The following is a 72089-nucleotide window of genomic DNA, read 5'->3' on the forward strand; positions in this document are numbered from 1 at the left end:
GTCATTTAAAGGATGAATACAAGTCTGGCAAAGCCCCTGTCAGAATTGGTTCATTTAAAGACAAGCGAAAGTGAAGAGCGATGCACATGTAAGCGGTGATAGTGATGAAATATTCCGCAATCTAAATGGAAATGCATGGGAAATTTACTGCTCAGTACTTTGTACTGCTCCCACACAATTACAGCATCCACGATTTATTAGCTGTTTGCGCTAGAGCCCGTGTCTGTATGTGTGTGTGTGTGTGTGCGTGTGTGTGTGTGTGTGTGTGCGAAGGAGGTCTTTCTGAATTACGAGGCTTTCGGTTCACAATACTTTTTTTTTTAGTTCCATTGCATATATACATAAACAACCCGATCTCACACACATATGCAAAAACAAATAGATCAGTTTGAATTATATCCATTTTAACACAATAGGAAGCCATGTGTATGCAGTGATTTACTTTAAAAAGCAAAATAAAGACTATATGAGCATTAAATATAGTGTTATGGTATAGAAACAAGTGTACCTTTGTCCTGAGGCATAGAAAAACTATTTTAAGAGTATTTAAATCAAATATAATATATGATATGGTACAATAAAGTTCCTTACATGATGTATCATACTTATTGTACGTAATATAAAGTATGATGCATGGTGTGTGTTTTATGCTTATACATAAATGCATTCTGAATAAACCCCTTTATCTCACTCACTCTGTCTTTCTGTCTCTCCCACACACACACACACACACACATACATAGTTTCTTGACAAAGTACCTGGGTTATAATGCTTCATTATACAACAGCATTCAGTTATGCAGAGACACACAGAGACCCGCTGAGCCGAAATTCATCAATAACAGGAGAAGAACACCTGCAGGCCTCCCAAAACCAGGCCATATTTTCTAACACACACACACACACACACACACATAAAAGGCAGCAGGCTTAAGTGAAGCTCCAAGATGAAACGTTAGGATTCCAGCAGGTGAATTTCATTCCATCTGGCTTTATGTGCCCCGAAACCGACTGGGAATTTCATTACAGACAGCTAAGCATGTGTGTGTGTGAGCAACAAGCACAGGTTAACGTCCCAGGAAGGTCTAAGAATGTGTGTGTGTGTGTGTGTGTGAGAGAGAGATAGAGAGAGAGAGAGAGAGAGGTTAGTTGTACTCCACTGAAAATATATAAAATGAAGGTCAGATGATGGTAAACTCCGTTCATTCTGATAAACACAGGAACTACAGTATTATTCAATCTTGCTGCACATGTAGAAACACAGGTAGACACACACACACACACACTCTTCAAGACTGTATATAAATATGGAACTCCTATATGTGCACACATTGAAGAAAGGATTTCGGAATAATCATATTATTTCTGGAAAAAAAAAAAAACCCATTGAAACCTTTTCCGTTTCAGAAAATATATTTCTTCAATATTCAGCCATCTGTTCAAAGACTGTGCATAAAGCACAAAGCACAAACAAACACAACCATGCCACTGACCTAGGAATTAGTGAATTAGCTCTTTTTTATTCCTCATCTGATTTTTGTCAAAGTAGTCACGTCTCACACTTTCCCTTGATTTCATTTTACATATCATGTATCCATGCCATTGTTAGATCTTTTTCCCATTTGTGTTCCAGTTGCAGTCAACCCGGATGTGTTCTGTTGTCCTAGCCCGTCCTCCTCAATGTCTGATGCGCTCTGGTTGTAAAGAGTGCTTATTTGAGTTCCCGTATCCTGTGAGCTCAAACTAATCTGATCATTCTCCTCTTACCTCTCACCTAAACCTGCTAGTCATTGGATATGCTGTGTTTTTCACACCATGCTGTATAAACTCAGTAGAGATTAGCAGCTTCTGATATTCAAACCAGCTCATCTATCACCAACAAGCTTACCACGGTCAACAAAAATAACTGTGTAGTTTATTTATTAATAGTAACTGTGTGTCCATTTTAAATTATAATTATAATGGACATAAGGTATACATTATGACTCGAAGTAACTCATTCTATAGGGCAATTTTAATTTAGAACAGGGATCCAAGTCCATTTGGTGGGCCTGATTCGACCCTGTTTTCATTTTTCATTTTATTTCATTGTCTGTACCGCTTATCCGATCTATACTCGGGTCACGGGGAGCCTGTGCCTATCTCAGGCATCATTGGGCATCAAGGCAGGATACACCCTGGACGGAGTGCCAATCCATCGCAGGGCAAACACACACACTCATTCACTCATGCAATCACACACTACGGGCAATTTAGAGACTCCAATCAGCCTAGAAGCATGTCTTTGGACTGTGGGAGGAAACCGGAGCACCGGGAGCACGGGGAGAACATGCAAACTCCACCTGCCGTTTTAGTTGCTGATATTTACAGTTATTTGCTGGAAAACACGTTTATACCAAACCCCTTTTGGATTTTCTTCAAGTGCATATGAATGAGGTTGTACATAACAAACCTAATGCGCTAATCCCGAACCTAAATGCAACCTTTTGTATATTTTCCTACAAATGGAAAATTATAATTCAAACATCAAAGTTATCAGTTACAAGAGACTACAAACTCTGTGGTTCTACTTTTTGCTATGTTTGTTGCAAAATTATTTATAATATACGGTAATATCTGGAAGATATACAAAGAGCATCGACCTCAGTTTGCATAATCAGTTATGCCTGGATAAAAAAATATGTGAGGTTAAGACCATGCCGAATCAATCTAAATTATTTCTTCACTAAAACAAAAAATATTTAATTAAAAAACGTTTCACATGAATTTAGACAGACTATTTAAACCCAATATTCATACACACACGATGTGAAATATACTTTATATCTGGACTATTGCTACGGAATAATGCATGTTTGGTTTTGTTTCAACATCTTCGGTTAATGTTCACAATCACAAACACTAGAGTAAAGAGAAATTGCGATCTCCATGATGTCGATTGTGTGCATGGATGTTGAGTATTTCATGAACTGCTGATCTCCTGGGATTTTCACACACAGCATTCTCTAGAGATTATACAGGGTGCTGCAAAAAAAATAAAAATAAAATAAAAAACAAAAAAGAGTGAATAACAGTTCTGTGGGGGGAAATGTCATGTTGATAAGAAAGGACAGAGGGAGGAAAATGCTGCCAGACAGGATAGAGTAAGGGAAATAATCACTCTTTACAACTGAGGTGAGCTGAAACCATCTCTGCCTGCACAAAACATTGAACATTGAGGTGGATGAGCAACAACAGCAAAAGACCGACAGTTTATTCATGATAGTCTCAGACGCTTGTTCTTGTTTGGCGAGAGTGCTATCAGATGTGCTGTTTCGCTGTTGTAGTTCATCCACCTTGATCTAAAGTTTTGTTATGCCATGTACGATGGAACCTCGGCATATGGAGGCGAGGTGAAAATTTGTATTGCGATATGAATTTTCCCATAAGAAATAAGGTAAATGCAGATAAACCGTTCCAGTTCTTACAAACAACTGACCCAAGCCAAGTATTCCATGTCAAGGGTCCTCACAGAAAGTCATGCCGCCAAGCTCGGGCTAAAAACAGAACAGACCACCCACGCCACCAATCTGTCAACAAAGAAACACACGTAGCTGTTGAACGCTTACCGAAGGCAACGTTGTAATTGTGGGTTGATTCTTTTGAAACAGCTTTTGCTGACTGAAAAGAAAATAGTAAAATTCGTAATTTCGCTTTGCTTGGCTTTCCACAGACACAAACAAGCACTTGAGTTCGTTCACATGCCAAAAATGCAATGGAATTTCTTGCAAAATCCTTAAGGTGAGAATTTGTAAGGGACGGCATTCGAATGCCAAGGTTTCACTGTATCCTGAGATGTTTTTCTGGTCAGCAAAGTTGTAAAGAGTGATTATTTAAGTTGCCGTAGACTCAAACAAGTCTGGTCATTCTTCTCTGGTTTCTGTCATCCACTTCACTGTTTCAGCCTCTAGAGTTTCTGCTCACAGGAACCAGCCTTTAAAGGAAAACCAGTCCTCATCTGGGTGACACCAAATAGTGGGATTATGAAATAATTTTCCTTCTATAACTGGTCAAAAAGTGCAGATGTGTAACCAAAAATAAATTAACATGAACATGTAAAGAAGGCAACATTTAGAGCCAGGAGGGGTGTAAATTTCTGAGCAGTGTAAATCATTATTCAGTTTAAGGATCTTATTTGTCCTCGTTTAGTACTGCTCTTCAGAAGCTACGTTAGATATGTAAGGTATAGGTTTCCTAGGACACAAAATATACAAAAGATATCAATTTACACTAATAATCCGGTTCAACACCCCCTGCCCTGGCTCTTATAATCTATCATGTTGTCTTCTTGAGGGTCAGTGAATGTTTGCACCTTTTGTATACATTGGTGTAAGAGTCTCTCAGCTGTCTTGAATGTGAAACGAGGAATCTCAGAATCATATAATAGCCTCTGTTTGAAACTGTGGGCAGTTTAACCGCTAAGGACAAACAAGGGACTCATGAAAACTCTCACAAATCATAAAAAAACAATCCAGGAAACTGGAAGAATCGAGAGGATGTATACATTTTTGAACTGGTTCATTTATGTAAATACAGTTATTTGTGGCGTATATGTAAACAACTGTTATGTGAAATTCAGGACATAGGTAAATAAGCCCTCTTATTTCTTTTAAATTATTAACATTTTGCATATTCAGCAAGAGAGGTGTAAATTTATGACCTCCACGTTTTTTTTCCAGTTTGTCGGTCAAATGTACGAAGAGCAAAAATGATGTCATACAAAATCCAACTTCTAAGGTAAGATGAATGAAGAGAGATCACAATACGTGTAAAGCTGTCAATCATTCTAGCTTCAAATGTCATTTGGCTTACCAGCCATTTTCCTTTTGGGAAAAAAAGAAGCCTTTTTATTTCCATAGTGCTAACTCGAGACATGTTAAAGCGTGGAGCAACTACACAACACGTCCCTGAGGAACCGTGTGTAGGTACTGTAACGTGATTCTCTTCCAAATGCCTCCTCTCCTTTTAGGATCAAATGCACATCATATTTACATACAGCCGACTTTAGCATGTAGCATGTACTCACCTTCTAATCAGCCCGAAATGGGAAAAGAATGCAAACTGCATACTGAAATTTCCCTATCAGTGCACAAACATATTCAATTTGTATGCATGTGTTTGTTTGTATTTTTCGGCTTCCCTCTGCATGTGAGGTCATTAGCTTTTCGCTTTCTTGAGATTTATTATGTATTCCGAATCAATTATACTGTCACTTACGCTCCACCAGTGCTTATAAAGCCAGTAAAAGTAGCAGATGTTGCGCTAATTGTTTATGCATAATCACCATCCAATCCTCACTATTTGTGCAGCGAAAGTAGGATTTGAAATAATAATTATTTACGGGCAATCAGCGTGAGATGTTGCACGTTTCCTGGAATAGCTGTTAGCAGTTAATGTAATCCCACGGAACCTGGTGACTCACCCCATACTCAAATTATCCTCCATAAAAGCTGTTGCTCTCCTTTTCTTTTCTTTTTTTTATTGGGGCAATAGAAGATAGTAAATGTATAAGTAGAAGGAACGTGAAATGAAAATGCATATGCAAGGGGAAACTGTGCTTGTTCAGATAGAGGTGTAAAGCAAATATCGCTGAATCGGGCATACTTTAAAAATCCACATTATTTCTCTAATCACCTTTATTCAAAACAATCTCTTAACCTTCAGGGGCGAATGACAAAGGCATGTGTGGAATATATTGGCACTGTATATAATGCTATAATGCTGTTTGTTTGTTGTTGTTGTTGTTGATCAGAGGATTGGGGGTTCAAGCCCCCAGCATCACCAAGCTCCACTGTTGGGCAACTGAGCAAGACCCTTAATCCTTCCTGCTCCAGGGGCACTGTATCATAGCTTCCCCTGTGCCCTGACCCCAACTTCCTCAGCTGGAATACACAAAGAAAAGAATTCCACTGTGCTGTAATGTATGTGTGGCGATAATAAACGCTTCTTGTTGCTGTTGTTTTGACAATATATCAATATTCAAACTTTAATGTTTTAAGGTTAGCCTTTTTCAACAACCATCTCAGGTACACCATTGTTAGAATGAGTACATTTGACTTTTAACAAACTGACCCTCACCTAAGATGATGGTAGATTTTCAGTATAATTATTATTTTGATAGAATCATTTCTTTCAAACTGAGACTGAATTCTTGAGAGTTTGACGCAGTCGGTCATTAGAGTCATGGCCATGGGTTGCAATGCAAAGTTGTATGCAATGAAAAGTGTCATACTGGTACTTTTCTATTTATTTATTTATTTATTTATTTATTTATTTATTTATTTATTTATTTATTTATTTATTTATTTATTTTCAGATTCAGGAAGCAACTTGCTTTTACAAGACATTCTAAGATTTACCCTGTAAAGCCTACGATGTATTATAAAAGCAAAAGTCACTTCTTTTTTGGCAGCCATAGTTGCTTATGAATTAACCTGCAGTAGGTAGTAGTAGATAGTAACAGAAACTCATTATCTAAATTGGGATAAATTATTTTATTTTATTTTATTTTATTTTATTTTATTTTATTTTATTTTATTTTATTTTATTTTATTTTATTTTATTATTTTTCTTTCTTTTTTTTGGTGGTGGTGATGGTAGTTGTGGTCATCGTAAATAAATGCCACTGTTACTGATATTTTTTTCTTTTGTTTTGTTTAACAAATGAGACAGAATCCAATCCAAGCATAAAGCTTAAAGTAATTAACTAGAAGAAGCAGTCAGGAATGAGGAATTTCCTTATTGCACTATCACACATGTCCCCTGACCTTTATTTCCTCAGTGTAAATTATATATAAGGGTAAATGTAGACATAAATTTGTGTTTCTGATCCTAACAGACAGAAATATGGAAATAAACACCTTTTTAGAGACTGTGATGAATGAAATTTGCATGGGGGTTGTGGATGTTCAGCAATTTTTAACTTATTATCTATTATTATCTTACTGCGATCAAATGAATAATAATTTTACAAAATGTTCTCAAATATTTCTATTATTATTTAAAGTTGCATAAAGAAATGTAATACCTGCCCTTGGGCATGAACATTTATTTATTTATAAAATATCATCATTTTCATACCCTGTTAATAAATCAGTTTTGTGGGTGTTGTAAAATTTACACATGAATATAAATATAATTTTACAAAGACAGCAGCATCTAAAATGGACGTGTTGAAGTATTGGTCAGTAACACACAAAATCACAATCGTTGTAATCTGTTGTACTGAAAATGTTAAAACCTCTCATTCCAAGAAAAACCTGCCCAATTCTACCTACGAATATGGAAATAAAAAGAGATGAGAACATTACTCCCTCTGCAAACTTAATTAAAGTTTGATTATATAACTAAAATAATATTTTAGCACCTAAAAGGTCAAACTCATGCACCCCATGAACCAAGTTCCTACAGTAAATGCCAGATTTATTTAAAAAAAAGGAACACACATATATTAAAATACAGATATTAGATTCTCATGTTTTAAAATGTAAATGTTGGGCTGCCCCTCGTGCTTGCTCTTAAGATACTGATATTGGAGGAAAATGTAGACTTTTACACATATTTATTTGGCTAAAACTCACTGAATGCCTTTCATAACATCATGCAGAACATGTTTCATAACACCATGCAGAAACCGGTCTATAGTTAATGTTCACATAAAATATTAGAATGGGTAAGATGATTTGAATGTGTCATGGTAAAATGCAGTGTAATCATGACTGACCTTTAAGACAAAATTAAAAATTTCACTGTAAATGAATTCTGTATTTACTGCCTTTTATTCTCTATTTCCCAATCTCCATTTATCTTATACTGGCCTTGAGACAGGCAAGGTGTTTTTGCTGTTGTGTAGTTTGTTCAGGTTGAAGTCATTCCACTCTATCAGCCAGCTGTGAAGGGCAAACCTACTGATTAAGGCATATCGACCAAGAGAAAGCGATGAAGACTTGCTGATAAAGTATGAATGAGCCATACTTGAACTGTAACATATGAGATTTTTCAAATTGAACATTTGTGTTCACTGACAGCTAGTCATGATATTAGATTGGAGGGTTTCATTCTAATATGTCTCAGTTGCTGGACAACGAAAGCATTAGGATTGACTAATGCCTTGAATTACAAGGCCTCCTCAGTGGCATAATAAGAATGATGTGCACAATATCATGCACACAGGGTCAGGAATTATAGAATTCCATGACCAGAGACACTTAAGGGCCTTGCTAAGGGCTCTGATGTGGCAGCTTGGTGGTCTATGGCTTGAACGTCTGATCCTTAACCTGCATCCTTAATTATACTATAAGCACGATTGTGCTTCTGAGCCTCGACTGCCCTTAGAACCATCACTGCTCTAATGTTGACTCTGGCATCGATGTGACAGAATCCCCTTTACCTCTGGAAGCAATCCTCCTAGGCCTTCCCCTAGGCTGTGGATCTGGACAATTGGGGTGGTATGCACAAAATTCATCCCATAGTAGGCGACTGAGTATCTCATTGACTGGGACCCATTACCACTCCTCAGGTCTATAGCTGTTTCAGTCAGTTAGATATTGCTGCTTGTCCTCTCAGCAGCATCAAGAATTTAATATATCCTTTATGGAGTAAGCTGTGTTGCCTTCAGGGTTGCTCAAGGGACGCTAAGGGGATGCCTTCTGTGAGGGGACCTCGAGTGACTGACTGGTTTGAGATGGGAAACCTGAAAGCAGGTAGATAGGCAACTTTGGCATGGTAGCTGTAGCTTGTTTGATTTATTGTAGGGAAAGGCCACTGGCTTTTGCCTTTATAAAAACCTCACTAAACTTCTGGTATTCTTGAAGGATGTTCACTTGCGCTGTGGGTTCTGGGCTTTTGATGGTGTTGGAGTTCACCTGGACTGAAGGTATGCACCTCTGATGAATCATCTGTTCAGGGCCTGGATTTCAAGGGTGCTGGAGCTACTTGGGGAATAAAATTCCAGTCAATCAGTGCCAAAACAGAGTAGAGTTTTGAATGATCTGAACTGGAAGCCTTGTGTTGAGGAAAGAAATATGGCTCACTGTGGTGGAGCAAGACTTGGAGGATGCTTGCACAATAGGCTGTGGAACTTTAGTATAGGGTTGAGCCGAGTACTGTGCAATATGATGTTAGAGTTGCTGTAGTAAAATCACAGCTTCCATTTGTGACACATATGACATTAAAGCTTCATCTCACAGAGTTCCATAAATTCTGTGGCCTCAGTTTGATGTAACTAGGATGATGGTTGCCTTCACAGCTCTGTGGTTCTCGATCAGCGTATCAAGTTGAACAGACGTGTCAACTAATGAGTCAAAGGTCGTAGTGATATCCCAGTTTGGCTAGCATGTCCCCATTCAGCCCCTTAATGATAGATGACCTTGAGGGCTGGCTTGTTCCAGCCACTACCTGCTGTCAATGTACGGCTGTTTGAGGGGGCGATGAGTTGCTCAACGGATTCTTTGCCCTAATGGGAGTGGTTGAAGACTTGAATCTAAGAAAGCTGGTGTGATCTCTTCCTTGGTATGGCCTGTGCTAGGACTGGCACCGGATCAAAAGGTTAGGTCGACTTGACAGAGCATATTCTTTACAATGCCTGTGTGAACTGCCGTTTAAACTATGAGTGTTGCTGTGAAGTCTAGTGTGCAAAAATAGCCTTAATATACAGTAAATAGCAACAATCTCAACAAAACCTTTGTCATTTTTCAAAGTAATGAATTGCCTATCTGCATATGAAATTAGTGTTTTCTCTGTCTCTGTCATGGAGCACTTAATAACCGAACAGATGTGTCGCCTCAGGATTGCCAGAGCTCCCAATGTAACGTGGCCAAGTATTTACAGCTGACGGGTTGATATCAAAATAATACTGTCGTTTATTTTGTATATTTACAAAATTTTTCTACCATGATCTATTTTGGCATACGTCTACCCTTTTATTTAAGAGCGTAGTCTCTGGTGTGCAGTGCTTAAAAGTTGGGACAATAAGACTTAAATTGAATTAGTCAAAAAAAATAAATACATACAAATGGGGAATTACCCTTTTTTGCCCTATTCTGCTACCGCTAGTGTTTAGTCTCTCTATTCTCCCTACAGTCTGGAACTTCATTCTGATTCAATTTGGACTACAGAATCTGCCAATTGAGTAAATGCAGTAATCTAAAATGTCATGAGCACAGAATGAAATGGTTCAGCAGAATTGCATCCCAGACCCATTTCTTCACAATGAAATCTCTACACTTGCATCTTCTGGATTAGCAATGCAGAGGCACTGTGTGTTACTTTAAACAGTAACTGACAAATGTTCCAAAGACAACAAAGGAAATGCATGTGTTTGTGGGTATGATGTGAGTGTGATCCATGCCAGAAGAGAAGCTCAGGAGAGAAGCTGTTCAGCTCTAATGTATTCAGACGTACTGACATCTTTTTGGCATTAAAAAGCCGAGCGCAAGCCTGAGCTGCTGCATCAGCCACTACTTGAGGCTTAGTCGTTGCGTTTGTAAAAAAAAATGAAGATAGGTTGGATGTCTTAGTTTTGCAATTGAGTATTTATATTAAAAACATATGTCATTTTCAATGGGTGTTGTGTTGCACAAATTACACCCTATTATGCAAATCAAACAGCAGCAGTAAGCCTGTCACAGGACAGAACAGAAAATGTCAGGTATTTCTGCTTATATTGCACCAGGTTCATTCCGAGTACCGTGTATAGAAAGAGTTTCGGGTGGTTTTTTTTCCCCAACGTTTGTGAACATATTTAAATAAGAGTCCTGGAAAGAACACAGGACAGTCTTTATGATTTGTGGTAACTAAAGCTCTGCTAAAGAAAGAATAAGAGATTTCTTTTATTTCTCAATACATAAGAAATAGCTGATCTCTGAATAGCTGAACATCTGCATTTGCATGTTAGACCTGAAATGAATGCCTAGGGTGACTCTTGCATTGAGGTCTTTAGCCTGCAGAGAGGAATGATCAGGTAAACGGTCTACCTGTTAAATTGTATCTCAGGATTTTAACATTACGCTTATCTGTCTACGCTGGAATACATTGTTTTATGTAGTGAGCTTTGTGTTAATAAATAAGAACAGTACCCTTACCTTTAAATTCCAGTGATTGTTCTGCCTATAGTATTTTATCTGAAGAAGTCTGCTGAATAAAAAAGGGTGCTCCAAGACATTGTTAGGCAGGAGGTGTTTCAGTTGTTGGAAAGCAGACTCCATGGCTGCCATTACTGCCAGCCTACTTATGTGGAATTTTTATGCTGTTTTTTTTTTTAGTGTATGTCATGAGCCAGAAAAAGAAAGAATGGCATCGCTGGTGGAGCATACAGCACATCCACACCTACATACGGAGCATGGGATTAACCTGAAACAAAACGAAAGCCAGGACCCCTGTTGACTTGAATTTCCGTTAGGTTAGGACTTTTTGAAAGTACACTGACAAGCTGCTGAGAAACAAAAGTGAGCCCTGCTGAAATTCTACCTGTGTCTTCCTCTTCATCTATACACACCAGGTTCTACAGTTGGTGCCCAAATCTGAGACCAAGGACGACTCAGACACCACCATGGAAGACACCCCATTGTCCCATTGCCATCTTCCACTAAACCCAAGACCAAGTGCAGCTTGACCTGTGCAACGAGCAAAACCTACATCTACACCATCACCACCTACGTCCACCACCATCTACATTGTCCCTCACCACATATGATACTTACCAAGATACCCCCCCACTGATGATCAGAAAGATCTTCTTTAGCCTGAAGTGGTAAAGGTATGTGGCAACCTTGAACTTTAACAAGGCAAAAGTCAAGAAGTAATTATAGCCCCTTTTCTGGAAAGTGCAGCAACGATAAACGCGAGCCCTGAGCTCTGCTGACAGTCTGCTTTGCTCCCAAGTCTTCCTCTGCACACATCCACAATGGGGTGATATTATCCACTGGAGCAAGGCTGTGACTTGAGCTGCATAAGCACCAGAGCTAAATGTCTTGAAGATTATCCACAAGTCTTCTACAAATTCCGACGACAATTTAAGATAATGCCCAAGTCAAATAATGTACATTTTATTGACCTCTGGTTGTCTTATGGCACTTAATTATGAAACTAGTAAGCAAGAAATATGTGTCATATGTGGCTCAGGTTTAAACCTTTAGGCCAAAAGGCCTTATGAATAGTGCAAATCTGAAGTGAAATAAAGTCTTAACTCATATATATTCATTCCGAGTCAGTGCAAATGAATCCTTATTAGCGTAGGTTGTTTTCAGTACTATTGTGCACCATCCCTTGCACCCCAATACCCGACTTTATTTTTATTTTGTTTTTAGAACAAGCTTTGCTATGCAGGAGTCAGTGGTGCATGCCTTGCAGAATGGCTTCATTACTCAGCGAAACACATCTCATTTCTATATTTCACGGTGAAATCTATTCCCAAAGAAAAAACAAGCTGTTTTCCACTCGGACCACTTCTCAGGTGAGATTGAGGGTCCAAACAGCTGAATTCCTGTGAGGCTAGATTATAATTATCCCAGACCACACATTGGGAAATCTAAGACTACAGAAAACCAGGTAGGGAATTTGCATTCCCGTTGGGAATTACTCATCTGGAGGGAAGCCAAGCACAGCTGGACTGTCTCAATAACTGGGGTGCCAAGTCAGGAGGTAAATTAGGTAAATTCAGTGCAGATGTCATGCTCATTAGAGATGTGTGCACTGAGGGACTATGAACATGAAGGAGACAGTTTGTTCATTATCGTGCATGGAAATTGCAATGAACTTTCTCGAAGAACATGCTTTTAATTCACTTTTGTTTGATTTGTCCTTATCCTCATTTTTCTTTTAATCACATTAGAAGAAAATTCAATCATTTTTCTTCTAATCACTACCTTCCTCAGCTCTTTTTACCATAATTATGATTATAATTATGCCCTTGTTATAAGATGGTTTCATCGAAAATTAGTTTTTTCTTATGGTGCAGTATAATACATGGTACTCAATTAGGGATTTAACAGAATATGAACACATTACTCGGATTAATACAGATAATAGGTGCGTTCCAAACTAAAGGCAGCTGCCTTCATAGCCACCTACATTAAACGCAAAGTGATGTGTGATAACATTGACAAGACTTCACAATGAGACAAAGACAGAGGAGGTTATAAATAGATAAACTAACAAGGGATGAATGCAGAACAGCTGAACACAATTGGGAAATCACATCACGGAGAGAATGGGGTGGAGAGAAGAGTAATATCAAAACAAAGGCACATGACAAGGTAAACAAAAAAACAAAAAAAAATAGCATTCAACGCTCAGAGAGGAGGAGTTCAAACAACATAATGTTGTTTTGTACCTTTACATGAATTAATGAATTAATGAATGAATGAATGAATTAATGAATTAATTAATTTATAAATAGAATGCATAATCAAGCAAAGACGAATAAAAACTGAGAACTGCGGACATTCATATGCATTAAATCAGTTCCATTTTCCTCATTTACACAAGAAAATATTGAAAATGTATTTCAAATTAAATTCACAGTCCTACATTAGCACTTTCATAACAAAAACAGCAGTAGACCAGAATATCCTTGAATTTCTAACAACATATTTTAAAGCATTCTTAAGAAAACAAAGCATAACATCTAATTACTTTAATGACCATATTATGAATCTCAAAGGGGATTTTCTTATATAAAGAAAATAAAAAAATAAAGGTTTTTAATATATATATATATATATATATATATATATATATATATATACATATATATATATATATATATATATATATATATATACATATATAAAATAAATAAAGGATCACAGATTTGTAATAGATTCTAGTTTCTCTACCTATAGAAATGTACTACATATGATATATGACATGAAAACAAGAGAAAAACCACAGTTTATACTCCATTCCAGTCATGATAGGTTAAACCCCGGATAAACTGTGGTGTGAAAATAAAATAATGTGCATTTTAATTCGGAAAAAAGGAAGAAGAAAAAAAAACATATTTAATATGTATTTAATAAATGTACATAACCATATCGGGTCATGTTCAAATATTCACAAAATAATTAAATAAGAAACACAAGGGGAAACATATAACGTTAAATTTATCCTCTAATGACCTTCGGAATAAAATGATTTTGTGATTATTATAATTTTCTATACTAGGATTGCATTAAAGCAGCTGAACGTTTGAAAATAAGCTGTCTATGGTACAGGTCATAGACACACGGCTAACTAAGAATCACAAATGTAGCTCATTATCTGGCTCTGGGTAGCACTAATCAAGCTATTACTCCTTTCTTTGAGGGTCAGGCCACATAATGGTCACAAGATTAAGACACTTCTATATCATCTGCTAATTCTAGGCAACATGACAAATGAGAGGGAAATGAAAATTAATGCAGTCTGCAGTATATCAGGTTCATATTATTTATTTATTTATTTATTTATTTATTTATTTTGTAAAATAAAAAATTTCCCATCGAGAAGGAAATGCGACGGTCCTCTAATTATGCTAATGAAAAGGATTCTGATCAGCCATGTTTAGCAGCACAAGCTAAATGATTGCCCTAACTAGATTTGAAATAATTCCTCTATTATTCCAGCCATTTGCTCATTGAATAAATCTGGTCTCATCTAATTTAACCTCCATGTTCCAAAACAAACCGTGGCATGGTTGTGTATAAAAAGCAGTCAATTTGTAATCAAGAATAATCAGTAAATCATGCTAACAATTATACTACAACAGTAACTCAAATTAGGTGATTATCGTTCTCAAACCCACTTATGCACACATGAATACAGGCTTGATCATTTGCTCCTCAATGCCTGTAATGAAACCTGAGGCATTTTTTACTTCACAGGTTATTAAATAGCATTTCATTTGCATTTATGTTTGTCTTTGCACCGCTAGAAAAAAAGAGAGCTGCCCTAAATCGGTCATATCAACCTTTCTTGAGTGCTTCATAAGCCTTCCCTGTTTACACAGTGTTTAAAATGATCTATATCTAGTTACTTCGCTCTCTGACAACTCTTTGAATTTTGCCCATTGTAAATGTCTTTTGACCTTTACAAATTGACGTGTCCAGTCTTATCCAGAAAGGCCCGGTGTGCAGAAGCCACACCTGAAAGCCAAGATCAACTTATTTGGGGTGGTAGTAGTTCAAGTGGTTAAGGCTCCAGCTTACATTTACATTTCTGGCATTTGGCAGACTCTCTTATCCAGAGTGACGTACAAAAGTGCTTTAAAGTCTGAATACCTTAACACTGGTTCAATAGGTCACAGACTTAGGATACCATTAGCCTAAAAAGTAAGTATTTTTTTTTAAATATCTATATACATCATATAACAATATATAAAAACAGGGAATAAATAAGAGTTTAAGTTTTTCAGGAAAATGTAGATCTTCAGTCGTCGTTTGAAGACAGTCAGTGACTCGGGTGTTCGGACATCTAGGACAAGTTCATTCCACCACCTTGGTGCCAGAACAGAGAAGAGTCGAGATGTATCGAGTCGAGATGTACCAGTCGGGCAGTGTTGGTTGGATCGGAGGGAGCGAGGTGCAGTGCGAGGAATAATGATAGCTTTGAGGAAAGATGGTGCTGGTCCATTCTTGGCTTTGTAGGCCAGCATCAGTGTTTTGAATCTGATGCTTGCAGCTACCAGAAGCCAGTGGAGGGAACGCAGTAATGAGGTGGTGTGGGAGAATTTAGGCAAGTCGTGCAGCAGCATTTTGGATCATTTGCAGTGGACGAATTGCAATAAGAGGTAGACCTGCCAGTAGTCCAGTCTCGAAATGACCAGAGACTGAACAAGCACCTGAATAGCCCGTATGGATAGAAATGGTCAAATCCTTCTGATATACAGAAGAAACCGACATGACCGTGTCACATTAGCAACATGGGAGGAAAAGGATAGTTGATTGTCCATGGTTACCCCAAGGTTGTGAGCAGTGGCTGAAGGGGAGATCAAGGAGTTGTTCAGAGATAATGCAAGATCCTGGGCTAGGGAAGAACCACCTGGGATGAACTGGGATGAGTGGGAGATCAGGGTTCAAGCCCCAGCACCACCATACTGCCACTGTTGGGCCCTTGAGCAAGGCACCCAACCCACCCTGCTCCAGGGGTACTGCATCATGGCTGACCCTGCACTCTGACCCCAAACCCCAAGGATGAATGTACACTGGTTGGCGCTATTTTGTGTATTTTGAGTACCTGATCTGTCCTGTTTTGTTTTGCATTGTCTTGCACTAGCTTGCACACGTTGCACTGTATGTGGCTAGGACAGCTTACTTTCAGTCCTTATCACATGAAGTGTTGATTTATGTAGCTCTATGTTGTTTTATGTAGCACCAGGGTCCTAGAGAAACGCTGTTACATTTCATTGTGTACTGTGTCAGCAATATATGATTGAAATGACAATGAAAGCTTTTTGACTTGACTTTAATCAGGTGTGGCTCCCGCTTGATTTGTATACCAACCCTGGTGTATGGTATTCTCACCTTCAGCACATGGAAGTTCCAACTGTGTGATTTTTTTCTAGTAAGTCTAATAAATTAGCAAACCAATAACATGTGACAGATCTTGAGGTTATATAGTTATATGACTAGATTTTTCCGAAAACAGTCGACCCTAAAGCGGATTATTTTCATATAACAGCGCAGTCTGGTGTGTGTTCTTCTACTTATACAACAGCATTAGCCAATGATTACAGCGTTTCATTTATTGCTGAACAGTATGCAGCGTCTCACAGTTTATAGCTCGAATTAATGCTATGGAACATCTACAAGATAAGTTAGTGTTATTACTTTAATATCAATGCTAAACAGACATTTCCTCACATATTTCTCTCTCTCTCTCTCTCTCTCTCTCTCACTTTCTTTCTCGCTCAAAAAAAAAAACCGGAAAGCATTAGCTTCACTGTCCTAAATACTTCCCTGTGCGGTTATATAAACATCTTCTCATAAAACAAATACTTCATCACATCACAAACTTGTTCCTTGGTTAAAAAAACTATTTTAGTAGAAAAATGAAAGTTCACTTTAATATGAGGAAACTTAACTTGAAGATCAGCTTTGCTTCAACTCACAAGCGGTCAAGACAATGGATTACTTTATGTTTTCGTTTTTGGAAACTTGGCATGACAAATGGAATTAAAGTGTAGAAATAGGGTCACACAACTTAATGTGAACTAATTCCGTATGTTACAGTGTACTTCTGTGTTTTGCATATCATTTGCACACAATACCTTCATGTAATATTGTCTAGTCTACTTAGACCTGCCTTTTTTTATGTAGCACCATGGTCCTAGAGGAGCGTTGTTCCATTTCACTGTGTACTACACCAGCTTGGTGTGGTTGTCACTGTCTAAGAGCTGACACTATTGAAACAATAGCTTAAGAAAAGTGCAATAATATTAAACTTTAATTTCATTACTGCTGGTACTGATGTCTGAGCTACATGAGTATAGAAAAGTAATGTGCCCATTATGACCAGATTAGGCATCACTTTACATTATATATATATATATATATATATATATATATATATATATATATATATATATATATATATATATATATATATACTGCATATACATACATAACACCATGATATTAAGATGACGACTCTTCGTTAATGATTGCACTTTTAATTTCTTAAAGTATTGCACCACCCCTCCAACCAATACTGATAGTATTACCACCCAATTCTGAATCTGTGCTTGAATTTTTTCAAACCTTTTTTGAGAAGGTATATCATTTGAATGTACCCCAAAACAATCTGCCAGGACCTTTCAGTATGCTAAATATTAACCTGTAAAATGTCACTGCAGTTTTAGGTTCTCAAAAATGTGTTACTTGATATCGAAATTGAGGAAAATTGGCAGCTGATGCTTGTTGGAATAAGCTTTTATTAATGTTAATGTAAGTTTATGTAGGTTTTGTGTAGCCATAGGAACAGTAAGCTATATGGAAATTCCTGGAGATAGAAATGATTAACAATTACGAAGGATAAGAGAAAATAGCTCAGCATGGTGGTTGCAATGGACATTGTCTGAAAGCAGCTTAGAAATCCATCCATCCATTGTTTATACCCGTGACCCTAATTAGGGTCACGGGGGTCTGCTGGAGCCTATCCTAGCGCACATAGGGCAAAAGGCAAAAGGCAGGGGTAAGCAGCTTAGAAATAAAAATGATAAAGTTTAACTATTTATTCCTAACATTTATCCCTAATGAGCAAGCCTGAGGTGAGGGTGGTGAGGAAAAAGTCCCTGTGATGATATGAGGAAGAAACCTTGACAGAAACCCAGTTTAGAAGGGAACCCATCCTCTACAATACCATGGTCAATGGTTTGATCCTGAGATCAGTGTGAAGGTTTGTGTCCTTTATGTGGAATTCCAATGGATTTTCGGGTTCTCCCAAAATAAATGCAGGTCGGTGAATTGGATACATTAGACTGGCCCTGGATAATTGTGTGTGTGTGTGTGCATATGTGTGTGTATTGTGTTTTCAGTGGTTCATTAGAATGAACTGGAGTCCCATCCAGGGTGTATTCCTGTCTCAAGCCCAATTTTCCCAGGATAGATTCCGGATCCATCACGACCGTGACCAGGAAAAGGTAAAAAAAAAAACCTGATAATAAACGAGAGAATAAATGAATACTTAATTAAACATAAAAATTGAAATCTAAAAATGAGCTAGAATAAACAATTCCATTTTTCAGTCATTTGAAAACAACTATAGTTTAAAGTCTCAGTATTATTTCTGGAATTCTGGAGCTATATGACTGGGGGAAAAAAACAAAACAAAACAAAAAAGCTCTTCCTTGTGCTGCTGTTTCTTTGTACTTCTGTCTCTTTTATATACAAGTTTAATGCAAGCAGATACATGTGCACTGTGTGTGTGTGTGTGTGTGTGTGTCTCATTTCATAAAAATTCATGACGAAGCTTACAAACTGACTGCTACTTTGTCTTATTATTCTGGCCCGCCGCCAGTTTCCTATAAAGAATTCTCAATCAATGCATCATTAAACATATTCTGAAAACTATTTACCTTAATTTACCCTCCCATAGGAATAGACACGTATTTATCAAATATTTAAAATGGAAACATTTATAACAAATACACTTTTGTGCATGCCTATTTAATGCACATGGGCATTCATTTGTTAGCTGTCACTCTGGAAATTCCACTGAAATCTATCAACAACAACAAAAAATTCAGTACGTCTATGCTTGGAGTTAAGATTTATATGGTGGGTAGTATAGTGTTTGTGAAAATATTTGCTTCTTTGTAAATGCAGGCATCCTCGTTCTAATCTCCAAGCGATTGTAATCTAAATGAGGTTGTTTTTAGGAGGTTTTTTTTGCAAGCACATTTCCTGTGTTGAGAGAATTCTCTACAGAAAGAAAACCTAGTCAGAGACAATCAGGAACTTTTTTCTTTTCCTTTGAAACAATCTAACCTCTCCGAATTAGCATAGTAATGTGGTTTTTTTTTATTATATGTGCACTTATGTGTGTCTGTGCATGTCATGATTTGCCTGGAACCAAGAATATCTATCATTATGGACAACAAACTGTACTTAAGATAATGTGTTTGTTTTTGTGCTTGTATATGGTGAGAGTGCAGTGGTCATTTCTATCTCGGCTCTTAGACCTGGGTATACAGTGATACATATCTGTTCTTCTGGATCTGTAATGACCACACTGAACTCAAAAGAGAAACGTCTGCAAGGTTAGAAACCAACAGATTAAACTCAATGGTATAGAAAAGTCCAGTTATATAAAATTCCTTGCTTACGACGTTCCAAATAAGTAGCTAACATGATTGCATAGATACCTTTGAATCATTAGTTTATGGCTATATAGAAAATTTTACCAGCTTATTTTTTGTATCTTTTGCCTCCTGGTGGTCTAGAGGCAGGATCCCGCACTTTTATTGCCATAGCCTGGGTTCGATTCTCAGGCAGGGGGCTAACCCAGCCACTGAAGGGTTAACGCTCAGTGCCGGTCCCAATCCCGGGTTGCGTCAGGAAGGGCATCCGGCGTAAAAATCAAAACATGTGAACCAAATGATCTGCCATGGCAACATTATTTCATGACACAAACTAAATCGGGCAAATCAAGATGTGAATCTAGTATGAAACAGATGAACCCACTGGAGTCTCCATCCCCTTATCTCTTGTCTCTTCTCAATTTTCCCTCTTAAAAGAGGAGCTGGTGCAGTTTTGAGTTGAAAAAATATCTATATATCTATTTTCTTGGCTAACAATAGACAAGCTTTATCACATACACTATATTGCCAAAAGTTTTGGGATGTCTGCATGATTGTAATATGGAGTTGGCCTGCCCTTTGCAGCTATAACTCTTTCTTTTCACAAGGTTTAGGGATGTTTTTATGAGAATTTTTGACCATTCCTCTAGAAGTGCATTTTGTGAGGTCAGGCACTGATGTTGGACGAGAAGGTCTGGCTCGCCGTCTCCACTCTAATTCATCCCAAAGGTGTTCTATCGGGTTGAGGTCAGGACTCTGTGCGGGCCAGTTTGCATTGCACTTGGTGATGCAAGGCTTGGATGCAGCTGCTCAGCCATGAAAACCCATTCCATGAAGCTTGTTATGCACTGTTCTTGAGCTAATCTTAAGGCCACATGTTTGGAGGTCTGTAGCTGTTGACTCAAAAGAAAGTTGGCGACTTCTTCTGACTCCACTCTGTGTGTTATTTTACGTGGCCTACCACTTCGTGGCTGAGTTGGTGTTGTTCCCAATTACTTCCACTTTGTTATAATATCACTAACAGTTGATCATGGAATATTTAGAAGTGAGGAAATTTCACGAATGGACTTATTGCACAGGTGGCAACCTATCACAGTACCATGCTTGGATTCACTGAGCTCCTGAAAGCAACCCATTCTATAGTGTACTATCAATCCATCCATCCATTTTCTGTACTGTTCAGCCTACACAGGGGCACAAGGAACCTAAAGACTATTCCAGGGGACTTGGTGCACAAGGCAAATGGCACAATTTCACACATACTCACTCAGCCCATGGCACACATGCCACTCAGACTACAATGCATGTCTTTATACTGGAGGAGGAAACTGGAGTATCTGGTGGAAAGCACAGAGAGAACATGAAACTCCACAATCACAGGTCAGAGGCAGGAATCAAACATCCCCACCCACCACCCCCACCATCTTAAAAACATTTTTCTGTTCATTAAACCTACTTGTCCCTCAGGTGATTTTGACTAATAATACCATGAGTTAATAATGGCCCAGATCTACTTATCCCAGGCTCCTTAAATTGTGATTTGTCCAGTTTTGTGTTCATAAATAAGCACGGTTTCTTAGAAATGCTCTAAAACCATGAAATAAAACCTTCACTATTTAGCAATCTTTATTAAACGTCTTCCAACACCATAAGTAACAGTTTGTTTTCACAGATCATGGAGCAGTCCAGGAAAGCTGAGCAGTCCTTGGCTTCTCTTCAAACTCTGAACACATGGTGCCAGTTGCTGTGAGGAAAAGCCTGGAATTCCCAGTTCCTCCCTTGTGTGTGATTTAATCAGTATTTATCTGTTCTTCCAAGAAGAAAATGTTGTCTTAGAACAACGGGTTTCAGAAGATTCTTCTGAAGGAACTGTGAACATGAAATTGTTTATGTGAAACTAGAAGTAAAAAAAAAAAATAATAATAATAATAAAAGCTTGCTATAAGAGGCACACTGCTGACCTAAATTTGATCACGGAGCGCACGATTCTCTGCAGCATGTTTCCTGTGAGTGCTCTAATCAAGCGAGGAAGGATGATGCGGTTCATCAAAAATCAAAACGACAAAGCCCGCTAGGCATTCGAACACAACAAACACGGCATTCTCAAGGTACTCATCCTAGATACATACAACCACAACATTAGAGAAAACATGTCAATCATGATATCCCAGCTGGACATATAGGGGTTTATTTTTTTGTGCTGTTAAGCCTTTGTGTCATTGTTTATGGTGATTATCTCGCAGTCACCGTACATGTAATTACAGCATTGCCTGAGTGACTAAAAAGTGAGAGAAGAAAAAGATGTGGCAATATTTTGGTGATGCCGTTATTGTGTAATACGCCACAGGACATGCAAGTATTTTGCAAGCGGATAAAGACAAGCAGTGGTAGGAGGCTATAGTGCGGTCAGTGCGGTCAGGGACCATCTGTGTGTTTTCGCGGGGGGTGTGCGGGTGGGGGTGGGTGTGTAAGGGGGGGGTGGGGGTGAAAACAAACATTCCTGCAAATGAACACCATGTGGACAGTCATGACATTTTCAGTTCATGTTCACGAACCAACGAATACAACTTCAAGGTCCTAGCATGCCTATGATGGTGTACTAGAAAGAAATCCTTTTGTGAATGCTGGTTTCCGATTCCTGAGTCAGGTTAAAGATGGAAAGTATACATGTAGATTTAAGTATGGATGCAAAAGAATATCAGTTATTCATGGTAAACTAGTACCTCCTTTATTAACAATTAGCTAAGGCAAACTCTCAACACCTTTAATCGGAATTTAATCATAAAAACAAGCATTTTTCCAACATGGGCAGATTGATTATTTTGCCTACAGGCAACACAGACTTTGACATCTTGTCAGTGTGCTCAAAGTTCAAATTGACCCAAATTACATTGATCTTTTCAATGCACCACCAATGAGCACAGCCTTCATGTGTGACATAGCAAATCGCTAGTTACAGTGAAGCCACAGCCAATTATTTGCAATATCCATAACTACTAAAAATGATTCTTCAGTTGTAGCTCAGTGGTGAAGGCATCTGACTACTGATTGATAGGGTGTGAGTTTGAATCCCAGGATTACCAATCTGCCACTTCTGGATTTTTTAATCCAGGCTACTAACCCTCAACTGCTCAGCTGTATAAATAAGGTAAATGGGTCATCATATGTTATTACGTCTCCGTCCAGGGTTTATCCTGCCTTGATGCCCGATGACGCTCCCCATGACCCGAGGATAGATCGGATAAGCGGTACAGACAATGAAATGAAATGAAATGAAATGTTATTACGTTATGTTAACTAGGTTAGTCATTAGATATAGTCAAAAGATGGAACCGAAACACTTTACAATAACATTACAGAACTAATGCCTTGATAATACTTGCTCAAAAGTGAACTAATGATGAGTTAATGCAGGTAGTAATCACACCGTTGAAGAGCTTACCTTAACTAGGAAGTGAGTCTGTTTGTTTGTTTGTTAATTAATGTATTAATTAACGTCAAACCTGTTAGCGTGTGTCATTTCAAACTGTTTATTTAATATCCCATATCACACATCATTGTATGGTTCTGGGGATTACTTTCATAATTTACACTGATCCTCTTTATCAAAAGTAGAAAGATGCTGCTGCCAAAAAAGACTATTTTGAAGTTATGGATAGAGCCATCCACTCCTGCAACGTTCACTTGGCTAGCTTATTTTAGAGACATTGTCTTGGTGGAAGGGGCCACTGCCAGGCTCAATGGTGCAAAGGACAACACTATTTGTAGCTGGTTAAACATTTCAATGTTGCTAGATAGGCTAAAAAGATGACAGCCTTGCTATGCTAATTATACACTTTGATAATTTTGTGTCATTTTCCATCCATTTCTCTTTCAAGCCCACTATAGTACTAGTACGTGCTCTAGGCGGTTTGGGTCCTTTAGTAATTAGCATTTTAAACCTCCAAGATTGGAGATTTTATTCTCCAAGTGCTTTGGGGGATTCCTCCAGGTACTCCAGTTTCCTCCTGAGGTCATGAAGACATGTGCTGTAGGCTGTTGGCATCTCTAAATTGTGTGTGTGTGTGTGTGTGTTATTTCCCCTGGGCTAGGCTCCATGTACCTTGTCACCCCGTGTATGATAAGCAGTAAGAAAATGAATGGATTTCAGTCTCCTTAGAGTGTGAGTGTGCTTTTGTATACACAAATTGCAGCCACAGGACATTTAGGGTTAATGTGGGTTAATATGAAACACATGTCCGAAACACAAATTAATGCGACAACGAGTTTAAGGACCTTAGGCATCACAACAGCCTTTCCAGCACACTGCTTTAGGTATTTACATTTGCTTGAATCTTTGAAGCAGCAAAAAACTATTTCTCAACTCATATGACACATGACGGTGGAGACAATATTGTTTACAGTCGGATCATTCCTAATAACAATTTTGAAATGTCATCGCTACCAATAATTTCTCACCCCCCCCTGCCTATTTGACATTACAACCGGGCTCATAAGACATTTTTGATATTTTATTACACACATCCATCCAGTAGCTCTTTGCATTTCCAAATGAATTTGCAAGCTGAGATGGACTTTAATGTGTAATATGTCACTGGTAACTATATACGCAACATGTGCACGGAAATCGGACTCACGCACATAAAAATATGTTGATGTGCACCCTAATACTCCTATTCATCATAAATGAATGAGTAAGTGCAGGCAGATAAAGACAGTTATAATTACAGGTAAGGATGACCTACGGTTGGGCCAACCTACTATTATCAGCTCATATACAAGAATAGTCCACCCACACACACTCAGCTAATGTGCATTCTCTGAGAGGTCACATCACATCTTAGGCTTCTTTGTAAGAAACCATGAAAGTGCCTAATTATCTATGAAGACACGACCTCTATTTTGGGTTGCGGGTGCCGGGCACGGAGATAAGAGGATCGCTGTGTTCCAAATTCCATTCATTATCATGACCTCTTATTCGCTGTTCGAGCCAAAATAATTCTTTTCAGATTTTGAACAAATGGAAAAATGAATCCGATTTGTGGTTAACTCTAAAATCACTGGATTGAATTTCTGCAAGCATTTCTGTTAAGACTAACAATATATAAAAGATTACATTAATGGTATTTTGAGCTTAAACCTACGGGGACACTGTACAGTTTTACAACAAATATACCAAAAAATAATAATAATTAAGTGATGCTGAAGACAACCTTTCTCCTCACAACTCCTTTTAAGGCTCCTGAGCCTGTCCATGTGGGTGTCCTCCAGGTTCAATGGTTTCAATGGCTTGAAAAAACATTCATGGAAGGTGAATTGCCTTTGTGAAATTGCTCTTAGGTGTGGATGTGCGTGTACAGGGCTATATGATGGACTAGGTGACTTTCTAATTTGTGGGGGGTTTTATTTATTTATTTAGTGATAAATAACAAATTTTTCATGTGTGAAATCACACACACCACAAATATATAAATATATAAATATAAGGTGAGTTAATGTATTAATAAAGATAATTGACACTATACGAGAGAATATATAGAGAATATCATGTTTAGATCACTAATTTATTGAAAAATAAATGTTTTTAGACCCAATCCAATATATGAACAGGATTCCAGTAGTGTCATTTTTTTTTGACAATCAAAGATTCTGCTGAACTTTATTTGTATTACCGCTTATGACAGAACAAAAATTTACATTTATATTTATCCCTAATGAGCAAGCCAGAGCCAAAAGGATCAAGGAAAAACTCCCTGTGACGATATGAGGAAGAAACCTTGTCTCAACAGGAAACTCTCCCTCATCTGGATGGCACCTAGGCGATTTTAAAATAATTTCCCTCCTCTAAACGTACACCATATAGTTAAGTGCAATTGTGCAGCATTCCTCATATGTAGGTTCCAGTTGCTAATCAGCTTTTGAAAAAGCTTTCTCAAGGTCTGAGCAGAAACTCGGTCAATCTGCAGTAATACTTTCCCTGACTTTTTTATGTCAAACTTTTTTCTCTTTTATATTGCACTGAATGGACAACACCGAATCCACCTCCATAATTTCTCTCTATATTTTGACCTTTCAGTCATTGTGCTTCTGCTGGGTATGCTGCTAATTAAAAAATTTTTTTATTCTCATAGACAAAAGAAAGTGTGTCAAAAGAATTTTTTGGGGGGCCATTTTGCCCTTTCCTCTTTGTGAAACTGACCTTCTGATGATTTTTTTTTTTTTTTTATAATAATCATAATTAAATTAGAGGTGATTTTGTCATTTATCACCATACATATATATACGAATATGAAGAAAACCTGTTTCTAAAAACTTTGGGAAATCTGTTATATCAGCTGTTATACAGTAAAGTAATACAACTGTACTGTCCTAAAATCTGAGGTTGACCTTAACTGTAGCTACACAAATTTGAGAAATGAGTGAAAGTACAAAATGTTTCAAACTGAAATAATGTCACTTTTCCAGAGTGTTGTAATATTTGGCAGGTCTCAGTGCAGCAGATATTCCATGGTTGCACAACGTGACTTCCAGTACAGGCCCGGCCCGGCTTAAAATATTAAAAACAAATGCGGGAATAGAGCAAAACAAGCATGTTACACCCTGATCTCTCTCTCTCTCTCTCTCTCTCTCTCTCTCTCTCTCTCTCTCTCTTACACACACACACACAGAACTGCACTGTCTTCAGATCTGGAATTTCCCGCACATGTCTAAACCTTGTGCTCTAGTCCCACCCTCGCAAAAACTGTGGGCGGTCCAAAAAACCAAAAACAAATACCCACAACCACACACACACACACACACACACACACACACAGGGGCACAGATATACACACCTTCACACACACACATAGACAGTCATTTCCACAACTTCTTAATGGAGCACAAGCCTGTTTTGCTCAGTAGTAAATCACTGGAGCATGATCCAGGACACTAGTGTTTGGAGGAAATCAGTGAGAAGATCCACTCAGGAACGACATCCTGAAGAGCTTATTAAAAATACCTATCACTTCAAGGTTCTCCAGCAAGAGGATAACATCGAGAGTTGATCATTATCAGCAAGGTGACAATTTAAAGAGGTGTGGAAATTGCAAAGGTGGTTCTTGGGGCATATCCTTCAACACTGAGCAACTGGAAGTTGTTACGCAGCAAGTAAGTAAGGAATTCTCAGCCTGGAGGGTTTTAACACATGGCAAATCCATTGTCTTTAACAGGATATTAAAAGCTTCTTTTATCATGAGGAATTCAAAATTTAGGTCATTATAGCGCAAAACATATTATACAAACCAAAAACACACAGCAATTTCACAAACATGACCTCATTAATTAAAAACCATCAAGGGTAAGTCCTTATCAAACATCATATACATGTTGATTGACCATTTCCATTTGCTGATTGGACATTTCTATTCGTTTATTTGCCCGACACTTAATTCAGTGACTTACAATTGAGCTGAGCAGATGAAGGTTAAGAGCCTTGCTGGAGCATGAATAAAAGCATCAGTAGATTCATCTAGGTTAATTTCCTCTTACAATTTCTTTTCCCCTCTTACTGTAAACATCCTCCAGATCTCAAGTGGCCTCTCAGTCCGACACACGCTCATCAGCAATAAGCCCTTTTTATGTGCTGTTGTTTTTCTTTCTTTTTTATTACATGCTGGTGTTTTGGAGTTTTGTTGTTATGTTTTTCGTCCTTGGTTTTTGATGTTGATGTTCTTGTACTTCTGCTCCACCATACAAATCCACTCTAATCTTTTCCATGTGCCTGCGAGTAGAGATGAAGCACGACACCATGACCATGACAGCACTAAACAGCAAACAAGAGACGGTGTGTATCTTTGGCACAGGGGACTTCGGACGATCTTTGGGGCTTCGCTTGCTTCAAGCAGGGTATGAAGTTGTCTACGGATCCCGAAACCCTAATAATTCTGCTCTGTTGCCCAAGGGGGCAAAAGTAATGTCATATGAAGAGGCACCTCAGAGAGCAAACGTGATATTTGTGGCTGTTCATCGAAAGAACTATGACTTCCTGCCCTCTCTGAGACCAGTTCTTGAAGGAAAGGTCTTGGTGGATGTCAGTAATAATCTGAAGAGGCATGAGTACACAGAATCGAATGCTGAGTATCTGAGCATGCTGGTACCTGTGGCACATGTTGTCAAAGCCTTCAACACCATCTCAGCCTGGTCACTGCAGTCAGGGGGGCTGGATGCCAACAGACAGGTAAAATTAAATTCACACAAATGTATGCATTCATAATACCCATACCTACGCAGATCATTCTGTTGTTTTCATTTTATTTTTATTTCTTATAATATAGCCGATTACTTCAGAAGCAATCGCCTGCTTATAGAATAATCTGTGATAAAGTGTTAGATAAATAGCATTTTAAAAATGTTTTTTGAGTGTAGAGTTTTATCTTAAACTACTGCATTTAACAGCAATACATTTTATTTAATCACACGTCATTTGAAACACAAAATTCATGGCTCACTCATGTTACCACAGCTATAAATAGGCATTTTCAAGAAACCACAAAGTCCTCCATCCTGAAGAGTTTCCCAGGTTGGAAAACTTACAGCTTCAATTGACTCATTTTAAGCATCTTTGCACAAAAAAAATAAAAAAAAACATTTAACATTGTCAATCATCGTTTTTTTTATCAATGAAATCTTTTCAGTTTTCTTTTAGAACCTGTGTAGACCTTTACACTTTTATACTACAGATAAATATAAACCTCTGCTTTGCCTTATAGCTGCTACTATTGTTAAATCTAATATTATGGCAAATTCTGACTGATCCGTACCGAGAATTTAACAGCGCTGTGATATAACAAAAGATTGTTAGCACATTACAGGCAATTAACTCAGTTACTATAGTAGTTTAGACCATCTGCTATACACATCTACTATATTCAGCAGTAATGGTAGTTAAATAAATGAAAAAGTAGCAGTAGCTGTGGTAGTAATCCAGTTACACAAATAGCTTTATTTAACGATGGGAAACATATGTAAGGATTAATACTGTAGTATACTGTATACTGTAGGACTAGTACTGTAATATGTAAATAATTCAAGCCTGTGAGGTGGGGTGGTTAAGGGCAGGGTGGCACAGCACACGCAGAGCACTGTTACCCCCAGAAGTGCATAACAGCATAGTCTAAAGCATTAAAGTTATTCTACTAGATTTCCATCCACTTACAATTAAACACGTTTAATTTATTAATGTAGCCGATTTTAAAACTTAAATAAATAACAAAATAAACAATATAGGCTTAACTTTAAATTATTTTGACTATTTTTTTATTATTACTTCCAAGTCCCTGTGTATGCGCTGTTGCTATAGAAACAATAACTCATTAAAATAAGCACGTTAATGTTTTATTCTGTCAATCATGTTACAGCCAGAGCTAATTTCCGAGCTGGGCTTTCTGCACAAAAATAACACCAAGCATTTTTGATTATTTAAGCACCCTGCGGTATAAATAAATACATAAATCCATAAATAGATACCTGTATGTAATCTCATAGCCAGTCGAAAGCTCTTACTGATAGCTAAGCTAAGTTAAAAACCGAGTAAAATGGTCAGATGACTCTCTAATAATTACAGAATAAATTTAACACGGCTTTGACTGGTTTATGCGACAAAGTCCTCGAATCTTCCTACCTCCTCACCTCGAAGCTTACATAGCACATAGCTGATATGTTACTGATAGTTTGTTTATATTTTACACACCACCCATACGTTTTCAATTTAATGTGTACAGAGTGGACTTTCCCCCTCTGTGGACAGAGGCCAAAAAATGACATTTGTGACTGTTTCGGTGTGTCTGTTCATGGTGTGTCACACTCCACAGTGGTGGTTAATGTCTCATATAAAAAGTAGACATGCAAAGCTTTAAGAATTTATAGTCTTTCATAGTATTTTAGCGTTTTTATCTAGCCTAGTAGAAACAGAATAGAAATAGCCGTTATTTGTGACATATATGATACATTAGAACACAGTGAAATTCTTTCTTTACATATCCCATCCTTGGAGGTTGGGGTCAGAGTGCAGGGTCAGTGGGGCAGTGGTCAGGGGTTCAAGCCCCAGCGCCGCCAAATTGCCACTGTTGGGCCCTTGAGCAAGGCCCTTAACCCTCTCTGCTCCAGGGGCACTGTATCATGGCTGACCCTGCGCTCTGACCCCAACCTCCAAGGCTGGGATATGCGAAGAAAGAATTTCACTGTGCTGTAATGTATATGTGACAAATAAATGCAATTTCTAGTAGGGGCAATATATTCATGGAAAATTTTCCAAAAACGTTCGTTTTTTCCCACACAAATGTTAATGATGATATCAAACCCATTTCTGCTCTCTGAGATGTCACAAGTGCTTGTTCATAAGCATCTAATTTTTGAAATCATCATCATCTACCACTTAAATTGTGTAAGGTTATCCAACAAAGGGAAATACACACGCCTCCCACTGATCAGTGTCCTGATTAATTTTGTCAGACTTGCAGCGATAAATAATTCATTTGTTTATACTGATTGAAAATGTCCCATAAGTCGAGAACACCAGTGTGCTGTTAAAAAAAGGGTTCAGCTTCATGCTCGCTGCTGATTAAAAACAACTATCACCAGGAAGAAGACGAATTGCCTTTATTGAGGCACCAAGCTAATGTTTTAAAGTCACAAATTAAGTATGTCACGACCATGAGTTATGGAACTTGATCCCACCACTTAATATGTTGTAAGAATGTCATAATTAATACGCTGCCTTCAATTAATTATTTGTCGGGAACGGATGAAGAAGTCTATTCAGTCAGAGGATTCGCTTAAGGTGACATGGGCTAGCGGATCCAGTATGCGTCATTCCAAGATTAAAGCAAATCGTAGTATTATCAATCTCCTCCATACTTAAGTTGCTGTGGTCACAGTGGTCTAATTTAATTGATTTGTCTGTCTCACTCATTTTACAAGTACAATGGCTGCCATGAGTTAAGTATTTCCTGGCAATGAAATAGAAAACAAGAAACATAATGGCTTTGTGGTCTTAATATATTAATTCATGGCCACTCCTGATTCAAAATAACCACTAAAATAACCTCAGCAGCTGCTCAGCAGTGGATTAGTGTGGTGGGTTTGTTGTAGGCTTGCTCTGTGTTCATATTAACGTCTGCACGCACCAGTGCGCCGACTCCCAGCTGAAGCTGTGTTGAAAATTGTTTGCTACTTTCCTAATGATTTAAAAGGGGACGCTAAATGTAAAGTGTTGCCTTATGCTTTATGCATTTACTGTTGCTTAAATGCACTTTAATAATCCCAGTTTGCAAAAGCCTGTGCATATAAAAAAGACTGAATCTGCAATTAATATGTCAACCATTCATGGAGCAAAGTGCAAAGTATCCAATGAGCTACAAAAACAGACTTGTGCAATAGTTTATCCACATTTGCAGACCACAAATAGAAACAGAATACAGAATATATAGACACCCCCATTAAATATTTAGTTCTTTATTAAGAAATGTTCAAATATCTATGTCCAATCTTGTTTTTATTTTTCTCTGGAAAAGAAAGTGATTAAATTGCAGGTACACAACCAAAATTAACCTTGTTTTACTCATTAAACAAACGATATCATCAAAAAATGCGTATTCTAACTGAGGAAAAAGTTAGGGCACCCTACCCCCTAATAGCTACTGTTTCCCCCATTGGCTGAAATAACTTCAGTGAGATGCTTCTTGTAGCCATCTTCCAGTGTCTGATATCGGTCTGAGGAAAGTTTGCTCAACTCCTGCAGAATTCTTTCAGCTCTGTGATGATTGAGGGGTTTCTTGCATGTCCAGCCCATTTCAAATCACCCCACAAGCATCTCAATAGGATTAAGATCTGGGCTTTGACTCGGCCATTCTAGGACTTTCCATTTTTTACTTTTCAGCCAGTCCTTGGTGGATTCACTGGTATGTTTTGGGTCATTGTCCTATTGCAGGGTCCAGTTCCGCTTCAGGTTTAGTTTTTTGACAGATAGTCGGTCTTACGTGTTCCTCAAGCACCTTCTGATACATGGTCAAATTCATGGTGAATTCTATGATGGTGCGTTGGCCAGGTCCTGCTGCAGCAAAGCATCCCCAAACCATAACACTTCCACCTCCATGTTTCACAATTGGTATGAGGTTCATTTGGAAATTATTTCCAGTATTACCAATTTCCAATCTTGGCCGAAAAATAGAACAGATCACCCATACTACCAATCTGTCAACAAAAAAAATGTGCAAAAAATCACGTAACATTTGAAGGCAACACTGGTATCATGGGTTAAGTCTTTCGCTTGGCTTTCCGCTAACACTAACAAGTATTGAACGGCTCCTGGACGTACACGCAACTTAGCCGGCATTTGGTTTGGTTCATTCGTATGCCAAAAATACTTCATATTGCGTATGTATTGCGTACATATAAATACTTTTGCACTGTATAGAGTGTCTATCTAGTGAGATACAAATACAATACTACAGTGTATTTGGTAACTGTAGTACCAAATTTATACAGTACGTTTATTAAAAACTCTTCTTTCACTTACTGAATTCTTATATTCATACTTTCATTTATACAGAATGTATAATTATTCAGTTTTTAAGGTGCTGTTGGAAATTTTGGGGTCAGTTTCTAGGCCTATAATAATAATAATAATAATAATAATAATAATAATAATAATAATAATAATAATAATAATAATAATAATATCATTTTAAATTTCTTTCAAAAAACATCACAAGTTTCAGAATTTTTGATTATTCACATTATTTAGTATCAATTACTATATTGAGCATTGTGTCCAAATTTATGTTTACCTCCAAAAGATAGAATGTAAAATCCACGTGTTTCTTTGACTGTCAGAAAGCTTCATGCTTCAACATCCATTTCATCAACACAATGTAAGAACAGAATCAAAGCAGGGACATAACAATGGGATGAAACGCTCTCAGTGTGTGCCACTATTGTTATTGCTTATTATCTGTAAAATCAAGGCCAGTGTGAAAGCAAAAATCACTCTGGTCACCTGAGGATTTTTGCACAATCAGGCTCACAGAGTCCAAATCCAGGCAAGCAATCAGTTCCTCGCTCTGTGAGTCAGTGACCACAGCATGTTAGCAGCACAACATGACAGTGTGTGCATGTCTCTGTGCTGAATGAAGATGCGGAGATTTTTGAGGTTAATATTTTGGCAATTATGCCAAAATTAAAAAAGGTTAAAATTATGGCAATTTTGATCAGGATGATTTAGTTAGAAACTAAATTAAATATATACTTAATACTGTAGGTTGCTTTAAAAGTACATTAATTCTATTAGTTATGTGGTAGAACAGTTTCTGTAATCTGTTTTGCCCTTTAAAGACATAGTAAATTTTTTTGACACCATTAAATGCACCATTTGATTATTTTTTTTTTGTATATATTGAGCTAATAAATCATTATTTTGACCTTGAACCAAGTTAATCTGACATTATGATATTATTCTGGCAGTCTCTCATTATTCTGACTTCAAATGACTGATTATTCATTACTGTGATTAGCTAACGGGTCATTTTGCTTTAATTCATTATTTCAGCTGGTCCTGAGACATTGTAAATTGGCTGAAACTTGCACTCTGACCCCAATGTCTTCCTCAGGTTTGTGATATTTTGGATATAATAAATGAGAAAAATATCAATATCTTTTCAGGTATTGATTTGTGGCAACAATGTGGATGCCAAGCAGGCAGTAGTGGACATAACCCACAGTCTAGGTCTTACCGCAGTGGACCGAGGCTCCCTGAGAGTGGCGTCTGAACTGGAGGATCTCCCGCTTCAACTCTTCCCTCTTTGGAGGCTTCCTTTACGTATCAGTGCTGGACTCCTTGGTGCCGTCTTCCTCTATGTTCTCATCCGAGACGTTGGCTATGCAGGGGCTGTTGAAAAGAAAGACAAATCCTTTCGCATCATGATCTCACTGGCTAATAAGGTGTTTCCTACGGTTGCGCTGGTGATGCTGGCACTGTGCTATCTACCTGGTATCATTGCGGCATTTGTGCAGCTCTACAATGGCACTAAATACCGCCGTTTTCCTGACTGGCTGGATCGCTGGATGTTGTGCAGGAAACAGCTGGGATTGCTGGCACTGGCTTTCGCTCTTCTGCATGTGCTGTACACACTGGTGATCCCTATCAGATACTTCGTTTTCCATAAAAGGGCCAACATTTATATATCGCTGGTAGGTATTTGTAGGTAAAATATTGTGTATGAAATTACACACAAAAACATATTTATGTACATGAAGACAATAAGATAGTGGGATCTTATTTTATACTCCACACTAATTTTAGATTGTCTTGAGAGGCTGGTTCTTTACCAAGCAAATTATTGTTGCAAATATAAACAATGTAAAGTTGCATTCCTGATTGCTAAAAGAGTCCTGAAAGATCAAAATTTATCCTACACAGTAGTGAAATGCTTGTCTTCCCATCAGAGCGCAAACAAGAGTTAAACAATTGCACAGAGTTACAGTAAATTATGAGGTAGAGATGTAAGGTCAGAGATAGTAAAAAAAAAAATAATAATAATAATAAAAATAAAAATTTAAATCAAGTAAAATAAAGTACATGACTTCATATGTGATTCCACAAACAGGGTGCCATTTGTGTCCCAATTGATACACCACCATAGTTCATATTTATATAATATATGTAAAAGTAAAAGATGTAATGATTTTGAAAACATTTGAAAACTTCAATGAAAAAGATTGAAGGATTTTCTTTTCAAAAAGCTACATAAAAAATAATTAAAATCCTAAACCTTTAGATTTTTAGAAAACAGCCTTTTTAATTAAACTTCACCTTGAAATAACCATCAAAATACTTTTGTAAAAAGTTCTGACAATTTTTGTTTGCTTGTGTGAATCCATTTAACATCTCATGGACAAGATATAAAAAATTTTAGTTTACATTTATTCAACCTTTTTACCTGACACACATGAAGTATTTAAAATATTCCACAAGACACATGTTCATCCGAATTTCATGGGAAGAGGTTAAATTAATTTAAAATCCCTTTTTACTATTTTTTTCTGTATTTTCAGTGATATTTTATTATCCGCTGCTGGTCACTATCCTTTAACCCAAATTATAATCTGAACGTTGTTTATTAATTACACGAAAATTGTAAGTAAATCATTAGAATGTCCTTAAAGTCTTGGATTGATGCTAGTTAACCAGATTTGCAATTTAATTGATTTGCAAAAATAAAATAAAATCTCAACCTTGTTAGTTTCATCCATTAAAGAGCAAAAATAAATGCAGATATTTGTCAGAAAAAAAAAAGTAAAATGAGATTTTTGCCTGAGATTTGATGCTTTTAATGATGTTTTTCGCACAATTATCGTTTTGAAATAGAATTTAAATAACAAAGGAATACAAGTTACAAGTCAATTCAATTGAATTTTATGTCTAGCACTTTTAACAATGGACATTGTCTCAAAGCAGCTTTACAGATCTTAAGTAATATAGTACAAAAATGTCAAGATGAAGATTCGACTAAAAGTTTAAAATTAATATAAGACTTATATTTGTATCAATCTCTTATAAGCAAGCCTGAGGCAACAAGTGGTATAAAGAGTTAAATAGAATTTTAATCATGGATTCACCTGTATACATGTAATTCAGCCAAAATTCTAAAATAATTAGTGATTATCAAACATCTATTTTACAGGTAGTAAAAGCTACATCTGCTTTCTGCTAATAACTGATGCATTGAATCACATCAACGTCACATACTATTGGGTCCATTTCATTCTCCATGCCACAGTCTGCTTATGGAGAATCAAAAACACCCAATAGTGTGATCTTTTATCCAAACCTTGTCTTACAAATTGTCTGTAAGATACCGCAGTTAACTTGCTGAACGTCTGTGTTCTAGATTAAAGAGAACAAAACATACGAGTTCAACGATATGTGGGCCTGGCGCTCCGACTCCTACTTGTCCATGGGAATACTGGGATTTGCATTGTTTGTTTTACTGGGAATCACATCGCTCCCGTCGGTCAGCAACGCTCTCAACTGGAGAGAATTCAGGTTTATACAGGTATGGAATCCAGAATTTTGTAGAATTTCTGTCTTGCATACACACAAGAAGTAATAGGTCATTTTCTTAAAGTGAACTTTCAGTAGTTTACATACGCTTCGAATTGGTAATATTGGTAATATTTTTGACTGGAAAGGATCATCTGCATTTATATTATTTCCTATTTGTTTTGCAACACAAAATTTTCGCCTTAAGAACGAATTAAATTCCTAATACAGTGTGTTCCACTGTATTTTGCTCTGGCATAGATTCGTGTCTATACAGACAAACCAAATCAAAACAACAGATATAAGTCTACTCATGCTGATGTTGATGGTGATTGTGCATTCTTTTACCTTTCCAGTCTAAACTAGGCTATTTGACCTTGCTGCTATGCACCGCTCATGCCTTCCTGTATGGATGGGATAGCTTCCTGAATGCCTCGGCCTACAAATGGTGGATGCCTTCAAGCTACATGCTGGCTCTGGTAGTTCCCTGCGTTGTTCTGGTTTTAAAAACAATCTTAATTTTGCCTTGCTTGGACCGTACTCTCACTCGCATACGTCAGGGATGGGAGAAACCGGGCAAAGCTGGAATGCACAAAAACGCAAAAAGCAGCCAGCCACTCATACTATAAACCATGGTTCATATGCTTTATGGCAATGACGTGGCATTGGTATTCCTGTTGAGGAGCTTCTGCCTGCTCTGACAAACATTTTGAAGTTACTTATAAATAGAAGGTCCTTATACAGCTTGAATACAATTTACTCGTCTCTATAATTAAGCAATATTATGAAAAGCTCAAGAACACAATCAGATTCCAGGTTGTCGGTTTGCTTGTATGAGTTATGACTGCAGTTTAGGTTTGAGTTATAATATCTAGGCAAGAATACACTGGAAAATAATAGTGTGATTTAGTCTGCTATATAGAGCACTAGAGTTTAAAGGAAGTTCATCTTTTTCAATTCGTTTTATCACAGCAATTATAGAACGGTGTTTATCCATTTATTGATATGTTTACTGGCATGGAATATCTGCAAAAAACAAGCTAGATCATTGACATTATAATATCACACACACTAGCGTTTCTTTCATTCTCTTAGTTAAAAAATAAACACGCACACAGATTTTACCAAGCAATGACACTGGAGACTCCTTCCAAAAAATGCAAAATGAACATATACTCACAATAAGTGTCAACCATACAAGCCTTTTTTACTGTAGAATCAACACATAGCATATTATAGGTATATTCATATTTATATAACTCTTTTATGTGTATTTTAACATAATTCAGCCATCAATATTTCAGACCAATCAGCTGTGATATAAAGGATTTTCTTTAATCATGCATGAAACACCAGTGGCTCATCAAATCCATTCAGCTTCATTCGGTTTGTTTTGCGGTAAACCTTTGTTCACTGTAGTGTTCTCTGTAGTGTGCTTTTTTCCCCTCAATTCCCAGTGTTCCTGAGCTATTTTTCCACAAAGTTCTCCCGATGGCTTTTTCCTCTTAAGCTATTATTGATCCAACTGTGGACAGCCACTTCCTGTGTTGTGTGTCTTAAAGTTTGTTTCTGGCTTCCGAGAGACTTTCTTCTTTCACATGCCTCACAAATAGATCGGTCCACATTATGCACAGTCTAAATCAATCTAAATTAAATGTTATCAAACCATTGCAGCTTGGTACTAAGGCCTCTTATTAACCAAGTGTGATCACCGAGTACTTAATAATTTATTCAACTTAATGAAAAGAATAATGTTGTGAATTGGAAACCAACTGTGATTTTACTGATCCACTGTTGTCGTATTTTACGTTGGATTTTTATACAGAATTTACTTAAACTAAATTGTATTAAATCTGCATATTATATAATTTTTTTTTTTTTTTTTTTTTTTACAAATATCACTACTTATGATTTGGAAAAAATGCCCTGAGCAAATATATCTACTTTTCCATCCAAGCAATTTTCTTGATGTACAAAATTATAGAGTTTTCAGTCTGGTGATCTCATAAAATGATCTTATTTTTTCCCTAAAAAATAGCATTAAATTGCCTGAGTGCAGAGTGCTATGTATGAAATGGCTAACAGACGGTTTCCCCAAAGGAACAAGCTTACAAATTTTTTACCTTTTACCTTGTTGTCAATTACACATCTATGTGATTTCAATCAAGATGAAATTGCATAATGCATTCTTAAATGATTTCCCGCACATTATCACATTTAATAATGTATTCAATGTTCATTTACACATAATAAATATCCAATACAGGTCTTTTGTATAACATCAGGCATAACATTATGACCACGTACCTGATATTGTGTTGCTCCCACCTTTTGCTGTCAAAACAGCCCTGACCCTTCATGCACTGTGTATTCTGGCACCTTTCTATCAGAACCAGCATTCACTTCTTCAGCAACAGTAGCTCGTCTGATAGATCGGATCACACGGGCCAGCCTTCGCTCCCCACATGTATCAATGAGCCTTGGCCGCCCATGACCCTGTGGCCGCTTCCTTGGATCACTTTTGATAGATACTGACCACTGCAGACCGGGAACACACCCACAAGAGCTGCAGTTTTGGAGATGCTCTGATCCAGTCGTCTAGCCATCACAATTTGACCCTGGTCAGTCTCGCTCAAATCCTTACTTGTGCTTCTAACACATCAACTCTGAGGACAAAATGTTCACTTGCTGCCTAATATATCCCACCCACTAACAGGTGCCATGATGAGGAGATCATCAGTGTTATTCACTTCACCTGTCAGTGCTCATAATGTTATGCCTGATCGGTGTATATCATGTATATCTATACATTTCTGTCAGTTCTCTGCACATTATGCAATGTGGATAAATATGCAGGGAATTATCAATATGCAAACTCTAGGAGTGAATGCTATGCTTGAAACGTTCTATATGTTTTTCAATAAACTCCAATGAGCTATTTCAATCTTTTGAGTCTCATGTGTTTTATTCATAGGATGGAAAAAGATCAAGATAGTAATAAAATACTATGGTATAGTAAAAAAATAAATAAATAAAAAGCAATGCTCATTTTACTGTGTTCTGTGTTTGGCTGAATTTTTTAAAGTAATTGAATTTTTAAGTTTTAAGTCATTTAAGTTTTAAGTACTTACATTAGGCCACCTCTTTGCTAAGCTTAAAATTTAACTGAAGGAAATAATTGATGGACTGCAAAAAAAAAAGATTTATGAATAAGTCACATTTGGAGACCAGTTCTACTTCCTTTCACTGTGTGAATATTAAAGCAGAATGCTAATGCAAAAAGCAGCTAAATATGAGAGGCCTGTTCTGTACCTAGTGTTAATATTCAAGAATATCACCATTTCTAATAACATCCTAAATGCTACACTGCAAAATGGATGTGTTTACATACATCATACTTCATCCTGCTTATAAAAAGAAATAAAAGCCACACACTGAGCCAACTGAAGTGAATTAGCTGGCTAATGTTAGCTGTTAGTTAGAATACAGAAGTCAGGTTAAACAATAAAACACATTAGCCATCCACCCATCCATCCACCCACCCATATAAGGATTTATATATATATATATCCACCATCCATCCACCCATCTATCCATCCATCCATCCATCCATCCATCCACCTATCCACCCACTCGACCATATAAGGATTTAAGACTTATGATATATATATATATATATATATATATATATATATATATATATATATATATATATATATATATATATATATATATATATATACACTATATTGCCAAAAGTATTCGCTCACCCATCCAAATAATCAGAATCAGGTGTTCCAATCACTTCCATGGCCACAGGTGTATAAAATCAAGCACCTAGGCATGCAGACTGTTTTTACAAACATTTGTGAAAGAAGTCGCTCTCAGGAGCTCAGTGAATTCCAGCGTGGAACTGTGATAGGATGCCACCTGTGCAACAAATCCAGTCGTGAAATTTCCTCGCTCCTAAATATTCCACAGTCAACTGTCAGCTGTATTATAAGAACATGGAAGTGTTTGGGAACGACAGCAACTCAGCCACGAAGTGGTAGGCCACGTAAACTGACGGAGCGGGGTCAGTGGATGCTGAGGCGCATAGTGCGAAGAGGTCGCCAACTTTCTGCAGAGTCAATCGCTACAGACCTCCAAACTTCATGTGGCCTTCAGATTAGCTCAAGAACAGTGTGCAGAGAGCTTCATGGAATGGGTTTCCATGGTCGAGCAGCTGCATCCAAGCCATACATCACCAAGTGCAATGCAAAGCGTCGGATGCAGTGGTGTAAAGCACGCCGCCACTGGACTCTAGAGCAGTGGAGACGCGTTCTCTGGAGTGACGAATCGTGCTTCTCCATCTGGCAATCTGATGGACGAGTCTGGGTTTGGCGGTTGCCAGGAGAACGGTACTTGTCTGACTGCATTGTGCCAAGTGTAAAGTTTGGTGGAGGGGGGATTATGGTGTGGGGTTGTTTTTCAGGAGCTGGGCTTGGCCCCTTAGTTCCAGTGAAAGGAACTCTGAATGCTTCAGCATACCAAGACATTTTGGACAATTCCATGCTCCCAACTTTGTGGGAACAGTTTGGAGCTGGCCCCTTCCTCTTCCAACATGACTGTGCACTAGTGCACAAAGCAAGGTCCATAAAGACATGGATGACAGAGTCTGGTGTGGAGGAACTTGACTGGCCTGCACAGAGTCCTGACCTCAACCCGATAGAACACCTTTGGGATGAATTAGAGCAGAGACTGAGAGCCAGGCCTTCTCGTCCAACATCAGTGTGTGACCTCACAAATGCGCTTCTGGAAGAATGGTCAAAAATTCCCATAAACACACTCCTAAACCTTGTGGACAGCCTTCCCAGAAGAGTTGAAGCTGTTATAGCTGCAAAGGGTGGACCGACGTCATATTGAACCCTATGGATTAGGAATGGGATGTCACTTAAGTTCATATGCGAGTCAAGGCAGGTGAGCGAATACTTTTGGCAATATAGTGTATATATATACACATATATATATATATATATATATATATATATATATATATATATATATATATATATATATATATATATCCACCACACATCCATCCACCCACACATCCATCCACACATCCATCCACCCATCCACCCACTTGACCATATAAGGATTTATATATATATATATATATATATCCACCACCCATCCATTCACCCACCCATATAAGGATTTATATATATATCCACCATCCATCCATCCATCCATCCATCCATCCATCCACCCACTCGACCATATAAGGATTTATATATATCCACCATCCATCCATCCATCCACCTATCCACCCATCAATATTAAAAATCCATCCATCCATCCATCCATCCATTTTCTTAATTCTATCCCAGGGTACTAGGGTACAAGTTGGGGGACAAACTGGACAGGGTTCCAACCCATTACAGGGAACAATAACACACACTCACACTAATTGTCAATCAGGCTACAATGCTAGAGGCTACAGTCTTTGGACTGGGAAAGGAAATCTGTGAAGCAGGGGTAAACAACTCTCAAGGTGCAAACCACTATGACGTCAAAAAATAAAACTAAGTATATGATTTAATAAAACACACACAAAGCAACCAGACATTCGATTTTTTTTCTTCATCATGCTGTTTTTCTGCTCCTGAATCAAGCTTAATCTACCAGCTGCCAAGCCACATGCTAAGCTGGTCAAGGTGGTAGAGAGGAAACCCAGACCTCTATGCCAACTTCTATGGATTTACTGTGGAAGCTTTGCATTTTGAAATCAGAGTTTGTTGGTATGAGTTATCCTTCCAAAAGTCTTATTTTTGTCCCATAAAAACGGCAGACGAACCAATCGAGGTCTGAGTCTGGATTCTATGGCAGTCGAGCAGATGTCTTAGATCTTAACATCCTCTAAACTTTAAGTGTAATTGGATCGGACCACATGGTCCAGCCTTCCCTCCCCATGTGCATCAATGAGTCTTGGCCACCCATGACCCTGTTCACCACTGTTCCTTCCTTGGACCACTTTTGATAGATACTGACCACTGCAGACCGGGAACACCCTACAAGAGATGCCCTGATTCAGTGGTCTAACACTAAACAAGTACATAGTTACCATCGATCAACTACATTTATTAGTGATGCCACTAAAAAAAAAAATCAGTCATCCAAAACATTATATCTCAGATTCTTCCTGTATAAATGTGGCATTATTTGTCTCTGGTCAACAGAGTAAATACACTAACTGTATAAAAAGATTCAAAAAATGAATAAAAGCTTTTTTAAATATTATCTAATCTAGCTTCTAATTTCTGTTTAAATGGTCACTACTGGTCAAGTCATGAGCTAAATAGAAAGCAAATGTTTTGTTGTAGGAATCATTTTTTTAATTAAATAGAAATGATAGAATAATTAAATAGAAATTAAATTAAATCGAATTTTCATTTCAGAGTCATTCATCTACAGACAATAAACACTGAGATGGAGAGTAAATGCTTATTTTTTTAAGTAGAGCTCTATAAAAGACCCATGGGATTTCAGTCAAAGACCCAGCATGCACACGTACACACACACACACACACACACACAGAGAGAGAGAGAGAGAGACAGAGAGACAGAGAGAGAAACCTGGTGCTGAGGTTTAGCAGGAGCACACAGTTTGCAAGATGGACGATACACAGTTCTTTAACAAAAAAAAAAGAAAAAAATCTATTTCTTTTTTCTTCAGCAAAAAGATGCTGGCCTCATTTCATAAAGATGAAAGTAAACTCATCGTCTGCATGAGTGCATGAAGCACCTCTTAGAAGTCCCACACATGCACACATATACCAAACCTTTTAGACATTTCGAAGCATTTATATTAAAACAGACATTATAACGTGGGATTTTATTTCTTTGTGACACGTCATCTCTTTACACGGATCAGGCATAACATTAAGACCCCCTGCCTAATATTGTGTTCTTCCCCCTTCTGCTGCCAAAACAGCCCTGACCCATCATGAGCTGTGTATCGTGACGCCTATTTTTTTTTTTTTATCAGAACCAGTCAGTGTTTTGCCTGATCAGTGTAATTTAATATGTAATGTTATTGTTAGTTTTATTGCAAAAAAAAAAAAAAATTCCACTACCATTCATGTGAATGCCAAAGGTTTCCCAGTAGAATATTACCCAGAGCATCACATTGCCTACACCAGCTTGCCTTTTCCCACAGTCCATCCTGATGTCATCCTTTTTCCAGCTAATTGACACAAACACACACACACACACACACACACGTCCAGCATCAGTGAGCATCATGAGCCTGGTGCCAATTGTTTCCACTGGTTGTCCTTCCAAGACCTGCTGTTTTGGAGATCCTCTGACCAAGTCATCATCTAACCATTGCAATCTGGCCCTCGTCAATGTCTTTATAATTGTCTATGATCTTTACACTTTCCCATTTTTCCTTCTTTCAATACATCAGCTTCAGGAACTGACTGTTGCCTATGTAATAAAAAATTCAAAGGGAAATATCCTGCAAAATTTGTTTTCATATACAGCATGGCCTTTTGGGGGCACTGAGTCCTGACAGTGAACAGTTGCAGGAAATGAGTTTTATAAAAACAGCACATTCAACAGTGTCCTTCTTTTTCTTTTCATACCGTCACATCAGAAATGATTAGTTTTCTACATGTAGTGTGTGTAATTCTGCAGGAAATCCGCAGTAGAGATTTATTTTTAATTGAGTTTTTAAATCTTATTATTCAAATATTAGGCTCATTATTCTAACAGCAACACTGTGATTATTTAACCCAAAAGTAAATGAATTTAAATCAAATAAAAAATATTAATTTCAAGGTGTTATTATTATTTTTATTTATTTATTTATTTATTTATTTATTTATTTATTTATTTATTTATTTATTTATTCATTCATTCATTCATTTATTCGTTTATTTATTTATTTTAAGCTTGGACTAAACCTGTTCGATTTGTGGCCAAGGACATCTGCCTTTACATGCACATGAATTTAATATGGAGTGCCACCCTTTGCAGGTATAACAGCTTCATCTCTTCTGGGAAGGGAATTTTTGATCAATCCAATAAAAGCGCATTTGTGAGGTCAGGCACTGATGCTGGATGGTAAGGTGTTCTATCGGGTCAAGATTCTGTGAAGTTCCTCCACACCAAACTCGCTCATCCATGTCTTGATGGACCTGCCCTGTTGCGCAGTCAGGTTGGAACAGGAAGGGGTCATCCCTAAACCTTTCCCACAAAGTTGGGAGCATGAAATTGTCCAAAATATGCTGAAGCATTAAGAGTTAAGTGGCCAAGCCCAACCCTCTGAAACACAACACCTGAATTCACAGATTTGGAGGGGTGTCCCAAAACTTTTGGTGGATAGAGTGTATAATAACCTTAAAAAATTGTGGATAGTATCTACAGTATCTACCACTCACCATACATCCACTGTGACAAGATGACTCATACTGTTAAAAGGTATGTGAGCACTTTCCTAACAAAAACACAGCACTCCACTGTGTTTTCACTCTCTACCAAGCCTGCTTCATTTCATTAAGGGATTCGCAATTATCCACTAAGTTGTGTTCGAGCAGCCAATCGTTAAATGGAGAGTCCTGTCCCTTCATGCCTACACTTACTAGGATTTTTAAACAGTGCTTTTTTCCAGACCTGATTTTTCTAATGGAGTTTAAATGAACCCAATAGACTGGTAATTCCTGTAACAGCAATGACTAATATGTGCTTTGTAAAAGCAGTGTTTTTGTTACTGCTGGTACAAAATGGATGCTGGGTTTGGTTTTTATGCATTGAACACTGACCATTCTATCTGCAGAGATGAAAAGATGTTTATCACTGAACAAACATAATTGCTTGATAGATAGATAGATAGATAGATAGATAGATAGATAGATAGATAGATAGATAGATAGATAGATAGATAGATAGATAGATAGATAGATAGATAGATAGATAGAAAACATCGCTCTGACACTAACAGCGCTTGAACTGATGTTTAGCGTTTGACTGATATGAATAGGGGTCAGCACCTCATCCTAAGGCTATGGTATTATATTCTCTCTCTTCTTTCCTTTCTTTCTTTCTTTTTCTTTTTTTTAATAACAAATTGAATAAAATTACTATCAATGGAGTGCTGCTTGTCAAGTTCAACGTATATTACTACAAGGTGCAAAGGCTAGAAAGTTAATATTAATTTGTTTGAATATTGTTTAATGATGTTTTTAGTCATGGTGCCTGTGAAATAACTTACTTATTTATATATAATGGTTTTATATCAACATATGTATTATGCATCTGTATATTAGGTCAGTAACTTCAAACTTTTTGGAATGAATGAATGAATAAATAAATAAATAAATAAATAAATAAATAAATAAATAAATAAATAAATGTCCAGCGTGTGTATGTACCGCCTAACTCAGCACAGTTTTATTGTCTTGTTGGCACAAGTGGCTCAATATCTGTAATTACTAGTGAGAAGAATATTGTTCTGACTTAATTTAATCCTTGTTAGACCTTTGGAGAAATATGAGATTTTAATTGCATCTGCTCTAGTTACTCGCTATGCATCTTACTGTACGTCAGCAGCAATCATATTTTTAGACTATTTCTGCTGCATTGTATAGGGAATAAACAGGACTCATCACCGGGCTGTTCACCATTTTCACCTTTTAGATATTAAAAACTAAACCGCAGCATTTCACCATTTTGTTATACATTTATAGATTGACAAATGGCTCTTTTTGGGAATCTCTGGGAAGATATTTTGTATGATATTGTGTCACTGCAGCTGGCTTCGACCCTGGAAATGCTACATTCTCCAACAAATTTTTAGCAGAATGTACCTTAAGATCATTTTTCAAATCCAGTGTGCTACTATTACAGTTATTATTATTATTATTATTATTATTATTATTATTATTATTATTATTATGAGATTAAATTTGGTTCTAAGAATGACTGTCCCCACTACCATCATCTTTCTGCGTGAATAAATTATTATTATTATTATTATTATTATTATTATTATTATTATTATTATTATTATTTATTTATTTATTTTTTTAATTTATTTTTTTTATTATTATACACATTACTGGGAAATAACTTAGAAATGACTCATAAACAGATTCAACTGTAAAGAAATAATTTGTAGTCAACAAAGCATTAGCTATCTATTAACTAAACTGCTAAATTGTGGGTAAAGTTTTGCAGCAGCTTTGACCCTTATGGCTCACTGGACTTCGTAGACTTGTTTGTGTTTCCTTTCCTTGTTTGTTTTTTTTTCCATCCTTCCATGTTCTTTGGTGGAAAAAAAAAACCCCATCCATTTCCAATTTCCTTTCATATTTTCATTTTTTCATTCTCCAAATATTTGCAAAGTTTTGCTTGCTAGTGTGGTTCGCCAGATGACGGTTTCCAGTATCGTGCCATTTCTGATTTGTGATTACAGATATGTTTCCTGCACCAAGATATGAGACTTGATGACATTTGCCCTAATAAAACAAAGTAGACTCTGCGTTTGGAGGCACACTTGACTAAATCTTCAATTCAGTGCAATACAGTGGGTTTAGTAGAGATTGTGTGGAGCAAGAATAAATTTCTCTTACTGTAGTGAAAACGCGGCAGTCTTGGTAGCTGATAAATGATCGTTTTAGTGGTCAATAGTTACAGAATGCATAGGAAAAAAAGACTGTTATGCGGTTTATGGCTACCCTGGGAGACCGTGTGAATGTACAGTGAAAGTCAATGCAGGGTAGAATGCAGAAAGATGATGGTAGTGGGGACAGTCATTCTCAGAACTAAATTTAATCCTGCATTGACAAAACAATTCAACAAGAAGAGATCAATCGGAGAACGATATTAATGGGTTCTTACTCTCCTGAGCATACGTCCCTCGGCATACGACCCGAACATTTGCTCGTTAATTTAGTTACCGACTCTGTTTCTGCTACTAGTTCTGAGATGAGACCCTAGCTCTGGCAGTGTTTTACTTTTTACTGCTATAAGATGTAGAGGTACAGTAGTGTTCCTTTCACTAGCTCTATTTTGTCCATGTCCCAAATTCTGCTGGAGTTTCTTCAGTTTGTTTTTTCTGCCTCTGTGTCTTATGAGAGCAGAGAGGTTGAAGTGTATTAATATACAGCAGTATCTTTGGAGGTAATTCTGGGTTCAGCCACAGCATGAATTCGACTCCCCGGTGCAGACACAGTGTACTGTCTGCTAACCTGCCAGGCTAGCAAAAAAAAAAAAAGTTATTTTAAATGGAAAACACTTTATTTCTGTTTTTTGCTTGGTTCTACTGTGGGCCCATTGCTTAGTGTGGGGGACAGTCAGTCAGTCCCCAGTACGTAGATATTGCTGCTACATACACCTTAGAGTACGTCCAGACAGATGTGTCTAGCTTGGCAGTGGTTTACAGTGAAACTATAAATTGTTCCCGGTGGACAGCATGCTCAGTATTTTACTTCAGGTTTTAACCAAGAAGAGGGAATTATCCACTTATCCAATTATCCCTGAACCTGCACACCAAAAACCTGCCTAGGCACCAATGGCAGGTGGTGCAAATTTCTACCAGATGGTAATGGCAATTGAGCCAGCCAAACCTAACATATTACTTGTGTTAATAGATCAGTGATTTTTCCAAAGCCCCATTGCTATGGTTCCCAAAGGTTTGAGCACTTCTAGTAAGATCCTAGCGCTCATAAACTTCCCTTCTCGCCTGGAGGTCAAAGAGAAGTGTCATGGTATTACACTTGAAATGCTTACAACTTGCAATCATTGCAATGGGTTGTATGCAGCATGAATCTGTATCAAATTCAAGGCCAACAGTCTCTCTTCTGGTGGTATTGATTTCACCCCTATGCTGCCCACATCTGCTTCTGCCCAGTTATGCTTACTTTTAATTCTAGGTCTTGCAATTTCAAAGCATTCAAGAGCTCTTTCATAAAACTCCACTGTGGAATAGCTCGGCCACTCACTTGGGCTGATACATCACAGCATGGGTCAGGCATTCAATCCTTTGCTTTAGGTGAAGGATCAAGCTTTCGTTTTGCAAGGTAGCCTTTACGATGGCTTCCAGCTCATTAGCTGCTGCTGTCCTAATCTTCCGAATACTCCACTGGCTCCACTGGTTAAGATGCAGGTCACTGAAAGTACATCAAGGTGTGTTTTTATATAGGTAGTTGTGCTAAGCTTTTTCATGCTCTGTACTGGTGCATTGGCAAAAGCAGCTCTTCTATTTTGCCAAATTCATTGCCAGATTCTCTAGTCTGCATTCCATCACAGTAAAGACACACAAGGCTGAGTAGCCAGTCATCCTGTTGGCTGCTGTTCTTCCTACTGTATAATCTTGCCACAAAAGAGCCCTCCTTCCTTTTCCAAGAAGGCCCTACAGTCACATTGGATGCCTGCTTCAACAGCCAGTTCAATCCTGCACCACTGGGATCATTTCTTTCATAACCTGCAATCCATGCTTTCCACATTATTCTGCAGTTAGTGAAAGGCTGTGTAAGTGCTTTTCCTAGTCCCAAGCAATTAAAACAGCGGTCATTTTCATCATCCAACCCCATCAGGGCTTGGCAGGACAAACAACTCATCATTGCACCCTGAAACCACTTCCAGAAACCACAGTCAAAAAGGAGCAGCCTGAAATGAGTAGACTAAAGCTCTTTTGTTATTACTGCAATTAAATCTAAGATGACAACAATAAGCGTTCAGTAGAAAATTTGCTGTGACTAATGTTTGCAAAGTGGCAACAGCTCGGGGAAAGGAAAGATTATAAGACGGAATATTGTTAGACAACATCCATCACAAATTTTAATTGACCTTTCAAGCGCAGTTGAAATTGTTCTTTCACTAAAATCCTAAAATGGACTCATTTCATTCCCTTCCTCTTTCCTTCTATTCATACCAAGGGATACGTTACAGTTTTTACATGTATTTATTGAGCAAAATATTCTAATGTTATAAATATTGTAGGATAGAGTATGTGAAAGTCTAGGAATAGCACTGTAGATAGAAGAAAAATAGAAAAATGGATGAAATCCTCTTAGGAAAAAAAACAAAACATCGAACCCTTCAGCAGTTTAAAAGATTCTCTGGGAATTTCACAACCTTGGCAACACTCCAGCCAGAGCTAGACATAGCTAGACGTTGTTACAGTCTATAGTAGGTTTAAACCAAGTCCATAAATTTCATCCAGTATTAAGTAAATCTGTTACACTTGGCCTTTGTATCTGGCCAAAAGAGTAACTTATCACACTACAGCAAAAGGTGTTTGAAGGCAATGCAACAGACTGCTCACTGGGGATGCTGCTGCATACCCCAATATGTCTTGGCATATTGCACTTAGAAAATAGATTCTGGGCCAATCTGTCAGTCTTCCTGTCTTCCTGAGCTGGTGTGTTTAATTAAATCTCTGCTCAGGCCTCAGAAGAGTGCCGCTTCCTACATACTGATCTGTCATCTGAAAGAGGAGCCAGGGGTTAATAGCGCTCACCTCTGCCTTTTACATTCAGTCAACTGTGCATTAACACCGGTCAAGCATTTTGTTCGACAGAGAGACATGAAAGAGATATCATCCCTTTTCAGAACCTGCTGTTCCCACAGCAACGCTACACCTAGCCCTTATTACTACATCTCCATATTTAATAGTTCCTCTCTTTTTTCTGCACATTTTCTCCTGCTCTAAAACAAAACTCCTGATGCATTATTAACTGCTCATTCATAATAGATGTAAGAGGCAGTGCTGCTTTATGACAGCTTTCCGGGTGAAAAGCGGTATTTCTCTGATGTTGGCCAATGGTGATTACAGTCTGATGCTGCAGGCCAAGTCCACTCTTTATTTATTGGAGAGACTCATTTTCAGCGTGTAATTGGATGTGAAGTTTATTGCACTTGGTTGGGTAGACAATAGTGAGAGTGAAGAGGAACCAAATAAGCGTCAAGACACCTTCAGTGTGAAAGCAAATGAACAAGTTGGGAAATTATTGCACGTCTGCAAATTATTGAAGTGTTCACTGTTTAGCAGTGAATATTCCAGCGATCCAGGCCATTTCAGAGGCATCTCCATTTCCTAGAAGTCTCACAATTTATAAATACACCAAAGAAAATTATATATAATTGCATACAAATTATCGTACACTATCCACTTGAATATGCACTACCTGGATATTGTAAATAGTTGGTTCCCTGGTCATTTAGAAAATTCTAATCAGAGCTCTATATACTCTACACAAACGTGCCACATTCGACAATCTTTGACAAACTGAAAACCCTGTACAGACTTTTTAGTAATAGTAATAGGAATTCCAAAAACTTGCCGTATGGTGGCTATTATATACTGCACCAATATATATTGTACACTTCGTACTATTCCGCAATACATTATACAGTAGGTGAGAATTAGCCGTCTGCAATTTTGTGGCACTCAAATAACATTTTATTGGAGATGGAGGATGTGAAACATTTGATGGAAAAAGGATGGACAGTGAATGCCATGTTAGGAATAGGAAAGCCGTTGAAAATGTCAATAGCATCCACTGAATGGCGCTTAAAGGAATAAGGTTTTCATATACGCCTGTGTACTTGCCTGTTTTTAGACAGAAGGAGCCCATTTATAGTGCTTCCCAAAGCACACCAATAAGCTGTCACTTGCACATAGTGCCATTTTATAGCTATATTTCCATGATTTCAGGTTGCATAAACTGCATAGTTTCAAGTACAAGACCCACATTGCTGAGAAAGTTATGGTTAGTTTATGTGATTGATGGCAAAATGCTGGGATTATGTTCACATTTTGTTAGTATGTGGTCTGCCGTGCCACTTCAATATGGTTCCTTTAGGACCGTATCAGTATCGACTATACTGGCTGTGTAGACTGCTGGATGCATTGCAGTGTCATTTGCAGTAACATCAGTGGAAAAACATAAACTTGTACATTTGGACAATTGTCCATCAGTTCATCAGCCCAAAGAGTCTGTCTTGTCTGTACACCACATTGAACAGCTGTCTGTCTCGGCACTTCCAGCCTGCTAAAATTGTCCGAATCAGCTGAACTACCATATTGTGAATTTTGCAAATTGCTATTCACAGGACTGTTGCAAGACAGCATGCTCGCTATTTGATTGCCCTTGCCTGGTAGTTAAGCAGCTCTTAGAGACATGGTTATAAACCCCCTCATGGTGGTTGTGTAGTACTAGTATGCGTGACCTCTTCTTTTCTGAAGTGCTTCCTGAAAATGCTCTACCACTAACCACATTTTTCATTCATTTTTCAGCCTTCTTTTTGACCTGACATGTCAGCGTTCTCAGCAAAGGTGGGCTCATAACTCAAGTTCAGACATTCAGAAGCAACCCCTGAGAATATATCAGGGTCTGCCACTATATGGAAGGCTGTATCACTATGCCTGCTCTGTGCTCTGCTTTTCAGTGTTCTCGAAGTTGGCAGCGGCATCAGAAGAAGGTTAAAGAATAATCAGCAGCATTTCCATCCTCTGATGTGCATTTCATAGGTTTGCTATTGGCACTGCGCTGTAGTTAGGGTTAGAGCCTGTAAATCCCCGTCAGCGATGCTTAATGCTAAACAATTCGGACATGGATGTCCGTCATCTAACTCCACTGGGGTCAGGCAGAACAAACAGTTCACCATCCTGCCACAATGTGACGTAATTATGAAACGAGTAGCAGTCAGTGTCCATAGCGCCAAGGCTGCAACATGCAGACACAAACAATAGGCAGAGTGTCTTTTCAAATGATGGCAAGAATAACAAAAAAGTCGAATAATAGAACTGCTGCCATCTATTTGATGCCTGTCATCTATTTCAATGCTAAAACGGCACCCACTTGATGGTCCAGGTTGAATAATAAATTAGGGTTTGTTATCATGCCCACTAATTTATTCGAAAATATTTCTCAAGAATTAAGCTCAAGCTCCACGATTAGCCTGCGTTGGTTAGTGTCCTAATTACCTTAGTTGTAGTTTTCCATTTCTAGTCCTAAACTGCATGCAAAAAGACTACGCACTTACACTATGCGCTATGCACACTACTGTCTAGTGTATAAATTTTGAATTTATTCCTAATGGGCAATTTAGAAATGTCAGAGCATCTGGTGCCATGTTGTCTGGAGGTGGGAGGAAACCAGAGAACCCAGAGGAAATCACAAGTCTAAAACTCTGTAAACCCTGTGAGGTGTGAGGATCCTACCCAATATGCCACCTTACACAGTATGTCACCCTGTATTACATAGAAACAGTATAATAATTGTAGGCAAACGTCGCTAGTAAAAGTGCTTTATTTTTGCATGAATGTAATACAAATATTTCATTATAAATGATAAGCAATTGCTGATATTAAGTGAGATTGATATGTCCACTCCATTGGAGTCTCATCTAAACACTTTTCAATGGAAACGATTAGTTTTAATAGATTTCTGGTGTTTTATGGAAAGTGACAAAAGAGAAAAGACGGTCACATCTGCTTAAAATTAAATAATGACCTAGTGAAGTAGTGCAATATTGAACACCTCTTTCTTTGGTTAAGATTTGTCAAATATTTTGAATAAATAAAAAAAAAAAAAAAAAAGAAATCCCAGATTTTTCAGTATGGCTTCAGAAAGTAAATATCTTGAATCTTTAATATTTCCAGTTCTGTGTGATATTGACCGTGTTTAATCCTTCATACAAAAGCGCCGATTTTCCACATGCCTAATCTCCTCTTTTGAAGCCTGTCTTCAGAAGATATTCCGATGTATTTGATCAAAAATTGATCGCAAGAATTTGTGCAATCCACGCAAGCTTCAGTGCGCACTGTCATTAAAGCGAAAGGGGGGACATAGCAAATAAAAAAATATATATTTCAGAGATTCTACTTTTCACTCAAGTCGTTGTCAGTAATATAATTTGTAAGGAAAAAGCCGAAGCCTAGTGCTCTCGGGCTTTTGGACCTCACCGTACATGCATATATTATACACATGAGTAATTCATCCTTCTTATTGAGCATGTGATCAGTGGGCAGTCAAATAAAATCAAACCGCCAGTATTCTTCTTCTGTACTCAAATGTAATGGCCAATCTAGGAGTCATTACAATAGAAAGCTTCCTCTTCCTACATGAAAGCTTCAAATGATCACACACACGGGCTCCTTTTTCTAACCAGACAATATTCTCTAATGCAGACAAATTGCTTTTGTGCGTATCAGAGCTTCAAACACGCACGCTGTGTTTGGATTGAACCTATGTATAAACACACAAACACACACACACACACAGAAACACACAAATCAAAGCCGCTGTCCGCTATGATGTGGCCGCGTAAGCATCACGGCTTCATGCAAATGAGGGGGGAATTCATCTTTTATTCCTTCTGTCGGCACTCTGCGCTTCGTTCAGGTTTATTTTGCTCGAATATCCTTCTCTGTGATCTCGTCTTGCCCTCTCGTTGTAACTGACACACACATAAACACATAAATGTCAGCTGACGAACGTTGCTCTGTGCTGAAGCTATTCCTGTGAAGTTAGAGAAGCGTGTATGCAAAGAAAGGGGGACAGAGAGAGAAAGAGAGAGAGAGAGAACATTCGCTTTAATAAGACGACACAGGTTTGCACCCGGTGACAAGCACTTGACAGAGCTAGTCAGTGAAAAGATGAAGAAAGGGAAGAGCAAAGGTAAAATATCAAACTTTAAACTCATACCTTCACTCGGGCAAGAAGTGATGAAACCCAGAGCACACAGCTGTGTCTCTTTCAGTGGAAAAAGCACTTTTAATGGCTGACATCAACCAGTCTTTTAAGTGTCATATTTAGATCATTTGTTATCAGAACAAATAATGAGTCGAAGGAGGTTCGGCTTCTAAACACGGTGCCTGTCGAGGTACTGTATTTGCAATAAATCTCATTGTTTAGCACAAACGTCACCACATCACGCAGCTCCAGGAGATACAGACATAAGGCCATTTCATGGTGCTCATTTTCTGGGTTTGGACTTTTTAATTTTCATGTTTTATCTTGCTTGAAAACAGCCGAGACAAAATGGGCACTGCAGTTGCTCTTGCTTTGTGAAATGTTCACTTCTTTCCCTTTCTATTCGAGAAAAAAAAATAAATAAATAATCCTTGTTCATCTACTTTTCTCAAGGGAATGTCATCTTTTCCGCCCAGCATCCATTTCACTTTCGATCTCTCTTCTCTGTCTTCCCTAAGGCTATGACTGTTTCTCTTTCTTCTCTCTTGCAGCCCTCCCCTTTTTAATTTCTTTAAAAATTTCAACCATAAAAAATAATATATATATATATATATATATATATATATATATATATATATATATATATATATATATATATATATATATATATATATATATATAGCATATTGAAGTCCCTCACATTCTCTTTTATAAGCGGACATACTCATTTGTGCGGATATGTAAACCTTTAGCTCTAAATTGATCTTCGCTCTTAAAGACTGAAGGACATTCGGGCCCTCTATGCCTTGAAAATATAAAAAGGAAACGGTTGGAAGACTCGTGTTATGTCTCAGTGTGTTTTTAAAAGCTATCTATAACAAGAAGCGTTTTCTTTTCTTCTCTCCTTATTTTTCTCGCCGCTCTTTTCTGTGGATTTAAAATAGCGCTGTCACTTCTGCTAGTTTACCCTGATGTTGTCAAAAATGTTCAGTGCTCTGACAGCCGCCCTTAGATAACACAACAGCCTTGAGTGTGCTATTGATAGTGTTTTTCTCTCTTTTTTATTACTATCTCAGATTCCAGGAGGTAGAGCAATATCAAAAAATTCACAGTATGAAAACTATATATATATATATATACAATCACACCCTGATATTCCTTCCTTTCTTTTTTTTGCAGGCTTTTTGTATTTTGGTTGGCGCAAATCATTTAGACTACCACAAGTGTTTCCGTACAAAAAAAGTATTCCTTTATATCAGTTTGAAGCTTCAAACAGTGAGGTGTCATAAATTTTAAAAAAAATGCTACATGTTACAAATGGTACTATTATTAGGAGATACAATGAGTTAATACCATGTAATAACATGATTATAAAGAGACAATGAGATGAAAGAATGAATTGACTCATGAAGTTAAATAAAAGATAAGATCTTGCTGCTGATAAAGAAGGAAATATCTTTTGCCAAAGACTGCTTCAGATTACACAAGAGAAATTGAAATGAAATATTCTATATGTACAAAATGTATAGCAAACAAAAGAAAAAGGTGCTAGACCATATTAAACATATGATATGGATAGAAATGGGCCTCCTGGTGGTCCTGCGGCAGGATCCTGGTGGTCCAGGATCAGCAGGTTCGATTAACGGGCAGGGCGCTAACCCAGCCACTGAAAAGTTAACTCTCTGCCATTGCGCGGGACAAAGGATAGGATAATGGGTAGGATAAAAAGATTAAAAATATGGATAAAAATATAGAAGCAGAATATTAGTCTGCAGTGTTTTGGAAGATTCCAGCTAAAAATTATATTATATTATTTTATTTTATTTTATTTTATTTTATTTTATTTTATTTTATTTTATTTTATTTTATTTATCAATCAAGATAATTAGGCATTTGTAGAAAACAGCATGCATTCGTCTTACATTCAATGCAAGCGCTGTCTTTTATCTACAGGCTTAACTGGTTTATCCTGCACATGAGCATGCATTTAATTAAGCACTTATTTAAAGTCCCATTAGGAACTACAAGCAGCCAGTTAATAATTCCTTAATTATAAAGAAATAGCTATCGGGTTAGACACTCCTTTATTATTATTATTTTTCCTGATTTAATTATCATTCTGTACTGTTTTTGTTTTGTGTGACGTACAAATAATGATCTAATGCATATACAAGTTTAACACTAATAATATCTAATAATATTCTATATAATATAATGTTGTTGTCTTTTTAATTTATGGACATCAGTATATTTATGTTGTTTAGTCAACTTCATAAAAAAATAAATAAACATTTCTTTTTCAAATCTATAGTAGGAAACGAGTGAAATGACTTAATAGGAGAGCTAAATTTTAATGGTTGAAAGTTTTAGTGTTTTAGACTCCATTTAAAAACCTATACCAAGTGACGTCTCAGCTCGCTTTCCCTCTAGACCCATGCAGACCTTAAATCCTTAAATGAGACGGTGGAGATAACTTAGTTCTGGGAGGTAAATGAGTTCTCGTTGAATAATAGCATTCGTGGTTTTAGTTCAGATTCACACGATTCTTGTGACAGGAACACTGTTGCTGAGGCTAGTAGCCCTCAGTGAAAGGTCATGTCTTACACTGCTTGATAATTTAGGAATAGAGACTTACTGTAAATTTCCCCCAGAGACCTGTGGATTAAATGATCCAAATCCACTCACAGCTTCACAGTTTAGCGATGGGATTTTGTTATTATGTTTGGATTATAAGTGAGCACTCTGCAGCCTGTATTTGTATTTGTCGGCTGTTGTACTATAAACAGCCTACAGTTTTTCACAAGAAAAGACCTTTTGGCCAATCATATGCTTTGTTTTTTTTAGTCCCTACATCTATTATAAATCTCTCTCTCTCTCTCTCTCTCTCTCTAATAGGTGTAAAGACTGAATAATAAAGCACATGATTGGTCAAAAGGTAAAACTGTAAAAATAGTAACTTTAAACTAGATAGATAGATAGATAGATAGATAGATAGATAGATAGATAGATAGATAGATAGATAGATAGATAGATAGATAGATAGATAGAATACTAATGTAGATTATAACTAATATATAAGGAGGACAGTAATATAAACCTATCATTCATGGTACACACAAACACACACACACACAGGCACATAGATACGCATTAATGTGTATTAATTAATCTCTCATTCCCAGCTATTTGGAATCTAAGGCTAATAACAAACACAGCCAATCGATTTTCCTGTACCAAGAAAGTGAAAATGACCTTTTTTTCTTCCTGACATTTGAATTATATTCTTGACTGTTGGTCCACTCTCTTGTTTAATTTTCACTTTCTCCTCATAAGTATAAAAATAAAATAAAAAAAACGTCTGGCCTCAAATGAGGTCTATATTCGCAGTGTCTGCCATTTCATGCCAAGCCAAAGAACGAAGTGGTGATAATCTAGCTAGCTTTATAAACCAGAGATTTCAGAAATGGATGCAATCAATCAGACAGATATGAGTCATTTACGATATTTACAAATTACACCTCCATGCGATTCCACCTAATTGTATTATTAATATGTTTGAGTTGGAGCTGTCAAAGTGTTCAAGCTCTGAGTTACGGATTGGTAAGCGATTATTAGTTTCCGCTCCCCTGAGAGGTCTACAACTCATAAAAAAGAATTATGTCAAGTGAAGAGCGCACTGTTCAATTAATGTTGAGATGTTTGTAAAAAACCAGTGAAGCTAACAAATTGACATGTTGTACAATGAGCACCAATCTTAGAAATAGCCTTTATTTGTCACATATACATTACAGCACAGTGAAATTCTTTCTATACATATCCCATCCTTGGAGGTTGGGGTCAGAGCACAGGGTCAGCCATGATACAGCACCCCTGGAGTAGAGAGGGTTAAGTGGCAACTTGGCAGTACTGGGGCTTGAACCCCAGATTTTCTGGTCAATGACCCAGAGCTTTAGCCTCTTGAGACACCACCACCCCTAAATCTTTTGTCCAGCACACAGCAAACACCGATAGACACACCAGATTACATTAACACTGTCTTGGGGGCTGTGAAGGAGATTTTCATGCTGTAAGGGTTAACGGTTATAAGAACAATGTATCTGTTCCTTGCCTTTTGTTCAGCTTGATACTGATGATCATCCTGTAATACTAGACAAAGTTGAATAAAATCGACTTGGGTGAAAAACCATTCAAACAATGGGTCAAATATTAATCATAAACCCTGGTGATTATGTTAATAAATATTACATCCAGTATGGTGTTCCACAGGGGTCCATGTTTGGCCCTTTTTTTTTGTTATTTGTTTTCTTTTCTATTTGCTGCCATTGGGTCAAATCCTTCACAAACATGGCTTCAATTCCACAGCTACCCTAACCATATATACTGTAACTGTATTTCATTTCAAGTATCACATAGATCAACAAAAACAATACAGAAACTTGGTTTGTAGGTCCCAACAGTAACTAAGAAAACATTTTTGCTGCAACAGGTTAGAGCCCGTAGAGTCAGATCAACAGTTTAAAACTTTGTGCTTGAATGAACATCTAAGAAGCCAATTAATTTTTTTTTTTTTTTCACATTATTGTTTCTCACTGTTTCTTTGGGTTACCAGAAAAGCTCACTGATGGCAGCTTGTTAGCCGGCAGGCTAGGCAGAACATTTTACACCATTGGCAAGAATACAGACTTTTTTTGCTGGAATGATTTACCAATTAAACATGTTTTTATAAACTCCATTTTCATAATTATTATTTTTTTTAAAGCATTCGGTTTATTATTTATTATGTAATCTCATTCTTGGTTATTTTTGTGACCAAATTCGTATAAAATTTCATCTGTTTTATTATTTATTCTTATGATTGTTTTTCTCATATTGGCTTTTATTATAATTATTATTACAATAATTATTATTATTATTATTATTATTATTATTATTATTATTATTATTATTTATATTATATTGTAATTACTGCTGTTATTATGTCCCTGATGGCTTCTTAGTATTGTCTCTGTATATTTATTTGAAGACAAGTTTTTCCACACATTACATTATTTATTTTTAAACCACGGTTGTATTTTTATTCAAGCCCTAACAATAAACTGAGATCTGTAATAAAATTCTGACTTGTAAAGCACTCTGTGCCTTGTGTCCTTGTCTACAGTAATGTTCTGTAATGTTTTAAAGCAGTAGGTCTATAATTTCTACTAAGTCCCACTCGGATTTAAGGCAGAAGACGGGAGGCAGGGTCAGTGGACAAAACAGGATGCAATCCTCTGAGCTATAACCTCCGCTAAACGTTTCCAATCGTTGTAGCTGTTGATAAGACTTATGCCATATGAGTTGTTGATGTCCCTTTGTGGGACATCAAATTGGGAGTCAGTCCAGTGTGTAATTGCCAATATGTGTGTTAAGGAAGGTGGAGAATGTGTTTTTTCATTTCTTTGCACTGCTGGTTGCTTAGTGCTTATGGAGTAAGTCTTTTAGTGAAGCTATTGTACTCTTTTCTTTTCTATTCTGTTCTATTGTAAAATAATTATTGCCAATATTGCCAATAATTGAAAAAAAAATTTAGCCATTTCACAGTTGTAAGATCATGAGTTATTGATTTGCTTGTCCTTCTAGTACAATTATGGGGCATCACGTTCATTGATCAGTTTAGCTCTAAAGAGTGATTTGTGCAGCTATAAGTACTGGAACTGCAATAAGTGCTAAAAGAGACCTTCTGGGGCAGGTATCACTCTGCCCAATTCTCGCTTTCAGTGAACATTTTTGGTTGAGGAAGGACGGCAGACAGAACGGTTAATGACAGGTTTAAAAGTTCTCCGAAGAATCATTTCTGTTAAAAGGTATGTTGCAAAGTGTGGGATAGGGAAAGGAGAGGATAATATCGGTACATAAGAAATGCATCTGCACTATAGTGACCTATTGTTTCTTGTGCTAAGGCTGAGAACAAGAAAAGGAAAATGCATATATAAAAAAGGAATATGTGATCAAGTCAGATTTTTCGTTTCATTTCATTGTCTGTACCCCTTATCCGATCTATTCTCGGGTCACGGGGAGACTGTGCCTATTGGGAATCAAGGCAGGATACACCCTGGATGGAGTGCCAACCCATCGCAGGGCACACACACACTCATTCACTCATGCAATCACACACTACAGGCAATTTAGAGACTCCAATCAGCCTATATATACACTATATTGCCAAAAGTATTCGCTCACCCATCCAAATAATCAGAATCAGGTGTTCCAATCACTTCCATGGCCACAGGTGTATAAAATCAAGCACCTAGGCATGCAGACTGTTTTTACAAACATTTGTGAAAGAATGGGTCGCTCTCAGGAGCTCAGTGAATTCCAGCGTGGAACTGTGATAGGATGCCACCTGTGCAACAAATCCAGTCGTGAAATTTCCTCGCTCCTAAATATTCCACAGTCAACTGTCAGCTGTATTATAAGAACGTGGAAGTGTTTGGGAACGACAGCAACTCAGCCACAAAGTGGTAGGCCACGTAAACTGACGGAGCGGGGTCAGCGGATGCTGAGGCGCATAGTGCGAAGAGGTCGCCAACTTTCTGCAGAGTCAATCGCTACAGACCTCCAAACTTCATGTGGCCTTCAGATTAGCTCAAGAACAGTGTGCAGAGAGCTTCATGGAATGGGTTTCCATGGCTGAGCAGCTGCATCCAAGCCATACATCACCAAGTGCAATGCAAAGCGTGGGATGCAGTGGTGTAAAGCACGCCGCCACTGGACTCTAGAGCAGTGGAGACGCGTTCTCTGGAGTGACGAATCGCGCTTCTCCATCTGGCAATCTGATGGACGAGTCTGGGTTTGGCGGTTGCCAGGAGAACGGTACTTGTCTGACTGCATTGTGCCAAGTGTAAAGTTTGGTGGAGGGGGGATTATGGTGTGGGGTTGTTTTTCAGGAGCTGGGCTTGGCCCCTTAGTTCCAGTGAAAGGAACTCTGAATGCTTCAGCATACCAAGACATTTTGGACAATTCCATGCTCCCAACTTTGTGGGAACAGTTTGGAGCTGGCCCCTTCCTCTTCCAACATGACTGTGCACTAGTGCACAAACCAAGGTCCATAAAGACATGGATGACAGAGTCTGGTGTGGAGGAACTTGACTGGCCTGCACAGAGTCCTGACCTCAACCCGATAGAACACCTTTGGGATGAATTAGAGCGGAGACTGAGAGCCAGGCCTTCTCGTCCAACATCAGTGTGTGACCTCACAAATGCGCTTCTGGAAGAATGGTCAAAAATTCCCATAAACACACTCCTAAACCTTGTGGACAGCCTTCCCAGAAGAGTTGAAGCTGTTATAGCTGCAAAGGGTGGACCGACGACATATTGAACCCTATGGATTAGGAATGGGATGTTACTTAAGTTCATATGCGAGTCAAGGCAGGTGAGCGAATACTTTTGGCAATATAGTGTATATTAAGTTTCTCAATGAAATGAGATTTCATTGCATATACTAAACTTCATTTGAACAAGTTTCTAATTTCTCGATTGAATTAGAGTGAGCATAATCGATTCACGCAATATTAAGGTAAACCGATTACATTGTGAAATCTTATGAGGATGTTGGCACTGATGGGAAGTATAACTACATTATTCAATTTAGGAAATGAAAACATTCTTGGTAGCATAGTACAGTGGCATTGCGTCTGTTGCAAAACAGGGTTTGAGTCACAGCTTAGGTGCGAGTTTGAGGGGTTTGATTTTATTCAGGGCTTTAAACGTACACTCTCAAATCATGTTGGATGTATAAAAGCTAATTGTGTTAATGTTATTCATTTCAATCACATTCACATCTTTTTTTGTGTGGTATTTGGGCTGGAAAACTTGTCAACCATCGTGATTGACATTAGCTTTTCTAACACCAAAACACCTGCTGTATTAAACCCAACTGAAAAGAGGTAATAAATGAGCTTCTAGGCTGTGTGCTAAATAGCTGTGTTGTCAATTCTGACCTGTCTATTATGAAGCTACACTAAATATTTACCTGATCGTATCCTAAGGCATATTGTAATTCCCTCTTAGCTTGATTTTGTTTGAGGTTACGTCATTATTAAATGCCGCTGCCGCACCAGAATGTACGGTTATGTCTGGCTCCTGTTTAACATACATTTCTCTATCCAGACTGTAAAGTGCTGTAGTCCACAGTTAGCATCACATATGGCATAATTACAAGTGTTTCAGAACATTATGGAAAGCGTGTTTTGATTCACCTCACTTAATTCAGACCTCGCTTTTTTAACAGACCATTTACATTTTCTACATTTATTTACATGTATTTATGCAAATGAGGTGCCATGTAATTAAATATACCTAGATTTGCATAATTAATAAAAACCTAGTCTTTTGATGCTTTTGTTAGAATTACAATATTTATTTCACTGTGAAGACTCTCTCAAGAGATGGAATATTATTCCTTTATTGTTTAATCATGATTTTAGGTGCTATGAATCCAGCAGTAATAAACAATTTGGGGAAATATCCTTTTAATTAAAGGTAGTGATCATTTCATTAATCGGAAATTGACATTTTTATTGTCCTTAATGAGGTTTTTGATGGAACGTGACATCATAGCGATACATAAATTGTCATATTTGGACAAGATTTCAGAGATATGTGTTACGATGTGAATGGGTCAAGTGGGTGGAGCTTAAGCTTGAAATAATGCTGTGGTCATAATTGGACATTTACAATTACAGTGATCAAAACTGTCAATGTTTTCATGTAATCAGGACGGGCACACGGTTTACACGTCTACCTAAAAGTTGTTTTGTTTGTTAGAACTCAGCTGTGGTGTAGATTTTGCTCTCATTCTGTCATCTTGTCAGTAAGTACAGCTATGAACTTTGCTAGATAGCTTTATTAGAAATAGTATCAGTCTCAAAGCCTCATTAGTGACTAGTTTCAAAGCCTAGCGACAGCTTCCCTGGCACTCTTATTTGGTGTTGTGAAAAGATGGCGCTTGGACACGCATACTTTGAGCATAAGCATCCTTTCTCCGAGCATTTTTTTTTTCTTTTTTCAAAACATTATTACAATTGCAACCATTATTTGTGTCTGTTAATGACAGCCCGACGAAGGCAGAGCTTGTTTATTACAAAGGGAATGAGTACAGAAGATGCTTGAAAGCTTTGAAGGTTTCTGATTTATTCTGTTACAGAAGTCAACAGATTCCCTTAGCGATGATCTCCTGGGTTGCACCGAGATGACGGTTGCTTGTTGCGTTTGCTATGAATGTCGATCCCCCGTGTGAGAGGCTGATTTCCATGTCAGAGGCTGTTGGCGGAAAAAGAGATGTGGTTTCTCCTGGAGATAACCATCCGATCCAAACTACAAGTTTGTGATGGATTACAAAGAAATATTTCACATGAAACATGAAATGTTTACCTCTGTTTCCAGCAAAGCAGCTCTCTACTTCTTTGAATAGCTTTGTCTCGCTTTTTGTGCTATGAAGGGAAGCAGGAGGTCAGCTTCCTAAAAAATAAAGTACTCAGTCTGAACTCAATAAAATAGCTGAATTTTTCCTAGACACAAATCTCACAACTGTGCTGGATTTTGACCTCTGGCAAACGGCATGGCAATCTGGCGTTTAATTTTTAAATCTGAATTAAATTGAATACATTTAATTGTTGTTTTTATATAAGCTGGAGAAAGTGGAGTTTGCATGTCCTCCCCGTGCTTGGTGGGGGTCCTCCGGTTTCCTCCCACAGTCCAAAGACATGCTTCTAGGCTGATTGGAGTGTGTGAATGAGTGTGTGTGCGCCTTGTGATGGGTTGGCACTCTGTCCAGGGTGTATCCTGCCTTGATGACGCCTGATATAGGCACATTATTTCTTTGTAATCCCCGTGACCTGAGGATAGATTGGATAAGCGGTACAGACAATTAAATGAAATTAAATGAAATGGATGCAGCGTAGCCATAGGGACACATCTTCATAAAACAGCCCTTTAGGATAAGACAGAGTTAAATTGTAGAGCGTGTACTGCAAATTCGGATTGTTTGTTGGAAAACATCTCGGGTCATTTTTAATGCATTTCTGGAATCCCACTCAGAAATTCAACGTATTTTAAACTTTCCCCACAGAACAATTGATGTAACCTTTATGTATATATATATATATATATATATATATATATATATATATATATATATATATATATATATATATATATATGTCACCATCTGCCAATAAAAATAACAGTATAGACAAATAAAAAGAATCAGCTATCTAGATGTATTTGTGCCTGTAGTTGTTCTTAAAGGCTCCAAGTTAAAGGCTAAACCCATTTCAAATGGCATTTCTCTGCTCTCCTCTGAGCATAATGGAACTTTCTAGCACATGTGTGAAAAGGGTGGGGGTGCGGGGGGAGGGGAGTCCTCGTTCAGCACATTTCTAGTCGGACTGAGAAACACCGTATGGGCAAAGGGAGGGAAAAAAGCCTAGGAGATGGGTAATAGAAGCTGAATAGAAGGACAGAGGAGCAAGATTTGCTCTGTTGGAGATGTATACATTGCACAAACATTACCCAGCAAAAGCAATCTAAGGGTGTGAGAGTATATTGTGCCAATACAACTGAGAGCACAATGTAATAAACCGACACACACATGCACAATACTGGTGCAGGACCCCCAGAAACCTTGGTGTGAAATCAATAGAAAAGCCACCAAAGCACCTTCATGTGCCTATAGGTGATATCGTAAAAAGACTATACAGTATACAGTATAGAGTACAATGGCAGAAGAATATGACAGTAAGGAAGCTTGAAATCCCATAAAAAATTTTTTTTAGCCCTGTACTGGGTGGATACTTGCTATTTACACTAGGAAAAAAAAAAGGTGACTGAATTTTCTTAATATAAATGTGTTCAACATGATCGACTCGGGTAACATTAACACGATTCATTTTCCTACAACCTTCCGACAAAGCTTTCCTTGAAACAAAATATTTGAACGTGTATTTTTAAGACTGAATAAAACACAGAGCTCACGGTTCGGCTGAGAATCAAACCCCGTGACATACCTATGATATCTTGCAACAGCCGGATACACTATTATTAACTGTTTACCTCTATTACTAGAGTTTATAATATACACAAATGTAATTGGTTAACATTAATACAACCTGAATTGATTACATCATACAATTTATTAAGTAAGAAATGTCTTTAAATTGAGTGTAGTAATAGAAAAACATAGTGTTTATACATAAACTTATGCTGATTTTTTTTTTTTGCTTAATTCTGACTGACCGCATACTCTTTTTTTCAGTAAGTATTATTATTATTTATTTATTTATTTATTTATTTATTTATTTATTTATTATCATTATTATTATTATTATTATTATTTATTTTATTATTATTATTATTATTATTATTATTATTATTATTATTATTATTATTATTTATTTATTTATTTATTACTATTATTATTTATTTATTTATTTATTTATTTATTTATTATTATCATTATTACTATTATTATTATTATTATTTATTTATTATTGTTATTATTATTATTATTATTATTATTATTATTATTATCCAAATAATAATAAATATTATTAAAATAGATTACAGTTGAAGAAAAAGAGATCACCTGGTCTAATTTGGGGGGTTTCCTTCAGGCTGTCCAGTGTTGTGCTCAGTATGGCCTTAGTTTACTTTTCTCGGCTGACTTGAATGGAACTTCTGAGCATTCGGAGATGCTTTTCTGCTCATCATGGTTGTAAAGTGCGCTTATTTGAGCTAACATAGCCTTCCTGCCATCAACAAGGTGTCCATCAACACTACTGCTGCACACTGGATGTTTTTTGTTTGTCACATCATTTTGCTGTAACACGAGAAACTGTTCAATCCTGAAATACTCAATCTAGCCCATTTGGCACACCAGCCAAATCAGTTATTCCCCATTATGTTGTCTGATTTGATGACAGAAACTGCACATAATTACACATATGCATTATTCATAAGTCATTCTATATTCATACCACCATACTGTATATCATCATTTACATTTAAGGCATTTTGCAGACGTCCTCATCCAGAGCAACGTACAAAGTGTATCTACTGGAACCATCGGCCTAAAAACTCAGTTTGGAGGAAATATAGGGTTGTTTTTCAATATATAAACAAACTGGAAAAATAATAAGTAAGCACAAGTATTTCAGGAAGTATTTCACACATCGTTTGAAGACAGTGACTAGGAGAAGTTCATTCCACCATCTAGTTGCCAAAACAGAGAAGACTCTTGATGAGTACCTTGTACCTTGTATCCTGAGAGGTGGTGGGACCAGTCAAGCATTGCTGAGGAAACGTGGTTCAGTGCGAGGAGGGATAACAGTTTTGAGGTAAAATGGTGCTGGTCCATTTCTGGCTTTGTAGGCAAACATCAATGTTTTGAATATGATGCATAAAGCTACTGGAAGCCAGTGGATGAAGTGCAGCAATGGGGTGGTATGGGAGAACTTAGCCAGGTTGAAAACACGTGATGCAGCTGCATTTTGGATCATTTGCCGAGGTCGAATTGCATTCAGAGGTAGATGTTGCAGTAGTCGAGTTGAACAAGAAGAGACTGAACAAGCACCTGAGCAGCCTGGGTGGATAAAAACATCTTTATCCTTTTGATGTTGTAACGAAGAAAGTGACATGAGCATGTCAAATTATGGAACAGGAGAGGAAAAGGACAGTTGATTTTCTATGGTTACCCCAAGATTGCGAGCAGTGGATGTAAAGAAGATCAGAGAGTTGTCTAGGGATATCGCAAGATTGTGACCTGAGGATGAATCACCTGAGATGACCAGCAGTTCAGGTTTGCTGGGATTGAGTTTCAGCTGATGAGCCGTCATCCATGATGATATGTCCGCCAGATCTGAGCCGTGTTATCTGAGGTCAGACAGGAAAAGATAAGTGTGTCATCAGTAACTGTATTTTAATACGCTGCATATTTATCTTATTCTATTTTTTTTTTCTTATTTTTATTTGATCTTATTCTGTACTGATCAGGCATAACATTATGACCACCTGCTTAATATTGTGTTGCTCCCCCTTTTGCTGCTAAAACAGCTCTGACCCATCTTGCACTGAGTATTCTGACACCTTTCTATCAGAACCAGCATTAACTTCTTCAGCTATTTGAGTAGCTCTTCTGTTAGATCGGACCACATGGGACAGCCTTCTCTCCCCACATGCATCAGTGAGCCTTGACTCTGACGCCAGTTCATCACTGTTCCTTCCTTGGACCACTTTTGATAGACACTGACCACTGCAGAGCGGGAACACCCCACAAGAGCTGCAGTTTTGGAGATCCAGTCGTCTAGCCATCACCATTTGGCCTTTGTCAAACTCACTCAAATCCTTACGCTTGTCCATCTTTCCTTGCCCATTTCAATCTGTGAGATTTTTTCTCTCTTCCGTTCTCACCCACATGTAGTAAATTACAACTAATTACACACAGGCTAATTCGGTTTAAGGCACAAAATGCAGAAGTCATGCAGGTTTTTCATTAAGCACATTATCTGTCCTTCACTCGAGTACAGTTCACTTCAAGTTATTTGGAGTTTCACTGATGCCTGTGGGCCAATTATGCTCTTATTGATATACTGATTTAACCCCTCAGGTCAAACATGCTTTATCCCAGAATCCTCAGCTGTCCACCGACATAAATAAAGTCTCAGAGTCTCCTTCAGCAGTATGGCCGCTCATTTTAAATATCTACCAGGATGACCAGGTTCCCAGAATTCCTGCTACGTTTCAAGTCAATTTCAGTCCATCACTGTTGAATCATCATAAAGTGTGACTGGCAGGTACTTAACTCCTCTTAACCTGTTTTTTTTCCTAAGTATCACAGCACTCCAAAGCTTAATGTCCGTTCCGAGGATGTGCTTACGGAAAAGCAGGCAAGATTAAACGAAGCTGTGTATTAAAAGGTCCGGAAATCCATTTAACGTTAAAAAATATGAAATATGCTTCTCTGAGCACGCTGAAGGGAGGAATAGAATAGAGGAGCTTAAAAATTCAATCACATCAACCATACTCCGGGAGGATGGCCAGCCTAGGCAAATCACGCATGCTTTAATTATAAAAGGTATCAAAATGGATCTAAATTTCGCGTAATTAATGTAGGTTATGGAGTTATCCAGACAAGCGCTTTGACAGTGAGGTATAAATCATATTGAATAAGTGACTAATATCTCTCTCTCGCTCTTTTACTTTCTTTCACTACCTCGCTCTGCTTTTCACAGCCTTTCTACACACCAGTGGATAATACTTACGTAACCTATAGCGTACTGTGTATATATAACTATATGAGTAGTATTTTGGGGGTATTTTAACTTTATTTACATACTACTGAAATGAAATACCTGTTCTGTTGCCGAAATACTGAATTTCCAAGAAAAACAAAGCTTACTATTTCATCCTTTAAAGTATTTTTACGAATCTCCTAGGTCTCTTTTCGGCTCCTTAAAGATTAAAGAATATTTTGGTGCAACCCAGTTGTTTAATATTATTGGCATTAGTTAAAGAGTATAAAGAAATAAAGAAAGCAAGACAAGAACAAACAAAACAAATCAGATATAACCGAAGAAATGTCACCATATAAACAGAGACTGGAGTCTGTGCAAAGTCGTAAGCCTTGAACAAACACGTCAAACGCTGTGGTAATGAGGGAAAGGATGTTTAGAGAAGAATGATGTACAAGGGAAGTCTAGCTTATAAATCAGTTCGATTTTTTCATGTCTTCTTCTGTTAACGCTGTGCAAAACGCCCAGCACTTGAAATTGCAGTTTGTGTGTGATGTGTTTGGTGTGCATGATTACCTGGATGCAGTGTGTAGTTTTTCTGGTTACTCTTCTAATTTCAGGTCAAACCATTTTCTTGTCACTTAAAATGAACTCAGCCCTAATTTAGCTTTCCTGTAATTAGATTTAGTGCTGCTAGATATTTGACTGACATAAAAGAAAGTCAAAATTTCATTTTCATTTCAATTTCATTTCTGCCTTACTGCCTTTTTTTTTCTCCTTTTAGTTGTCATTTCATATTCGTTGTACAGCCCTCTTCTATATAAGGACATCTGTGAGAAACTTACAATAATTTTTATAATTATTTTTTATAATTAATTTATAATAATGAATTAATTTATTTGTTTGTTTGTTTGTTTGTTTGTTTATTACTTAATTAATTTATTTATTAATTTATTAAATTATTTATTTATTCATTCATTTATTTATTTATTTATCGTCTGGAATTGTTGCATCCAAAAATGCTTGATTTTTTCTACTTTTGTTTATAGATTTGCAATGAGTTATTTTTTGTGCTACTTGAATGTAAAAAAAAAAAAATGACATGGACAGGACTCTTCTTTTAAAATACTACCAGAGTAGGACATGTGTAATTATTATGATAGCATGTTTGAAAAAGGCGAGGGCTTTAGCTGAGACGATGTCACACAAGACATTTTGACCAAAATCTACTAAATCTGCAATCATTTAGAAAACACTGCAAGCTCCTGTGAATATCATGGGGATATCATGATGTCATATGATGGTGGCTCAAGTGGTTAAGGCTCTGGCTCGTCGGGGGTTCAAGCCCCAGCACTACCATGTTGCCACTGTTGGGCCCTTGAGCAAGGCCCTTGACCCTCTCTCTGCTCCAGGAGTGCTGTATCATGGCTGACCCTGCGCTCTGACCCCAACCTCCAAGGATGGGATATGCGAAGAAAGAATTTCACTGTGCTGTAATGTATTTAGTATAACAGCAGCAGCGCCTGTGTTATAACGTTTAAATATCTTTGAGCCATTGTTCATTGTCCACTGAATGCCCTAATCTTTGTCCATATGTTGCTTAGCAACCAGAGCTTACTCTTACTGTTAACACACTACATGGTGTATGGGAAGAAATCTAATAATACAATATTCCAAATATTATTTTAGCAATTAATTCATTGTTAAACGGTGAATTGTGTTATATTGTATTTATCGCCATTAAGCAATAATCCACTCATGGGTGTGTGTGTTACAGTGATTTTTTAATCAAGGATAAGGAAGTTTTACTGCTATGAATCACGCCTAAGGACACCCTTATCTGTAATAGGATCACAGGCTCATGGCTTACTGTTTTAGTCTATACTTTCACTTAACATTTCTCAGCACTTTTTCCACCCCCAGCTGTGTGTGTGTGTGTGTGTGTGTGTGTGTGTACATACAGTATATGCACACATATGCACTTTGCAGATATCACCCACACACTATTTCTTCTCAGAGTTTGCCCTCATAACTCACATCGAGTCACACTAAACCAAAAACATTACCTTTAATACTCTATTTCTGTTTATAGCACAAAAACAAAACTAACCTCTAAATTTCAATACAGTTAAAAGCACAGTTGGGAAATCTTGTCTCTACAAACCAAAGCATTACTCTGTTTTTGCAACTTAAAAATTTAATAGGATGGAAAATATCCAAAGTTAGACTTGTACAATATATGAACTGTACATGCTTTTTAAGTGCACTTTTTTTTATTGTGATGCATAAAACCAGCTCACTTTTCGATCTTCCCTCGCTTTGTGGAAAAATATATATATATTAAAAAATGAGACAAAAATTTGGTCATATTTGCTATCGATACCTGGCTAAAAGTGGATTCATTTTACTTTTGTGGAACAAAGAACAACAATGTTTGTAAGTGAAAAAATTTACAGAATAGTATGAATGATATACTGTAAGCTGGGGCTTATTTCTTTCAAGCCCAGACTGTAGGTTCATGCAGTTTATAGTTGGTGGATTTAGTATGCATTGGGGGTAATTTCTTTAAGCCATTACACTTTCTGTAAAAAGTGTACTGTAAGTAGATACTCTTCCCAAACATTATCCCATCAAAGTACGTACACAAATTTCACACTGCGTTAAATCCCAGGATATCCTCATTCTAAATCATGCTTTTAACCCAAGAAGAATTTTTTGCTATATTTTTTTAATTCTTTGTGTTTAGTATTTTATAACGCATTAACGTATTTTATAATACGTTACTATCATATATATATATATATATATATATATATATATATATATATATATGTATGTATATTGTTATTTTTTGTTATATTTTTGTACCCTTAATTTCGGATATTTAGTATTTTTTTGTTATATTCCTTCTTATTTTATTTATTACCTATGCTTGTGGATACTGCTGGAAGCTGTAAATTTCCCTTTGGGATAAATAAAGTATCTATCTATCTATCGATCTATCGATCTATCTATCTGCCCAGAGGAGGATCGCAGTGCTGAAAGTGTACAGTGTGAAATGATTGGGTCTTAGAATGTTAAGGTAAATGCTTAGACAACAGACAACCAATCAGAGAACCAACCAATTACAAATAGAAGAGCATGTGCATCATATGACTCGCTTTGTTCGGTCAACAGAAACCAGAGTTGTGTAAACAGTAGTTGCAGTGTTTGATGGGAAAAATAAAGGCTTGTACAGGAATTTTGACGTTCGTAATGTGGTCTCTCAAAACGTTTACTTAAAACATTACAGGTTTTCCTGTTGTGCAAAAGTGGTGGACCTATACCAGTGATGTAACACAATAACACTACCTGTGATGACTGACCCATCATTTCCATTATGAGGACGGAGCAGTAAACAAAATGGCGCTACCAAAAAAAAAAATATATCCGTATAATTAACTCTTCTGTGTTTTCTTTCTTTTGTCTTCTTGCCTTTGTTTTCTTGTTTCAGGAGGCTTAAAAAAAAAACAGCCAAAGAGGATTTACAATCCGACATTTTTGAAGGGAAATCATGAGAAGCCAATGGTTCTTTATCCAGTCATGCTTCCTGACATTGCAAATTTGCAAATAAGAACATTACGTGTACGTTCTGTGTGGTTTGCACGAGATAGCTAAGCACGCCAAAACCATAACAAATAACTGAACAAATAGCAAGCGCTGAACAAATAGCAAGCACATAACAGCAAGCTCAGCATTTCCTTGACCGTGTTTGCTATTTGTTCAGCCATTTGTCCAAGACCCAGCATGACCACAATGCTCTCGGATTGTGTTGCCTATTTGTCTTTGAATAAGTGTGTTCTTATGTTTATGCATAATCTAATGAGACATTGTGCTACATAGATCAACACTAATGGCTTTATAATATTAATGCAGAGTTAATGATAGGTAGTGGTATTTTTAGCCTTGTTTCTTTTATTCAATATCATTACCAACCTTCATTGCATGTAACTGAATGATACTGTAGAAGAAAGCTATTTCTTGCAGCTTTCTTTTAAATGGATCAGAACAGAAAAGAATCTAACAGCAAGCTGAGAAGTCTGTAAGTCAGAAAATAAGACATCTGTGCACCATTAAAGCCGGTAACTGCTACTTTTTTATTTTTAGAAGATAAGTTGGTGTGACTTTTGTTTTTCATGACGCTAGTTTAGGGAAAAAGAGGCTTCAAGTGCAGTGTTAGAAGTTCTTGGTAAGCATCAGTG

The 72089-nt window shown here is 37.4% G+C and overlaps 1 protein-coding gene across 2 annotated transcripts; it reads left to right on the forward strand.

Annotated features, from left to right (window-relative positions):
- The first annotated feature begins 26607 nt into the window (after nt 1-26607).
- Nucleotides 26608-38835, forward strand: steap4 (STEAP family member 4). 2 transcript variants are annotated; one of them, XM_058376363.1, is made up of 5 exons: nt 26609-26962; nt 27586-28031; nt 33512-34039; nt 35740-35904; nt 36248-38835. In XM_058376363.1, the coding sequence occupies exons 2-5, from the start codon at nt 27588-27590 to the stop codon at nt 36518-36520; spliced, it is 1410 nt and encodes a 469-aa protein (XP_058232346.1). In that variant the 5' UTR covers nt 26609-26962; nt 27586-27587; the 3' UTR covers nt 36521-38835. The 2 variants fall into 2 exon arrangements, with proteins under 2 accessions (XP_058232347.1, XP_058232346.1); XM_058376364.1 differs by lacking the exon at nt 33512-34039 and having other exon boundaries at nt 26608-26962.
- Nucleotides 38836-72089: the final 33254 nt, after the last annotated feature.

The sequence above is a fragment of the Hemibagrus wyckioides genome, linkage group LG23 (genome assembly GCF_019097595.1).
Source record: "Hemibagrus wyckioides isolate EC202008001 linkage group LG23, SWU_Hwy_1.0, whole genome shotgun sequence".
Lineage (NCBI taxonomy): Eukaryota > Metazoa > Chordata > Actinopteri > Siluriformes > Bagridae > Hemibagrus > Hemibagrus wyckioides.

What these genes read in the sequence shown, in the direction of transcription:
- steap4 (XM_058376363.1), top strand. Translation starts at nt 27,588, where the DNA reads ATGAAGCACGACACCATGACCATGACAGCACTAAACAGCAAACAAGAG. An exon ending in GGCTGGATGCCAACAGACAG is followed by an intron (nt 28,032 to 33,511) that starts GTAAAATTAAAT and finishes ATATCTTTTCAG; the next exon opens with GTATTGATTTGTGGCAACAA. An exon ending in GAGAATTCAGGTTTATACAG is followed by an intron (nt 35,905 to 36,247) that starts GTATGGAATCCA and finishes TTACCTTTCCAG; the next exon opens with TCTAAACTAGGCTATTTGAC.